The sequence below is a fragment of the Erigeron canadensis genome, chromosome 1 (genome assembly GCF_010389155.1).
Source record: "Erigeron canadensis isolate Cc75 chromosome 1, C_canadensis_v1, whole genome shotgun sequence".
NCBI classification, from domain to species: Eukaryota; Viridiplantae; Streptophyta; class Magnoliopsida; order Asterales; family Asteraceae; genus Erigeron; species Erigeron canadensis.
In genome coordinates, this window is record NC_057761.1 from 36,151,172 (window position 1) to 36,223,260 (window position 72,089).

Here is a 72,089-nt window from a genome sequence, read left to right on the forward strand (position 1 = left end):
TTCACTATCCCAAAAAATCAAATATCTTTGGATCAATTACCTAAACCACTTGGCGCGACGCCATCACCATCCGCCGACACCAACACATCGCAACTAATGTTATCACCGTCGCATTGCGCGGGTATCATACTCGTTAGTAATAATGTTATTTCTACCGTTCAAAAATAAAAAATATCAAATATTAATGGTAAATGGCAACAAGTCAACAACCAACTTGCCCAATGTAGCCATACAAAACCCTTAAACCCACTAACCTGTTAGTGCACCGATTAAAAATCCTAATACAAATTATCGTTTATTATAGTTATTAAGATAATGTATGCATTTTGACATTTATATTAGAATGACAAACTAATTACAAATAAAATGTTTACAAATTGAGTTGCTATGTGACATGATGGACCAACTAAATTACAATCTTTTTATAATCATTTTACAATGTGATCACTTAAAACTATATACAATTTCACACACATTTTTACACAGAATGCTACTAAAAAAGAAGTCAAAAAAAGCCAGCAAATTAAGTGTTACCTGAAATGGAGAGCAATAGCCATGAAGGCTTACTGATGAACCTACTTTTGCTCCGTCGTGAATGCTCCGCCAACGAAGCCGACGGTAGCCCATCAACGGCAGCAGCGGTATTACAGCCTGTATATGTTACAGGCAACATAACCATCAACTGGCCGGCCCTATCTCGCCTGCAAAACGATACATCCAAAATATTACTCGTACTACAAAATACAAATAATGACAATAGTAATAATTGTACTACCAAATATTATATATAATTGAGTTCAAACTTTTCAACTTATGATAATTAAGTCTATTAAAAGTGTGAAACTTTATACAAAGTGTTTATTAGTGTCAGTAAATGATGGACAAAAAAAATAGTGCTTTTGTTGGAGTAATTCTAGACAATATAGTACAACTATTAATAATGCATGCCAAAAGTTATACTAGTTATTTTTAAGGAAAATGATGATCCTTCCAAACATCAGCCTATAAATCTTTTAAAAACTATATAAATGTGATTCCACTAATTCTCTCCCTTGTTTTCCACAAGTCAACATCTTGGAGAATTTTTAAGCAAATGACTTAAGAGTCGTTACCTTTTTTTTAAGTATGTGTAACATTTTAAACTAAATTAATTAAATATATAGATATAAGTATAAAAAAAGGGAACAAAATTACAAAATGCATATGGATTTGAAAGCAACAAGTATGGGAGGAATTGAAGAATTTAGAATAAAAAGAACAGTGACAAATAAACGGTATTGTCACAAAAAAAATATATATATATTAATATAACAGATCTCAATGTTCTATCCAAGTCAAAGATATGAGAATATAAAATGTACATAAATTTTGATAAATACACAACAATATATTATGTGTATATATATATATACAAGAAAAATAATGTATGGACCTGAAGTGGTTGAGAGCGAGTTGAAGAAGGGCAGGTGAAGGAGTTGGGAGAATGGGGGTGATCGTCGACGTCGCCGGTGGTGAAGAATGGGATGGAGGCCGATGGGTGTGAATATGAGTGATTGAAAAGTCAAGAGTATTGGGAGGGTTTTTGTAGGAGTTTGAGTTTGAGTGCAAGTGATGCCAAAATCCCCGCAAATAGTTTCAAAATGATATATCGTATGGGGTAGAGTGACACGTCTTTATACGCTTTTTTATTTTATTTTTTTCCTACTTTCAACTTTCAAGTGTTTAAATTTGAATAAAAGGATAAAGTATATACACATAATGATATTAATGTTTTTTTCTTATATTTTGAAAACATACAACTTAGATGTATGTCTTTGTTTAAAAGATATATTGTGCACAAAATGTGTAACCGTTATAACTTTATTCATCTTAGAAATTCCAATCTCTTGATTTAAGAGTCGATAAACACTTAATTAGAACACATTCCTAGTAGTTAAATCTAGAATCAAAATTGGTAGCGTAGACTCCATGGTGGGCCTTTTTCTCATATCTTGGTTTTTCGTAATCAAAACGAGTGTTTTCGATTCTTTTTGTATTCCTAGCAGTTGGGTTTTGTCTTGTTTATACAAGTCGTTGCTTGCAGTTATATACTTCTTTAATGACTTCTAGTGTCTGTTGCTCCCTATATCTATATATATTTTTTGCCGTTTGAAAGAGACTAACAACACATAGATGACATATTATGTTGTGTATATAAATGTAGATAAACATCTTCATCAAATAGCTCATAATATATTGGTGAATAAGAAGTTTTATCACTTGATCATTATTTATTTATTTTTTTGAAAGGTGTGGATTATTTACTGCAAAAGGGATGTAACTTATGTTGTCTTAACCGGGTCCACGCTAGGGAGCCTCATCACCCTCAATACCTAGTAGGATGAGAAACTCTTAACTAAACCGTCTGAAGGCACGATATTTAATTGGAATAAAACTCTGCCCTCTCTACAAGACTCAAATTTGCTTCACCGGAGGACTTTATTGTGAAAATCTTTTAAATGTCTTTCCTATATCTCGAACTCGAGACCTCCAGTATATAAAGTTGGTACTCAAACAGTGACCTATAATGGGAAGTACTTTTAATCATTATTTTCAGATACTTCTTAGAGTGGTTATTGGATAAAACTCAACATTTTGATTCATCCGTCAAACCATTTAAAATTCTAAGTCACCAAAACATAACAAATGTTATCAGTTTGATACATCTGAAGGATAATTCAAATATTCGCGTCTCAATCGTAGTTGCTTTTTTCAAGTCTCTCCACTTGAGAGTCAATTGATCATTTGTCTATAAAATGCAAGTGTTCGGCATTTTATAAAATCTCGACACCTTTAATAATTGACGGTTTAAGGAATAATGTGACCAATTGAGAACGCTGCATAAAACACTAACATTAGTGGGAGCAAGGCTTACCCTAGAAAAGGTCACTTGTTTCTATTTTCTGTAGAAAAGATACCCCTTCCAATCTTTAGAGTAAGGCTTCCTTAGAAGAACCCTATTTAAAAACAAAAAACTGACAACTTTATTACTAAAAGAAGGGAAGTTTCTTTTTTTTTCCAGGACGCCATCAAAGGCGAGTGTCCTGCCTACCACGAGCGTTCTTCGGCATTCTCATGGCAAGCAAGGCCTTGATCAGTCTAACTGATATGAGCTTTTCGTATTGATAAATATGGAAACGGTAGTATCAATTGCATTATGTATGTCATCATTATTATACTTTTCTAATATACGAGTATCATTTATTAGGTCATGTAGTCATGTTGTACGATGAATAGTAAGATGAAAACAATTAAAAAAGCAGCAAAAGGTATGGAGTTACACAAACAATTGCCTAAAACGTAACTATGAACACAGACACATGGAGCTTGATGGACTACATGAATCGGTCCAAACTTATATGTTAGAAAACACGTGATATAGCTAACCAGCCCATTTGTAATGATAAATGTTTTGTATGAACACTAGGTCATAAAAATAAGTTTAAATCCATCCAGAATACCAAATACTAAACTAATAATCCTGTGTCGCTGCCTGTCTCATAAGCCGTCATAAGCAATTGTACATATTCCAGACTAAAAATTAGCACATCAGACAATCCTTCTACAGCAGCTTGACTTAAAATAAGAATAATGATCGTGTATTTTGGGCATTCTGCATTCATGTCGAATTCATCCCTTGTCAGCAACTAATAGCTAGGTGTGTTTGAATAATTTCATATTGTAAATCAATTATCAGATTACTTAATCACATTTTTATTTTTTTTTATTTTTTAACAAAAAACAGAGATAACTGACATTATGGTGAATTGGTAAGAATTGAACAATTGAATTCATCTTTTTACACGTTTACAGTTCAATATAAAAGAATTTTAAAAAAAAATATTCAAATTTAAGTCAACTAAGGGTTCTTTTGATGAGTCTAACATGTTTTCACCGACGTGGCAGTTCATGTAGGTAATGGGCACTTGGGCAGTACATATACGTAGCCACATCAGCATGTCTTTTCTGACAAAATGAGTAGTGATAGATATAATTAAAAGATATGTCTATTTCATTTAAATTTAACTCATACATTACACAATTTTTTCTTTTCTAATTTTTATCATATATTTTATCATGTGTCAATCATTTCTTATTAAACATGTCTTTAGGCATACATTCTAGATACATTAAACATTTTTTTTTATCTATATTGCCTACATGGATTGATCATAAAAAAATCAAGTTGTAGTTTGGTTGAAAAATTCTGTCAAATAAGGTGTGACGGAACTGTTTACATGAATTGTGATGTCGCTCAAAACATGTTCAATCATAAATTCACTGCTTATTTTAGTTAAGACCTTTCGTAACTCGTAAATTATAAAGCGGTCAAATTATTTTCATTATAGCATTAACCCTATTTAAAAAAGTGACTTCTCTCCCCTTTCTCTTAAAAAAAAAAAAGCAGACGTGTACTTAAATTATTATTTTTTTTAATTCACTAAACATTTTAACTAAGAGTATCCACAATGAGGAAATTATCAAAAGCTTATTTACATATAAAAAAAAAAAGTCTATAAAAAGTCTTTCACAATTGAGTTAGATGACTTTTTTAATTTAATAGGTTGAAGAACCTCAACTTATTGAAGAATATTAACACTTTCTTTCATCAATATTAAAATGCAATTTAATGATTTTTAAGGTTTTTAAAGATTTTTATCATTGAAGTTAAAGGATTTTCTAAAGCTTTTTATAAAAAACTTTTAACTAAAAGGTTAACCATTAGGGATGCCCTAATAAACCTAGAATACTTCTAATGAAATAGTATACAACATAGATTACTAAACTTTTAAAATAACGACATTATTTTAACATCAGTTACTTTTACATTCACTGTTACACCACCATTGCTCTTACCACCTCCATCACCCACCGTTATTAAATCGTGCGTGCATTTGTTTAATAATTAAATAAGAGGGCAACATTCTATTAAATAGTCAAAGCCCTAATATCAATTGATTTATATCAAAACTGCAAATCGTGCTAATTTATATATTACGCTGACCTTTGTAGATTTTGTTCACATTTTATTTGCGAAAAAGCAATGATTATATTCATCAACTTTTATAGATTTGTTGTCAGACCTTAATGGCTTCATATATAAAAATAAAAATTGGTTTTATTTTGACCAAATGAGTAGTGTCCGCGCATTGCGACGATAAGATGGTGGGGTGATAAGTCAAGTCATAAAGTATGATAGCCAAATGTCTTAACCGTACGAGCTCTGCCATCGGATTTAAAAATTCGTCAAAAGTGTATCGAATGACATCTCTAATGAAAGAGCATGAAATTTTAAAACACTCATACAATTTTTATAATTTATCAATATACGGTTTTTGAGATAAAAGATTTTGAATGAATTAGAGGAATAAAATGATTTATGGAGAAGAAAGAAAAAAATGAGTGGTTGAGATTTGAGGAGAGAAAAAAATGAATGATTGAGATTTAAGTGTATTATAGGTATTATGTAGAAATGTTTAAATTAATGAATAAAGAAGAATAATACTTTAGGTAGTTCAATTACTTAATTGAGATTTGAAAAAAAGGCACAATGCTTTATAAGATTCCCCCTTCTTTTCGTCCCTTTCTCGCCCCCTACACCAATCCTTCCCTCCATGTGCGCCCAAATACCCTTCCAGTCGGAATAAAATTTTCGCCCAAAAATTTCTTATGACCTTAACTTGTTTTCCGTGTGTGGCCATTCAAAAGGCTAGTTTTGCCCTTTTTTTCGCCTCCATTTCGCCCACTACACCACTTCCCTCTTTTTCTAACAAAATTTTGATGGCGTCACATGGCGAATATCCCCACTCTCTGAATATACCCCACTCCGTTTAGCCTAAATAGGTTTTGTTTGGATAGTTTTGGATTCTAGTTTTTAGTTAACTTATCGGATCAGGTTTTATTGAGTAGATAATAAATTTACCTTCTAACCATTTTGGAAGGTTAAATTTACATTAAAAATAAGAAATTATATTTGACAGGGTCCAACAAGTCATACGCGGTTAGTTAAGACGCCAAAATCTAGGGATGTAGTTTTTAAAAGTCTTTTGTTATAAAAAATAGTGATTGTAATTTGTTGATTGTTTGCTATAAAAGTTATATACATGTTACAAGCCAGGTATATTACTAATTTACTATTATTAGTATCATTATGATTATGATTATATATGTATTCTAATCCAATATTATAATAGAATACGCCGAACTAGGGGTGTTCATCAAACCGTCAAACCGTCAAAACCGGACCAAACCGGGGTACTTGGATTGGTTTGGTCGGATTGAGTTGTTAAAGCCTGGTCTGACGTTTTAATTTTTGATAAACCGGGTTCCTTGGTCCGGTTACGGTTTGAGCAAAACATAAGCCGTAAAAAACCGGACCGGACCAAAAGATATATATGTATATATATAATATATAATATATTTACTTCACATATATATCAATTTTTATTGAAGATATTCTACTTACATATTTTAGTATTATGCGCAATATATTATCAGGTATTTTAGTTCAGATATATTATAAAAAAAAATTTTGGTAGACAATTATAAGATATTCTAATAAACATTTATTTATATTATATAAATATACTTTTTCTTTCATTCTTTCCTATTTTTAGTTTATCCTTTTATTTTTTTCATCTTCATTACTCCACTATTTTCCACTCAAAGATCAAAATTATAAGACTCGAGTCCTTCATCACCTTTAATATTTCATATTTTGTGAGTATAAAACACAATATAATTGTAACTTTATTAGTGTTTTTATTAATAATATTAAGATCATAGTGTTCGTGATATTTATTTGAGTAATAAAAGAAAAAATATATATACGGAATATATATGCATAAAATTATTTGGGGATAAAAATGAAAAAAAAATAATCACGAAACCGTTGAACCGGTCAAACCGGACCGGCTTACATGGTTTGGTTTGGTCCGGTTTGGTTTGAAATTAGTTGAAACCGTGAATCCTGGTTTGGTTTAAGATTTAGTCAAAACCGGACCAAACTGGACCACGAACACCCCTACGCCAAACCATAAATAATTGTTATTACTTTATGTATACTAGTTTTGTATAGAATAAGGAAATGTAAAAATTGTGGGCTTAAAACTATAGGTTCACATATCATGATATCACAAATTAGAAGTAGTGTAAAATCAGTTGGGCCGTCAATGTGACACACTCAATCAAACTGGGTATGTAAGACTTTTTTCAAGGGTATGTAGTCTTTATATTTTAACTAGAAAATTCTTCAAAACATAATATATTAACACTACTAATAGGATTTCAAGGGGTATGCAATTTGCATACCCATAGTTGTACATGCATCCGCCACTGGTAATGGTGGGGAAGGTAGTGGTTTGGTTATTAATGTTAAATTTATTGGGAATAGTGTAGTGTTTTAAAAGTTAAAATGAATATATTGAAAATTAAATATAATAAAGTATTATAGGTATTTAAAGTAGATATTATATATATGAGAAAAGTGAATATGAGGCTGTTAAACATCCAACTGGGGTGAAAAACCCTTCACATACCAATATTTTAATATTTTGAATAAATGATTGCCCCCCCATGATTTTTATGGTTTAAAAAAGCTATGTGAGGATTTTTTCACCCAACTTAAGTGACTAACAGCCTCATATTCCCTTCTCCCTTATATATATTAAGTGAAGATTTTTCAAATAGTAAATAAAAAGGGTAAGACATTTTGAGGTTCTCAACAACGTAGTTGAAAAAAGATAGAGGAAAACTGAATGTTGTATAGATAAATCGAGTTTATTGTTCATCATTGTGTTCTTTCAAGCATAAATCGAGTTATGTAGAAAGGTTAAAAAAAATGTCTAATTAGATATGGGTTTGGCTAGGCTGCATATTGCGGACACTACTCCTCAAGGATTTTGAGAAAGAGATTTCCTAGAGGTCTAATTAGCTCAAAGGGTTCTTTAGGAGTGTGGGAGGGGAGTGTTAGGGGGAATTTATCAACCCTCTTAAATTCCACCAATAAAATCACTCCAATTCAATTTAACCTTTTAACTCTCCCAACCCTTTTTACTGGCGGCCGATAAATTCTCAACCCTCCCAAATTATTTTTTTCCTTTTCCTTTTTTTAACTTAAACAATTTAACATTAAAACATAACATTTTATTTAAGATTAAAAAAACATAACATTACATAAACTAGAAAAAGAAAAATGCGAAGCAACATTTTTTTAAAAATTAAATAAACTAAATAATACTAAACCAAATCCTCGATCGGTGGTGGTTGAGCTGTGTCTCATCGAGGTATGCAAAATCCAACATCGATACATGCTCCGTAAGACCATACCGAAGACGATGATGGACGTTTTCGTCATGTAACTCCCGTAGAACTCTAGGATTGTAAGTTGCAGACACCGGTGGATCCATTATATGAACCGGTGAGATAGCCCTCCCGTCGTCCTTTATGATCATATTTTGCAATATACAACATGTGTCGACGACTTTCCCTATCTTCTGCTTATCCATAAATCGGATTTGACATTCCAAAATCTTTCATTTTCCCTTAAGCACCCCAAAAGCCCGTTCTACATCTTTTCTCGTCACCTCCTGCACTCGCTTGAATTTCACTTTCCTTTGGATCAACTAGATGCGGATACGCTTTTACAAACGTAGACCACTTAGGATATATTCCAGCGGTAAGCAAATATCCACGTTTGTAATAGCGGCCGCGTAAAGTGAATGACGTGTCTGGAGTCGTTCCATTTCTAGTATCATACAAGGGCGACCGATTCAACACATTAATGTATGTGTTTGGTTGAGTTTTGTTTGAAAAAAAATGGATAGATTTATGGATATATATAGATATTAGATGAAAAGATTTTTTTTTATTTAATTGAGCCAACGGCTCTTTGACCAAACTGGGCCCCCACTCGCACGCTCCCCCAGCTCCCCCTCTTTCTCCATTCATGGCTAACGGGTAAATAACCCTCCATCTATGTCGTTCACCAACCCCGCTGGAGCTGGCGGTGGCGTAGCCAGCGGTTTCACGGCATAAACTTTCCATGTCGTTCACCACTCCGCTCCCCCTAACTCTGATGATAGCCATCTTGTCTGCGACATCCAATTTTTCACATTTTCCCTGGCTAGGAAAGACCCCTCCAACTGCAGTTTCTATGATCAGTCACACAATTACAAAATCAAAACACAATTGTTCAATTTTAAAAAGATGAATAAATAGGTTTATATATATATAAAAAGGGGGAAAATGTTAGATAAAACATGCAAAACCTATCTTAGGTAAAGCAGGGGGGATTATGTAAAATTCAGGAGGGTTATGTATTTTTATCAAATTCAAAGGTTTAATCTGTAACTTTTTTTAAATGTGTCAGTAACCAAGCTTAAGTAAAGTTTGCAGTACAGATATTTTTTTATAAAAAAAAATGCTATAACCTACAAAAGTTCTTCCCATACAAATGAGTAAACGGGGAAGATTTTATCTATTCTAAGATTTGAAATACTGATTTATTGGTAAGTATTTTTGTTCAAGTTGTATGCGCCGTAATCAGTGTACCCCATAACCGTCTTCAGCTAATTTTCAGAGTCACCCCAGTATGTTTATCTAGGGAGGTTCCGATGTTAAGACCTCTTATTGAGTAAACAGATCGACCTTTTGTTAGAATATGAACACATAAACATACATAATCACGAGTAAGCGCGGAAGAAATCGAAACAAATATGCAATCAAATTAATTTACAAAGAATAGAATTGAGTTGTGTACCTTATGCAAAGCTCCAATAAGATAATAATAATAATGATATTATTATTGCTTAGGGTTTAAAGCAAAACCCCTCTACAATCGCACACTAGACACCCCGAATAATGTATGCTAGTACCCCGATCACTAACCGAACAACCCTTTGTTCAAACCCTTAACTTGAAGTCGAAATCCCCTTAATGAAAAGAGATTTCGGCCACTTCAAAGAAAAAAGGGAGAAAAAGGAGAGAAAGCTTATGTGAAAAAGTGTGTGAAAAACCAAGAATTAAGCCTCTATATATAGGACTTAATTAGGGTTAACCTTGCTTGGAAAATAAGCTAGACAAAGGCTTACAAGGCCTTTGTTATGGCCGCCCCCCCTCCCAATAGAATTAGGGTCCAATTCCATTTTCCAATATTCACATTTTAATCCTTTTCTTTAATTAATTAAATACAATTAACCCTTTAATTATGTTTAATTAATCATTTCGTGATCAAACTAATTAATATATTACTTTAATATATCAATTAATATTATCGAGTTACCGTGTCATTTCGTATTACCCCGTAGGCTTAAATTATTCCCGGACATGCGATTTATAATAAAATGATCACACTCCAACACCTTTCAATTGTCTGATGGGCTACATATTTATGAGCTGAATATTTTTTCCGCAGAAGGCCATTCTCTTTATTTTCACACCACAAGACACAAGTGCACAACTGATGCCACGGACGCATTTGAACCCATGACCAACAGGTTATTTGGAAGGTACTTATACAGTTATACCAGTAGGCCAAAAGGCACACAGTTCATATTGTTTTTTAGTTTTTAACAGGGAGTATAAATGGGTTGGTTGCCTATCTCAGGGAGTCAGGGGCCAAATCATTGGACCATAGTTGAAAGAAATAAGAAATTATAAACATCTTGTGGGCTAAAAGTGGGTGTTAGTCAGTTAGTAGTTACGGAAATCTCCAAATATCAAAGTTCCACACTGGTCTAGTGGTCAATAAACTCTGACTTTTACATTTGTTACAAACTGTTAAATATCAAAATATGTCATGATGAACACTTTCAGCAACTAATGTCCCTTGTAAGCAATGAAAGTATAAGTTTAATTACTAACAGTATCAGATGTAAGAGTTAGAAAACTCGGTGTCTCTGGAATCTCTTCATGCTTCAATGGTGACGGACAACAAAATCTGGATTCAATAAATGTATAATGATGTTTTGTTAGTTTATGTGTAGTTGATTTAATGTGTGTTGAAAAAGGATGTCCAGATATGTTCTTTCACTGTTGTTACGGTTTATCATCACACATGAAATTGAAATGATCCTTCTCATAGATTGGCTAAAATCCCTGCCAGGTGTACATTTTCATATGATATATTTTGGTTGCTTGACCTTAAATGTCATGTTCTAAAATAGACCTGCAATCTCCTCAAAGATATTCTGCCGATTTTGTACTTATTAAGTTAGCAATATTTAATATAGATAGGAGCTTTTTAACTACTAACTACGATCCCTGTCAATACAGTGGCGTGTTTGTGTAAGCAGTGGGCATCAAAAAACTACAAAGCTCTGTAGAAACCAACTGCTGGACATATCAGAAGCCCAAAAGGTCAACTATACGTCAAAATATTACGATCCTTGATGCTAAACTCAAGTAAATATGTAACCGTGATAATTTGAGTACAGAATTAACCACTAAAACATCATAGCTTAAAGTCAGGTCAGCATAACCAAATAGTGCAGCCAATCTCATCAACAAAGTTCAAAATTCTAACTTGGTGTAGAACCAAAAAGCAACGTGCTTCTAGCTAACACAAATTGAGTTGGCAATCAACCAAAAGGCTTTCTAAAGAAAGGTAAAGACGCGTATTTCTGAAGCAAGTTATATGTCATGGAGTTATGGTGTATATGAACAAGTATTGTCTATATGCCAAGACAAAATGAATGTTTGACCTTAGTGGACCATGGCTTCTTAGCACGTTAGCGGTTTCCAAACCGAGTCTTATATTATGTAAAAGGACTCAACCGATCAACTTGCATCAATATAATTACTCAATGCATGCTTATATAAAGATCACTAGCATTAAATGAACTAAAACCTTTTTTAAAAAAAATAAAATATAATCAAGTTCAACATATGGTCTAAAAAAAATTGATGTGTTGTTAGCTTGTGTCTACTTGATTCAACGTGTGTTCTAAAATATTGCTCAGATTGGTTCTTCGTATATGCTACTTCTGCTATTTGCTAAGAATTCAAGTTCTTCTATTGCTGTTAAGTTTTATGTGAATGATCTGACATCACACATGAAATGATCTTTCTCAAATTGGTTAGCTTAAATCTCAGCTAGGGTCTCAAACAAAAGATCTTGGTTCCTTGACCATTTATTTTAATGGTCTAAAACATCCAAGGCAATCTCTTCATAGAATCATAGAACTTATGCAGATAAAATTTTGTAAGACTTACAACTCCTATCAATAAAGTGACACCTTTCCACAAGTCTCATGCATCTAAAATACTTAAAAGTTCAGTAAATTCCAGTGGTCGAACATGCCAAATGCCCATAAGGTCACTATACTCTACAATACTATCGACTGTGATACTAATTGTTAGTTAGCATATATTTTATGTAATGATGATCATGGGTACTACGTACTTAACTAACCACTAAAAGGCAACATATTAAACAAACTAGGATATTCATTCTCGCCGACACGGCGACACTCGACAAGAAGATCCACAAAAGCTCAAGAATCTAAGTCTTTGTTAAATTTGGTTAAGATGTCAGCAACTATTGCATACAAAGCGTAATTCTAAAGCAAGTTACATCCTGCAGTGCTAAATAGGAGGTGACCTGCACGGCTGCACCGTAACATGCTAGAGGTTTCCAAACAAGTTCTAAGTTGCGCTCTAAAAAAAGACTCAAGCCCATATACTGACATCAAAACTCCTAAATAATGGATTTCAAAGACAAAAACTTTTAAATCAACAATAAGATATACAGAAGTTCATGAATCTAACTTGCTATTAAACTTGGGTAATTGACAGAGAATTCTAGAATACAAAGCGAATATCTGAACCAAGTTTCATCCTATCAAGTGTACGAACAAGCATTCTTCATTTCACTTATTTCGCATTCTAAAAGGAATTTAATTTATGTAACCATCAAATATAATCAAAATTTAACAATATATAATATCTTAAAACCACTACCAACACTAAACTCTTACCCCGTAGTTGAAACAACCTTCAAGCTCTCACCGGCTTCTGAAGAACAGCAGACAAGTAAACCTCAGAGTTGCCTGAACCATTAATCTTCTCACCAACAACCCATTTCAATTTCTTGTACCCAAATCGTTCTATCAAACGAGTCAAATTCTTTCTCTTCTCATCATTCGAACAAAGAAAATTATCCAACCAAAACAACCCACCAGCCCGAATGACCCGATCAATATCAAACATTAAAAATTCAAGCTTTTCACCTCTCCCACCAATATCTAGCCCATTCCCAACATGAATTATATCGAAAACATTATCATAAAATGGAAACCTATGATCTAAACTTAAATACAAAGGAAACAAACCTCTAGCAGCTATAAACTCATTAAACGGGGCATCTACATTCAAACTAGCAGTAACTATAGTCACATTTTTTTCGGCCATTCTCGCACCAAAAGTACCCGATCCACCACCAATATCGAAACCAATCCTAATCCCACCACTTCCTAAACTCAAAACATCATCAAGCAAGAAATCATTTTTACCTTTTGACTTAACAAATCTTGCCATCTCATTACCATTTTTACTTAAATCAAAACAACCAGCACAATCTCTATTTAACTTTTTACTATTTAAACACTTCAAATTCTTACATCCAATACCACTCCAACTATAAATCTTTTCACTCACATTTTTCCAAAGTGAATTAGGGAAATCATAAAGACCAACTTTAGGCACTATTTTACTTAAACATCTTCTTCTAGGCAAAGGCTCACACCCATTCAAAACCAACTTTTGACCAACACTCCAATCATCAGGACAAACCCCATTTGGTTTATAATTCATATATGTATACAAAACATCTATAGACTTATGACAAGAATGCCCAACTGATGAAACCATTTCAGTGATCCCAGTTCTAGAATCTTTACCTAAAGGAAGCTGATTTTTTTCAAGAAACAATTTAAGCTCATTTGCTATATGGGGTGTGCCAAGATCCAAACTTTCATAACCAAGAAGCTGTTTTTCCATCTGGGCAAGTTTCTTTTGTGAAGAATCAATCTCTCTCAAGATTAAAGAAACTTGTTCAGATATTAAAGATATGTTTTTGTGTGTGTGATGGTGTGTGAGAAAGTGAATCTGATGATGATGATGTTTTGGGGAGTATGTAAATGCATATAAAGCAAATAGATTTGTTGTTATGACTGAAAATAACATAAGAATATGTACAGCTGATGAACAAAAAGTGGCTTTTTTGAACCTTGCAGTGCCATCACCAATTTTTAAAGAAACTGAGCCCATGGTTTTTCAAGATTTAGAAAATGAGGATGATGGAGTAAGAGTGAGCAGGTGAAGTATAGGGAAAACAAGACATTTTAGTTGAGTTAATTAAGTCAAGTAGAAAGGAGAGATCTTGTGATATGTCGGTTGAATTTTTAATACTTGTGTAAGATGTTTTTATTTGTATTTAATTTTTTTTTATTTACATTTGATCCATTCATATTAGGGAATAATTGACTTAAATTAGTGATTAGATATTTTTGATTATCTATTTATGGCTATATGTATGTGACAATGAGAGTGTAAGTTAATGTTTATCCTTTGAGAAATTCTAAGATTGATATATATACAAACAAACTTTACAAGTTTATTAGAAGGATGTTCGTGCAATGCGGTGGTGATGGTGATAATGACGAAGGTGTGGCAACGACGATAGTAGTGGCGGCGATGTTCGGCGGTGACGGTGGTGATGAATGTAAATTAATTAATGTGAGATGAGTTAATATGATTCTTTAAAAATTGGAGGATCTATGTTGTAATTTATTTCATTAAGGTTATTATAAGTAAAATAGGTGAAGATGTTTAAATTAGTGAATAAAGAAGAGGGGTAATATGGTCATCTCAAAATCTTAATTACTTAAAGAGGGAAGGGACAGTTTGTTTTATAGAGTTGAATAAATATAAATGTGAACCAATAAAAGAGAGAATAAAAAAAAATAAAAAGGAAAACAAATCTATTAGTCTTGATATTATTTTTTAGTGGTATATTATCAAACGTGTTTTCAAGTATTATATAATAATATGACATTATTTAGTGGTATATAGCTAAGAAAATAATATACAAATCGATCAATACTTTTAAATCATTAACTTAAAAATCATTTAATAACATTCAGGGAAATCAAAAGATAATTAGTGAAATCAACACATACGAGTAATATTTGAAGGGTTTTAGAATAATTTTTAAATTAATATTTAACAATATTAATGCATTTATGTTTGTCTATTTTGATAGGTTGTTTGAGCTTTTACTATGAAAAGGACTTCAAGTTTAGTTTGAGATGACCATATCATACTCAACAAATACAAAAATAGTTTTTTTTAAAATTATTTTTGATAATATTAAAAATATGTAATATTTTCATTTAGGATCCTTTAAAATATTTTCACATACACTACCTCTTTAACATTAATGATTAAATTACACTATCAATTCTTTGTCTTTTAAAATATGTCCATTAACTTTTAACATCAACTAGCACGGTACCCGCACGATGCGGCGGTATTCGTGGCGGCGACGGTGTGGTGGCTGGGCGACGGTTGGTGATGGAACGACGTTGAGTTGTGTATATAATTGATGTAAAGGGTTGATGGACATATTTTAAAACATAAAGGATTGATAGTGTAATTTAATCATTAATGTTAAGAAGGTAGTGTATGTGAAAGTATTTTAAGAGGTGTTAAATGAAAATATTACATATTTTCGACATTACCAAAAATAAAAAGGACTATTCTTTTTATAATATAGTATAGATTATATACACATCTCAACGCCGCTCCACCACCAACAGTCGCTCAAGCATCACACCGTTACTGCCAAGGCCATCACCGGATCACGCTGGTATCGTGCTAGTCATACTCAACATATAAAGGTGCGACATAGAAAAAGGTCTCACATATATGGATTCAAAGTATCTTTTATGAGTGGAGTAGGAGATGAGTATATTGAGCTTCATGTTGGAATAAACATGATTCGATTCGAGTGATAAAACATCCCCAATCGTCTTGTGGAACCTGTAAGAACATTAAAGCATAATTGCTATTGATTTCGGATTCCCATAACAAGGTGATTGAGTAATAATGGGATGAGTAATTCGGCTGGAACATGATGCACGAATTTGAGAGGAATACCCACACAAATTTTAGGGTTTATTATGTGTTTAGGGATTAACTTTAACTTAGGGTTAATTACCCTCTATTTATAATGAGAGTAATTACACATTCAATCCTTTAGTATTTACACATTCAACCCTTCTGGTGTTTAATGTGTGTACCATTAGTCCTCTTAGTTACAATCACCTAATGGGAAACCCTATACTACGTCTCTAAGAGTAAATACGCCCATCATATATTTACTTAGACATAGGGATTTCAGTTATCGTCAATTATCATATCAGGAATGATACATGATCAGTAACGGTCACACTAACGTGGTTCTGACACTTCAAAGTATAATGTGGCATGAAGTAAAGTATGGCGATGATGAATACTTTAGATGTTCTCATATATAATCGCATGACAATAAAAATAACAAGAGCAAATTCCAATGCTTTATTTATATAAATAAGTGTAATCTAATGGACAAATGATCTATACAACTACAACACGGTGTAACAGCTCTCACATCTCAATCATCACATGAACGAAAAAAAATATATAAAAAAATCACCTTGTTGTCACGACAACAATATGAATGAAGTCGTGTAGTTGCACTACTAAGGCTAAAAGGAGTGGAGTAACTTTTGGGGTGGGGAACTTCCATCATGTGGCGCCACGTAAGTAAGAAGGTTTTGTTAGAAAAATGGTGGAGTGAGACAACTCTTGAGGGTGGGGGACTTTGAACATGTGGCATCCATGATTCTCCCACCATTTTTTTTTAAAAAAAACTTTTTACGTCTTATTTTATCCTTTTTTACTCCAAAACTAATATATATATATATATATATAGAGAGAGAGAGAGTTTTCTTATTTTGAAAACCATTTTTTTAAAGAACCATGAGAACTCTTAAATTATATATTTGTTCATATGTGTTTTTTGTTCATTCACATGTGAAATGATATAAAAATGTATGTCGTAAAAGAAATTTTTTGAAAAAACCTTCAAAGTAGCATTTTATGAACTTGTGAATAAATTTGTTGACATTTTCTGTTCACATGTGACAAACGACTATATATAAGGTTTTGAAAAAAAAATTTATTCTGCAACATATATTTTTATAACGTTTCACATGTAAATGAACAAAAAAACATATGATCTAATATAAAATTTAGGAGTTCTCATGGTTCTTACAAAAAAAAATGGGTTCTCAAAGTAAGGGTCCCCTATATATATATATATATATATATATATATATGGGGAAAGTGAGGGTGGTGCTGTTCAGCACCTAGCTTAGGTGAAATACTACCTAAAACGACGTCGTTTCATATTAAAAAAATAAATAAAATTCAACCCGCGTGACCTTTGACCTCCAAAAACACACTTCTCAAAAATAAACTTCCCTCAAAATCAGACTCCCTCTCCAATCGTTACCCCCAAATCTTCATGTTTCTTCCTCTTTATCCTGTTGAGTAGCTTGTTTCCTCCATTTCTCCTTGAGTGATAAATCTATATTGAAGAGGTTAGTATATATCTCGTTCTATCTAATAATTTTAAATAATAAAATGTGACATCCGTCATCAAAACTAGTAATTTATTATAGTCTCTAATTTACATTCCAAATTTCTTGACTAGTCAATATGCCTATATAGTATAACAAGCATAGAAATGTGGTGATCATTTCCAATATGGGATTTCTATTACTTGAATTTCAATAGTTTAGGATTGAGATATTTGATCTTCCTAAACGTAGATGACTATAACTATCCCCGTAATTTCTAGACTTGTAGTTGTCAGTCATATTTATTTCTAGACATTGATAAATTAGTATACGCTATTTAGTGGTGAACAAAATCAATAATTATAAAAATAATATATAATCAGTCTAAGTAGTAAGATGGTAATAGTAATAGTAAAATATCATATGTTTAGTAAAAAAATTTCGGTCATATATATATATTACAACAATTTACGGTGAGCAAGGAATTTTAATTCTATTAGAATTCTTATGATGCATTAAGTCTAATCATAAACTAAATAAAACACTTATCTCTATATATATATAATAACTATACCCTAAATAAATAAATAAAAAAAAACCAAAACTCTTTTTGATTCTTTTTTCTCTTTTGTCAACCAACCAACAAAACATCACAACATCAAATATTTTTTTTTATTATTATTAATCATCTCATTGTCAAAGCAAACTTTGGTAAGTTTAATTATAATTCTATTGAATCTTGATTTAAATTACAATTAATAATAAATTCTTAAAGATTATATTCTATTCTTTTTTTCAAGGTATCTAAGAAGAAGATCATCAATCTTGGGGTAAAATCACTTGTCTTCTCTTTTCATATATATTAGTCTTTTTATTTATTAATCTTTATTTATAAGTAATCTATTTGATGAATATATATTATGGCAAATTTATAATAATGAATGAAAGGATTTTTTTTAAGGTTAAATCAAAAGCTTGAAGTATAAATCATATTAATGTTAAAAGTTTACGTATTTATTGTAGCATAATAATTAATGTAATTAAAGAAATACAATTATGAGGGCATGAAAATCATAATAACAGATGTAAATAGGTGTTGGAAGGATTTGAAAGTTTTTATATAAGTATTTAATTGTAGTAGTCTTTAAAACAGTAAGTTTGAGTTATTTCAGAATCTGGACAGATTCAGTTTGTTAACTTTAAGAGGTCGTATCTTGGTCATGGAAGATGGTTAAGTCACGTTTTTGGTGTCTAAAATTAATTTCAGGAAGTCTACTTTCTGGTGGAAGTGCTTTCGTGTCAAAATATGAAGTTTAAGGTTGTCAAACGAATTTTATAACAAAACTGCGCAAAGCTGAGTTTTCCGAACAGATTTTGGTCGACTTCAAATAGTCATATCTTGGTCGATTTTATGAACTGGAAAATTATTTTTCTCCAGAAACGTTTTTGAGATGTTAAGATTGTACAGTAAAAAAATTGGATTTTTTGAAGCTTCGAAGGCCCTTAACTTTTATAAAACTTTTCTGTGCGCAAACAGTGATTTTTCTGACTAGTCTGTAATCATTGAATTTTAAAAATAGTTAACGTGCCAAATAAATTATGTAAAAATTCATGTAAGTATATAACACTCTAAGGTAACAGTAGTTAAGATTTGGAATCTTGAATCGTTCGTTTCATCCTAATAAAAAATAGATAAAGTTACCAAAATTTCAGTTAATATGAACTTGTAGAATTTAATCTTAAATCATTAAAACAAATATTATATATTAAGTTATGTGACTTGTAACTTAATAATATATGACAAATCAGTTGTGAATATTTTGAAAGTAGCCATATGTGTATTTCATCAAATACGGGTTACAATGAATGGTTCTTGACCATGTCCATAATTGTAGCTTGTTTATATATATATGTTGTGTAGATTTTAGAGATCTTGTTGGACTTGCATAACTGCTTGCTTGTTGAGGTGAGTTTCGTGGCCCCTTTTTATATTATTTCTTTGGGAGAAATGATGCTCAAAACACTTTTCATTTCTTTACTAGCTGTGTCAAAACTTGTTTGTTTTCATGGACAAATACGTGTAATTATGAAATGTGTATGCTAGCTTGCTTGTATTGATTTCTTTGATGCAATAGATGTCTTTTGATATCTATTGAAGACTATTGGAAAACTATCGACCAACTTTATACTCCAGCTGGTAGTTGTTGGTATTTAAAGCATGATTGAGTTGTTAACAGAAGTGATGGGGCTTGTGTTGTTGGATAACTATGATGACATTGATCAGTATTTAGTACGCTACTACATGTTTATATTTACACTATTGTCCAAAACTTGATATATCATGCACATCAAACTCATTTGTATTCCTTTAAACCTACGAACTCACCAACGTTATGTTGACATTTCGAGCATTCATTTTCAGGTAATAACAATACTTAGGAGGATTGAGCTTATGGACTTTAGGAAGACCAATAAAGAGATCTTTCATGGACTCCTAGATTGCATGTGAAACATTGAACACTAATTGCAATTGTTACTTCTTTTGATATTTGAGGCGTGTTGCCTAGACTTTCCGCTTGTGGAATTTACATTTATTTGAATTTCATTTAGTCTGACTCTATTATAAAGTCCATGTGCTATTGTTATATCTTTTTGTCATATCCTACGATTCCGCCTAAGGTGGGGTGTGACATAAAACCCTAAAATTTTCAAGTATTTATTTTATATTTTCCAGTTTGATAAAGCTGTTGAAGCTCGAAGGAAGGCTGAGGAAGATGCAGACTTCAAGACAGTTAATACAAAGCCATCTCTTTACTCTGTTAATCCAATTAAAGCTAAAGCCGGTGAGCGTTATACTATAAAGATGTTTAAGGTTTTTCAAAAAGAATGGATAGAAGCTACGAATAATTTAAGTGGATCCAATATAAGGTTGGACAAGTGGATGTGGAGAGATCCAATATAAGGTTGGAGAAGTGGATGTGGAGAAAAGATATTGGAGAAATGTAAATTTTTGCCTCTCAGATAAGCTAGATGTTACGTGCTCATGTGCTAAATTTGAAACATACGGGATATTATGCAAGCATATTTTATATGTGATGAAGATGAAGAATGTTGAATCCCTTCCAGATCATTATATTCTACCTAGGTGGACACTTGACCCAAGGTACAAAGTGAATCAGGTGGAACTTCAAGATATACAAAGTGAAGATGTCGTTAGTTCCTTAACTTTGTGGTGTCTCCAGTCAAAATTTACCAAAGCAATTGAACAAGCAAAAGACTCTCCTACTGAGATTAAGAAGCTAGAGGATATCTTGGTGAAGTTTTTAGAAGAGCAGATGATTCGAGTTAAGCATACTGAGTCAAAAAAAAGGATCACGAGATTCCAATGTGGTAACTTCGCAAGCGGATATGATGCCCCAAATGTCTGTTCGGGATCCTCTGGTCATTACTACTAAAGGTAGTCTGAAAGCTGCTAACAGAATCAAGTCATCCCTAGAGGCACCCAAAAAGAAAAAACAGTGTTCTAATTGTAAGAAATTTGGTCACTACCGTACTGGGTGTCCACAAAAGAAGGTAATGTTATAACTAAAATTTTTTTCACCCATTTATTATTCATGTAGTTAATCCAATGCGCTTAGATTTTTTTACCAGGTGGATGATACTTCGCATATACTTTAGCAAACAAGAAATTAAGACGGTCAGTGAGGAATGGAACAACGTTCGAGTCATGATTTTCAAGTTAGAATGGTGCAGTTTGTTTACAAGTCCATTGGTCTACATAGACTTCAAGATGTTAGCTTTTGATATCTAAGTTAGCTTTTGTTATGTAACCAGTTGTGTAACTATATTTGCTAAAGCTACCATGTTATTTATGTACTAGTCTTTTGTTCAAATGAAACAACCAAGTTTCTTTTTTTTTTGTTAATGATTAAGTTGTTATGATGATTAATTGTAGTCCAAATTTTCGATGAGCTGATTTGCTTATATATCCAAGTTGTACAAAGTGTGTCTTGACAGAGTGTTTTATAGGCAAAAAGTAATGAATAATCTCTATTATTGAAAAAATTGAAGTACATAAGTGTTTATTACATTGCTAAGTTGGGCTAGTTAACTAATAATGTCTTGAAATTCAGCCGAACTAATGCCTCTTTCTATTGCTCATTCATGTCCATCTTCTTTGCCATCGTCATTAACTTCATTGATCTCATCCAACAATGGGGTCTGCCAAGTACATAGCAATTAATTATAAAAAAAAATTTCACTCAGACATTTAATCGAGCACTTGATGTGCATGTAAAAATAAATTAGAAAACACTCATGTAAAGATTTCTCCATCCCATAATATAGAAATCTCATCAAACAATCACAACTATATGTTCAATTAACATTTCAACGATGAATCAAGCTTTAATTAAAAATAATGTCAATGTCATTATATAAAAAAGTTACCTGGTATCTTTTCAATATAATCAACCTACAGATTGAAAAAGATGATTAAGAGAGGTCAATGATGGGAGAAGATTAGAAGAAGATGGAGAAAAATTATGGATTAAGAGAATGAGTTTGAAGAGTACATGTGGATTCAATGAGAACTGAGAAAATGGAAGAAGAGGCAAAACAATAAAGCGGGTGGAAATTTTATTATTATTTTTTTTTTAATATGAAACGACGTCTTTTTAGGTAGTATTTCACTTAAGCTAGGTGCTGAACAGCACCACCCTCACTTTCCCCTATATATATATATATATATATTACGTAAAACACATCCATAATTAAAATATCCTACGTAATTTATAAATAAAGTCCATACTTAAACAACTTAAACAAACCAAATTAAACATAATAAAGTCAAACACACAAATTAACTACATATCACCATACTTCTCCCTAAGTTCTTCTTTCGCCTTCTCCACGATTGATCTATCGGGTTCACCAAGATGATTGTAGTCGGTGCTCAACACTTTCAACTCCGCTAGCTTGATTTGGGTATTCTTTGATTGAAGCTTCTTTTGTCCAATCTCCATCTCTTGCTTGCCCATATTGATCCGCTACCTAATCGCCTCAAACAACCCATTCAACTTCATCGAGAGATTATCAAATGTATCCGTGAAAGAACTCAACTCGACTCGACCATTTTTTTATTTTTTATTTTTTTTTACAAGTCGACTTTATTTTACCAATCAATACTTAGAAAATTTTTAGACAAAATAAGGTGAAAAACTCAAAATGTTCAAATTCAAAATCTAACAAATTAGAACACCTTAATATGTTATAATAAACATATTCTATAAGTTTCAGACCTTGAAAACATCGGATGAAGCTCGGAAAAATTTTGCTCGAAGACAGAGAAACTGCGGCCGCAAGCACGGTCGACCGTGCTTTGCGTCCGTGCTCTCAGAAACTGAACACCAAGAGGAAATACTGCAGACCCTGAGCACGGTCAGTCGTGTCTGCGTCTGTACTCTTACTGCACACACAAAACATCAAATCTGACTATTAACTCAATTTGCAACCTTTTCCAAACTCAAACACAAGCTCCATCACACATCAAATTTGATTTCAAACCTTCACATGACATAATTTACAACATATTTACTACATTCGAAACTTTAACCATTGAAATTTACACTAAACAACCAAGTGGGTCACTTGCCCGCATTTACCCAAAGTGACGAAATGACCAAGTTGACTCCAAAATGATTTATACTTCAATCCACCATAATAGTCAAGACTTCAAGACTTAAAATACATCATATACAACATTCTCATTCGAAAGACACATGTATCAAGAGCCAAGAGTTTGAGAGGGAATTAACTAGGTTTCTAACCAAAATGTCATTCTTCTATGGATGACCAAATACCTTCAAGTCACTAACACTTCAAGTCAACAACTTCAAATCAACAATACCTAGTTCCTTCTTCCGGAACCACCTATAAAATGGTAAACAACTAAAACGTAAGCGAATGCTTAGTGAATAAACTTGCATACAATTATACATACGAAGGAGGGCAAAAACACAAAAGACTACCGCATGTAGCCAATGATACCGTCATATCATCACTTGCATACTCACTTTTGCGCTAACAAAACATACATGGATCCACATACGCTAAACAATCATCAACATGATTAACTATCGGGATTTTTAGGCCCTGGAGGATCTTAGGCCTCATAAACACTATGCCCCACATGGGCTAAACGCCAAATCAATTACCATGCTTGGAACATTCACATCTCATGGTAATTGACCCAACGTATACATAAAGGTATGCAAATATACTCACCTCCTCCGCGACTATCAACAATCAACAATGCAACAACAAGTGCAAAGCTTTCAACCTATCAATTCAATACAATATGCACATAAGACTTTATTCACAATCTTGGCTAACTCACTTAGCCAAACTAACGATTTACTAGCATTCCTATTCACCCAAACTCAATTTTCTTGAGTTGGCTTAAAATCAAGTCTCACTTAACAAAGCTCAATCTTTCTAACTCATCAATCTCAATTATCTATCATTTTACTAAAAATCTCATTTTACCACCAACATGTGGCCATTTCATCTAGTTGCTCAAAATTACCAAATTCTCATTCACTAGCCTTTTCCAAACTCAAAACCCAACCCATTTGTCATTGAGTTACTTTCACCTTTAACAACTATATTAGGTAGTTCATCTTACCTTTTTCAACCACATTACAATAGCTAGCAAAACTTTATCTTTTCTTACAAACTCAAATTATTACTTTGAACTTATCAATTTCATAATCAAACACATCATATAACTCAATGACAACTAGGTTAACTAAGGAATTGGGAGAAATTAACCATAATTCATCTTCTAGCAAAAACCCCCAAATTGGTTCACTCCATGAACCCTAATTTCAAAAGAAAGATGAAAACTAAATTAGGGGAATTCAATACCTCAATAAACAATAAGTTAATGCAAGACTTAAGATGGAAATTCTTCTTCCTTTCTTTTCTCTTTGAAATTCGGCCACCACCACAATACCCACAAACCCTAACTTTTCAATTCTTGAATGAAGATTATTTGATGGTGATGATTATTATTATGATTTTTATTCTTGGATTGAAAGAATTAGTCTTTGATTTTGGAAGAATTGAGATGAAGTTGCATGGAGGAACGATGATGAACAAGAGTGAAAATGTGAGAAGTGGAAAAAGGAAATGGCTGGCACTTCCTATGAGTGCCACGCCCTTAACTAACTTTTGTGGGTATTTTTACCCACTATCCGTTAATGTTCCAACTAAATTAACCCCATATCCAAAAATAAAATACTAGGAAACTAATTTAAAGTCAAAACTATAAAAAGGGGTTAATTTATTTATCTTAAAATTATAGGGGTGTTACAATCCGAGTACCTAGCCACCCCTTTTCCCTTGTCGGACAAACTCAACGACCCCCGCGAGCGGCTCTCTTAGCCGCGTCTCTCTCGGGCGGGCGCTCCGGGAACGCCGACTCATCCTCGGTAAAGTCATTTAGATCAAAGTTCACACGTGTATCCGAAACTTTTTATACGAAACATAAAACATGTTTGCAAATAATAATAAAAAAAGACCGAAATTTTTTTGTTGTTCGTTGGATGATGACGTTTCGACCTTTTTGTGTTTGTTTCTCCACGAGTTGCCCTAACATCTTTCTCGGTCACATAATGAAACTTCGACGACCATCTCATCTTATCCCAAATATCCAAATACTTGAAAGGAGTCTTGTAAGTCCCTTGATACTCGGCGAGAGCTCTCTTAATCACATCCGCATCATTTGCACCACTTTGATGATTGTTCGCGTTGGTGAGACAAGTGTAGATTGAATTGAAGTTTGAAATTAATGGACGCATCTTCCTCCATTTTTCACTAACACCTTTCGTGTCACTATAATCTTTCGGCTTATTTAAGAGTGTGATCAAACTATCCGTTATCCTCAACCAATACGTCTTTTCCTTTTGATAGTTAGCTAAAAAAACAAAAAAAATGCGTATTAGTTTTTATATATAACCGAATTTTATATATACATATACATATAGTTGGCTAAAAAACAAAAAATGCGTATTACTTTATATGTATATATATATATATAACCGAATTATATATAAAAATGTATACCTTCCTCCGGGTCTTCGGTAACCGATAGCCAAGTCGTGCATAAAGTCATTTCTTCCTCCTTTGACCATGGAACCGAGGGTGCTCTCAACCTTACTTCGCCGGGGACTTTCTTTTTGTGTGAACGCTTCTTTTTGGGCATTGAACCGCCGACTTCGTTTTTGGGTTGAGTTTCTTGTACAATTTCAACATCGGGGGAAACGGGCCTTGGTGATAGTGGTCTTGACGATGATTGGCTTGGCGATGGAGTGTTGACAACTTGTTGTCGATCTAAAAAAAGGAAAGACATAATTTTTTTAGAACGGCAAGAAATATATATATTAACAAGGTAAACTAACAAGATGCTAGTTACAGAAAAATACAAATACAATTACAATCTAGAAGAGAAACCAAGCAACAAACTATCTAGACACCTCTCGGTACATTAACTGCAAGAACTTCAAAATGAGTGGAAAAAACTCGTGCCAAAAAGACACGAGAAAAACTCCCAACCAACAAGGGCCGAGCCACCGGTTTTCACCTCGTGGTGTTTTTGATGAAGTCCCAACCATGTCCCGAGAAATAAACCATACATAAACATTACAAGAATAATAATTACCGAACCTAGTAGTATAATAGCAGTTGAGCCTAAAATCATAAATATCCAGAAGCAACAGCAATGCTAAGCAAAAGCAACCCATTAATCTCCAACAGAACCTTAAGCCCATGGTGACCTCCATCTGTACGTGTTCTAAAAAGAAGAAGCTAACCACCATTGTCCAAAGGATTAGCGATCCAGTCCGACCAAACATAATGATGTTTCCTATCGCGGCTTGATATCCAAATAAACGATAATGACACAACTGAATTGAATATGTCGTTGATGTTTTCATGAGTATCATTATGCCGAGCATTATTTCTTTCCTTCCAAATATGCCACCACCAAACAAAAATGATTGCCTCAAAAATTTTACGCCTCAGCCCGGTAATCCTAAGACTGTCAAGCCAATTGAGAATGTCTTTAGGTTCCTGGTCCGGGATATTATGGTTTAACCACAAACCCATTTTGCTTCTCAATTCACGCATCAGTAAACATGTATGAAAAATGTGTGAGACGTCGTCGATCCCACTGGAGCATAAAGGGCATCCGACAACCATCACATCTATGCCACGACCAAAAAGGTTAACGTTAGTAGGTATACCATTCCGTAGAAGTCTCCATGTAAATAAGTTGACCTTTCTAGGGATAAGTTTGTTCCACCTTGTAGCTTTGTCCCTGACATTTAGTCTATGGTGATCAATATACTTACGAATTTGAGCAACCGAAAATTCACGTTTCCCATCAAAGTTCCAGGACCAGTAGTCATCTTTGTTACTGAAGCCATTAGGAAGGTTTTGAAGCATATATTTGAGTTATTCTTGCTCGGTTCCGTATCTGATCGCTCTCCTCCACTGCCATTTCCATGTCGAGTTATCCCATCTTTCTTGTATACAATATTTACACATTTATACATGTGGAAAAGAAAAGTTCACACTTTTAAATGTGTAAAAATATATTAATTGTTCACACTTAAGAGTGTAAAAGTTAATTTGTAACACCTATTTTTTTCCACACATCTTAAGTGTGAAGAAATCATTTGTTACAAATTGATTTTAACACTTTTAAGTGTGAGTTTTTTTTTACAATTGTTCACACTTATAAGTGTTAAAATTTTGTTTACATATTTATAAGTGTGAAAAAATTATAATTTTTGATATATATTCACATTTTTGTACACATTTTTATATGTGATTAAATTCATACATTTTTTTACACTTTTTATAACCAAGTATGAACAAATGATTTTTTTTTTTGTAATGTATGTGATAAAAGTTTTTTTTTTTCTTTAACGGTCAACGAAACCATTTATACTAAATGCCATTATATAAAGATTATGCACTCTTGTTGAAAAAAACTTACAAAAAGAAAGAGATACGAAATAATAATTCCATACTTAATGAACGAATTTACATTATCAGACATTTGTCTTTTAAAATATATCGATTGCCCCTTTAGATCAATTGATTTTATATCAATTACCACCACCACCATCACCCCTCCCTGCCATCACCACCACATCATCGCTGCATTGCGTGAGTATCTTTTTTTTTTTTATAAATATTTCCACCACCACCACCATCTTTACATCACCATCACCACCCGTCCCTGAAACCATCGGACCGCCAGCGCAGCCATCGCCGCTGCGTTGCGCATGTACCGTCTTAATAATAATAAATTAATAATCAACCAAAACACTTTATGTTAATTAAGGGACTAGATGTAGAAAATGAGAATTAGTTAAGGGATGACATATGTGATTGAATTAGGAATCGAAATCTGTCTCTTTGGTTACCTGTATCTCACATCATATATAAAGACCCCCCCACACACACAATAAACCGTATATCTATATCTATATCTATATATTCTGTATCTCTCTTTCTGATGCCCTAGCCATCATCATCATCACCATCATAATCTGCCGCAAGTCGTCGTCATCAATCCGCCTCTAAAATCAAACTCATCTATCTTAATCAGATTCACTGCCCTGATTACGTCACCATCAACTTAATTTTTTAGGGTTTTACAAAAATATGAAATAAAAAAAAAATTTAGGGCTTTCAATTGATTCTAAAATTTCTTTCCGATCAAAAACGATATCCATTTTTTTTCAAAAAAATTTTCTTTTTTTATTTTTTTTAACTAATATTTATATAAAATAATGATGCGTGGATTACAGAAATCAAAAAGGGTTTCATGGGCTTCAGATTTAAATCTTTGTCAGGTATATAAAAAGGATTTAATTTAATTTAATTTATTCATGCAATATATTGATTCTAATCAGTTTATTTATATCTGGTTTTAATTAACAGTTAATAATTAATTAATTAATTATAATCAGAAATTAAGAAGAAATTATTGGACTGTAACAGAGTTAACTGCATTATGAAATTGGATTATAAAGAAACCACCTTTATATAAATAAATAATAAAGTTGGTTAATTGAATTTACAAATAAAAATGATATAATAATGTGAATGAATGTTGGTGGTGAATTTGAAATTTTAAAGTCAGTTTTGTAAATGCAGATACTTGCAAACTGTGATTTTTACTGCTCGAAAACGAGTATATTGTATTTCATTGTGCTGATAATTCTTTGTGAATTGTATCTTTGTATCGTAAAAATGTTTGAAGTTTGTCGTTTAAAAATGAATGTCATTGAGCTACTGCTAGTGTATAACGTTGTGTTTTTATCCGCTTTTTACAAATTGTTTGGCCCATACTTGAGTAGAATTTTGTGTGTGACTTATAACTGTTACGTATTCGACAGGCTTGTATTGTTTTGTGTTTTAGTCATCAACAATAATAGTATTATTGGTTGAAGTGTTGTAAAGATTCTAAAAAGGATTTCTTAGAAGTTAATTTTGTGGCTTGTTTATACCGAGTGGATGACTAGCTTACTCGTTTAGCCCTTTCCAGTGTAAAACTAGGTCTAATGGTTTTGCAATGAAGGAGTAACTGCAATTGTGAGGGGTGTAAAAGATATTAGGTTGGCTGTTTTTTTAGGAAGGATAAAGAACAGTATAAGATTTATCTGTAAAAGTTTGTAAAAAGCAATTTAGTTTTTTGGACGACCGGGCTCCATATCGGAGTGCAGAAAATCTATCGATAAAAAAGAAGAATCAGATGCAAACTTGCAGTTAGAGAATTCTTAGAGGATATCTGTCATGGGGTGGAATCATGTCTTATTCTCTAGGGATTGTTTTTCAATGATCCTTCTAGTTGTCAACTTTGCCCCCTTTTCAAGTCATAGTGCTTCAATATGCTTTAAAATACTGTATACGGCACTTTGATGAGAGAGTAAATGCTATGGCACTGACTACCCAATGTATGGCTTGAGACATAAAACAGCGCCGGAAAGAAAAAGAAAAAGAAAAGGAGCTAAACCGAAAACATTGAACCAACTTGGATTATATATTGGCAGTTACTAAAACACTTAGAAAGCGGTTCAGTAGAAACTTAATATAAATGATGGGTTGTTTGGTGATTTAGTTTCACAGCAGCAAAGGAGTTAGGAACATTCTTAATTGTCTGTCTTATGGGAAGGATTATGTATTTATGGGTTTTGGGTTGTGAGATGTGAAATCAGAATCAAATAAATACTTATATAAAAATGAGCTATAGAATATCGTGTTTAGAGTCCGGTAGTTAGATGTTTGTGTGTTTGGAAAAATCTGACTTTTTTTGTAGTCAAGCAAAGCTTTATTAAGAAATCAACGCAAATCTTGGGTAAAGGAGTTATTTTCTGGGAATTGGGTCTTGCATGAAATTTTAATCTAGCATACAAAGCCAGGCAACCAAGCCTGGCCATTTTGTGATACATTCTGCACACAAACACATACATGAAACTTGAATGTGGTGCATTTGGTGGCAGCATGGTCATCATTTTTAAATGGAAAATTGTTTATACATGTGTGAGCTTTTGTATAAAGAAAAATAATATTTTAGCAATAGTCTTGTAATTGCTCTAACTGTCTGAATGGGAGATGAATGCAAACCTATTCTTGGTAAAAGGGCTTACGCTTGCTATTTAATCTACTAACCCTACTGTTTATGATAGGTAAAGCTTTTTTTATCGGATGAATCTCCTTCCCAAGTAGGTCTGGTCGGACAAGATCATCTGCAGGCAAAGGAATCTTGGCCATGGCAATCAGGAGCAGGTTCTGATGACAATTTGCCTCCTGGATTTGAAGGACTTCAACCTGCAAACACATTGCAGAATAAATTGTCTCAAATACCCATTGTCCAGTGGAAATGTCCTTCCCGAGTAAGTTATCTTCTACAAGTTTTGGGTTCTTATCTCTCATTTAAATGGTTATATGGTTGACAACCAATGGAGTCAAGTTGCAAACTAAGAATAAAATAAATTTTACTTTATTAGATAATGCATTTATGGAAGTAAGTTTTGTGTTGATTGGCTTGCATTCCATCATTCCATGGTTTGAAGTGCCATATTAAACCCTAAATGGTATAGTCCAAAGTGTTCATATCTGAGAATTGAGATGACTGCAATTCTACAAACCTTTATGCTCTAGTGCAGTTTTTGAAGTATAGAACTATAGATATTTTAAATGAAATATGACAAAACTCATAACTGATTATAAATGCTGGATGAAGAAGAATAATGTAAATTGAAAATCATTAGTTGTTTTGTGTACTGAAACAGCAACATTTATTTATATTTGACATAACAGTTTGCATGCAGTTTTTACTTGAAACATTTATTACAAAATAAAAATAATTAGCAATCTGTTAGCCATATATATATATCGTCCCGAGAACTCCATTATATTATGCATGTTTTCATGGCTGGGGTTTACATAAAAATGGTTAGTTTCTAATGTTGACGGGGAAAAAAGGTTCGTCAAGCCCGGAAAGGAAAAATAATCTATCTAGATTATCATTCAAGTTAGTGATACAATAGCGGCTTAAATTAATTATGTATTGAAGTATAATGTGCTGGTAGGAAAAAAAACATAATGTGCTGTGATTCTGTGAAGTCCATAAATGTAAGGGGAAATGCTTAGGAAAGCTGCATCATGTATGTAGTATCAGGTGATTTCAGGGTTACAAGAGCACTCAAACTGCAAATTTAAATACATGAAACAAGGCATACCCCAAATGATACTCTGTTGATTTTTAGTGATTCTTTTATACTCGTATGGTTTGGGAAAACTATTCAAAGCTTTAATACGCATAGCCACTGGGAAGTCTGACAATCCTACGTTAAGTAATGTTCTATAGAAGATCGAAAGAATATCAAACTATGAAACTAACCGTTTAATGTATGAGCATATTGTCTATGATATTTCATGGATATATCTTTACATTTATGTGAAATATTTAACAAGGAAAACTTAAATCCATGGCAGATTGGCTGCTTAATGACTCTGAACATTTTGATATAAAGTCGAATTTCAACCAAAGCTCCCAATGTATTCAAAAGTTGAAAAATGATAGCATTTCCCTAGTAAAAGTATGCCAAAAGATGTGCCTAAAAATAGAAAGAAGACGAGTGTTAAAATAAATGGTGGAGATCAGTGAGAAAACTTACTTGCTGTATAGCCTGTATGCGAGCCATTGGATGTTGTTGGCATGTCATAGGACACATTTCTTAGGCCAGGCTAAGGCCCCGTTTACCTTTTACTTAATAAACTTAATAGTTAACTTAATAATTAAGTCAAATTAAATGTGTTTTTTTTTAACTTAATAAACAAAAATAACTGTCAATTACATATCTTTTACTTAATACATACAGACATTACTTATACATTCAGCCACTTAATACACTCAACCCTTAATGACCAAAAAAATAAACGGGCCCACTGTCTATCCTTATTTGCCATTGATCAAAGTAAAATTCCTTTTAGATAGGAGAATGAATGGTATAAATATTGAATGAGGAATTTGAACCAGTGAGGAAGCAAGAGCACACACACATCAGCACCTTAATCTTGCCGTGCCCATTCTAAAGGCTCTGCGTAAAAAGAATTTTTTGGTTAAAATGCATGCTTATTATACATGATATCAAGTAGATAACAGGCTAGTGGTATGTCTCTGCCGTCAATACACTTGCAAAAGTTGAAGGTGCTGCTTATGAGATGATATCAGTTGCCAACTTGCCTCCTGGTCTAGCAATACCCAAGTCTTGTTTGCAACATAGTTGCAGATTAGTGTGTATGTAAGTTTTTGCTGTTTAAAATACAGAAAGGGGAGGAGATCGATTGGTCTGCAGAGTTTGTAGAATCATACCTTTTGAACATATTAAGTGGTAGATATCTGCATCATGTTATAACTTCCAACTACGTGCGGATAGTTGAATAGTCACAAATCATAATTAAAAAAATTCAGGCTTTTACATGTAGTTAACTTATGTTTTATGCCTAGATCTGAGAGAGAAGCAAATAGAGAGGCAACATGAAACCATTAGTTAGGTCTCCTCAATCATTCGAACTGCTATGGGTGCACACTAATATCTGAAAACATTTTTCTTAAGCTTATGTGCTTGTGCTTTATATCATTATGTATATTTCTGCGTGTAGTATATTTTTTCTGGCAAGCGTCTTTTCTATGCTTGTATGTTAAATATGATGAAAGTAGTTGCAAGAGTTACTATGCATATGCTCAAGATTTTTTTGCACCAGTTTCGTCTCGACTTATAATAACTTCGATTTTTTTAAAAGTTATGTCCATCTAATATCTTGTATTAAATATAGTTCGTTCTGGATCCCACTTGGCAAGTGGCTGCCGGAGAAGAAAGCAAAGAAATTGAGTTTGAAAATCAACGTGAGATGCGAGTGTTCGAAGCAGTTTATCCACGACCATCTGCCATTCCTCCAAAGTTAGTTTATTCATAATTTTTTCCATTATGTAATTATAAATTTTAAAGTATTTCCTGGTAATAATTAAATTTATAACTTTTTTGTAGCCCCGCATCACCAATGAGTGAGCCATATTACAATGATCAACATACTCCCGCTATCCCAATTACTGCCATTGAAGATGAAGACACCCCACCTGATACATCATCTTCTATGCCACCCCCTACAACGACCATGCCTTCTAACTCAGCCAATGGGCTGCCGCCACCTAGCATTGTTCCTGGTATCGAACCAGATGTAATGAGTGCTGCATTATCTGCTCTAACTGCTGCCATGTCAAACACCACTCAAGTAAACCTAATCGACCCTAACCTGCTCTTTAAAATCCTCAGTGACCCGTCTTTAATTGAGAAACTAGGATCAAGTCATGGACCATCCACATCTAATCAACAAATCTCTCAACCACCACCCATACCCACATTGCCGCCAGCCATATCTTTATCCGAGCAGTCACCGCCACTGCCTGTCCATCCCCGACCATCCCATCTCCCATTTTCAGCACCATCTTCTTCCTTTGGCACTAGTTATCCACAGCTAAGCAGAGCGGGACCTGTTCATGTTCCTGCACCCATTCCTGTTTCCATTTCCAATCTCTCAGCACCTCCGCCACCGACACCAGAGGTAAACCTTCCAGCAAAGAAGGATCTTAATTATTACAAAAGTCTGATTCAACAGCATGGTGGAGAAAAACAGGAATTAGTGAATACTAATACGAATAATAATAATAACAGTAACAATCATAAAACACGTGATATGAAACCAAAAGTAATGAAGCCATGCATATATTATAACAGCACGAGAGGGTGTCGTAATGGTTCTAGTTGTGTTTTCCTACATGATTCATCATCACAACGAGTTAGTAGTAGTAGCATGCCAGAGGCACAAAGTGCAAAAAGATTGAAAATGGATAGAGAGATTACTGGTACATAATTTGGTCCATTTTTGAGTAGTGTATACGTTTCTCAAAGGATGCATTTTACTATCCCTCATCTTATCACCAGAAAGAAATGGGATCATTTCTTTTCATATTTATATCTTTTTTTCTGTTATTACTTTTAACTTTATAAAAATTTTGTTTTAAGTTTCAGGCTGTTTATGCATGATGGCCTTTTTGGGTCAGACAGTTCATGATTTTCATGTTTTAGTTGGTGTGTACCAACTTCCTTTTAATGGCAATGATATAATCATTGTTTCTTTTCATTTACCAAATTAATAATGGAGTTCGCATTAGCTTTGTTAACTTTGAACTGAACATCAAAATATTGACATTTTCAAAAGTGGCCACCTTGAATAAGATTGAAAAATTTGAACTGTATGAAATTGTAAAAGAAACTTATTAGTGGTTGGTTCTAAAAGTTCTATAAAGTAATACTTCCCATAGTGTCATAGCTTGACATTTTATGCATTTTTCATAATTTTGACTGTAAATATTTTCATTTGTGTTACATAACATTTGATATTATATAGATGAAATAATGGGTTTTAAATGTATTTTTATTCATATAACTTTCATCAAACTAATATATAACACTAAAAAATATATAACACCAAAAAAGATAAAAGAGAAATACTTAGATTAGTTAAAATTAGATAATTAAAATGGGACCGGACGGAGGAGTAGTAACAAAATGAAAAATTGAAACCTCCTTTTATTATCTATTCACACGTAATTGGACAGGTTGACATTTCGGACCAATTATAAAATGATTACATGGAAGAAAGTTTAAAGTTTGAATACTCATTTCAGACTGATACAAATTTAATACCAAGACATTGTTTGCTGCTACTGCATCAATCTGTTCACTTTTATCTAAATAAATTTTTCCTGCATTAACAAAAAGTGTTCAAATGATACAAATCTTGTAACCAAATGTTGATTAACAGTTATTGGCCTTTTCATACTCCTCACCAAATCACAATAACATGAAGCATCAGGCTCATATATGTTTCCCAATAGACTCCAAACATTTCGGCTGCGGGATTAGTTCCTCGCATCTAATTACTGGAGCCTTGGCCAATTTTACCCACATTGTGTCTTCATCTCTTTCAAAACACATTGTTACTTTCACAACATTGTTCTCATATAAAAGCTGAAATCCATATGAAGGGCATGAAATTCCAAAGCAATAACAAACAATAAGAAACTATACCTGTAATTATACGATTAACATTACCACTTCCCTGTACTCCTGAGGGCACAGGCCGAGCCACTGAATTGTCCAACTTTCTTATCTGAACGAGTCCCCTTCCTTTTCCAGTAATCATACATTGGCTTGGAGAGTTCCTCTTTGTTCTCACATGACCATAGCCGTTGCCTCGTTTGAGTTATAGCCGCATATAGTTGCTTCAGTTCAGAATCATCTCTTGCTTCATTGAAGCTCGGGAAAGAATTACATCGATCCAATCATGTACCTTCATGATATGCCAATGGAATATCAAGAAATAGTAGTATAGAACCTTTTATTTGAATAAAGAGTTTATTAAGACGCTGACCTGAAACTCAAGACCCGAGATAGTGAGAACAAGAGCTTGCCTCGCCGAATATTCACAAATCTCAGTTTTTGCATGATGATCACGGACTAAGATCACCTGTTCAGCACCAAAGCCGACAATTTCACCACGACTTCCAGTGCTGCCAAAGATTGTCTGAATTGTGTTTTCATCATTGCCAGACTCGAAGCTTCTCCAAAAATAAGACTAGCCTCGTGATTTAGTGATTTACAAACGAACTTTTGCAAAATAATATCATGTCCATCTGTTCATTAGTAACTTGCGCGGGAAGATCAACTTCAAATGACAACGAGTAAAACTTTATAAGCAACAACCTTTTACACATAATTAAGATATTGACGTAACTTCTGCTTTCACTAGGATTTGCACTCACTTCACTTTCACGAAATCCGACTATATTTAGAACACTCAAAAAAATATATCATATATTTAGAACGCTGACTTAAACATGTAGATATTATACTAATGTGCTTGTCAATTAATATAATCATCAAGAACTTTTTTAAGTTTTGGATTCTCCTCCAAAGGAAAGTAATTGAATTTCTTGATGATGTGAACACTGCAGATTATAAAGAGCTCTACAAACTTAAAATGTTTCCGAATTTGTGAAAAGTTTTTGCACAGTAAGTCAATACTTCTGCTCCTGGACCGCCAATAGAGATAATGTCAGAGTCAGCTATCCGAACAATCTTCTGAAATCATCGATGAAGAGAACCTGATGATATATGACATAAAGTAGGATATTACATGATGACATTATTTGTATAAGATGAATTATGTACTACTATGAGAATAAGCTAAGAGACAGTGTACCGTATTCTCGTTAACCAGATCATCGAGTTGTTCTTGTTCCATCTATATGTTAATGATAGTAGTAACTAATCATTTATCAGAGTAAGCTAATAGGTATTAAGAATAACTTGCTTAAGCACTAAATGTCGGATTAGGCAGAATTAGAAGCAAAATAGCAGGTTTATGAACTGTGAAGAGGGAATGTCAAATGTTTTTATTGAATAGTCACATAGGTACTGCAAAGAAAATTAAGTTTCCTTTTAGTTAAGTAATTTGGTTAAATAGAATCTTGAATGATTTCTCAAAACAAAGTCATATACTCAAAGAATAGAAAAAACAATACTCTAAAGGAAACCATGTTCATTGTTTATAGCCACATAAGCATGGAACTGGTTATATGGAACTGATTGGGCCAGAGTCAGTGAATCGTATTATTAACTCAGAAGAGGGGGGGGGGGGGGGGGGGGGGGGGGTTCATCGTGGCGTTAGTTGAGGATTTAGGGGCGGGTACATAATTCGTTCGTTTCCGAGCTTTAGTGTGTATCGATCATGGGTGCTTTGTTAATCTTAACTGCCAATACACACTTAATTACTGCCAGTAAGAAATGTCACAAAATCTTTTATTTTCCTTCAAATAATTTTGATGTGTTTGTTTCATTGAAAGTTTGACTATCATGCATGATAGCCTTTTGGGTCGAACACAGTTTTTTGTCTTCATGTTTTTGTTGGTATGGACCAAAATGTTCTTACTAGCAATGGAACAATTATTGTTTCTTTTTATTTAAGATATCATAATGGAGTTCGCTTTTATTGTGTTTAACTTTGTTGAATAAAGTGGTTTTCATATGGATTGAGGACCACATTGGTCTTGGTTCAAGGTACTCAGTTATATCAGTCTAGGCGACATCATTAGCAAAGTTATTTGTCTCGGGAAACAAAATTCACGACCATCGCATATCAACGTTACACAAAGAAGAATTCGAACGAAATGGAGTAACAAGTGTTTTTATCTGAAACCTCAATATATTATACATATCAGTTAAAACCAATTATGAAAGAAATTACAGAAAAAACCTCAAATAAATGGCACAAACGCTGTTTAAAACAAATACACAAGCAGACCATTGAAGTTAAGAAGTTCTATGTAAAAAATAATAACCAATAACCACATAAACACACACTCCATGGACTAGTAAATTGTAGATCTCTCGATTTTATGCCATCAAATCACATAATACGAGGACCAGAAAGCCGATTGCTAACTTTCAAACTCCAGTTTTGTTACATATTAGGCCATCTCTGAATTGGGTGTCTGATGAACTGGCTGGCATACAACTTTACCTCTGCCATTTCCTCTCTGTAACTGTGTAACCACCACACAAATATAACCAAGTTAACAAAATAGGAATCATTTCAAGTATAACCCTTCGTGTAAAATAAGTAAGAAAGAAGATGGTGACACGCAACAATATTTGGGCAGGTGTGCATGTGCGCATCAGTTTTATACACACAAACCTAAAATTTGATGAACCAATGATACATGTTCAAGTCTCTTCCTGTGGAATTTTAACACCTTAAGGTCAGAAATTACCTTGATTGCCACTTCCCTTTGCGGTCTGTAGTGCCTGAGACATGGACCTCTGGATACGAGGCGAATCATGTCTACCATTAACTGCACCAGGTAATGAGTGTCTCTTTTTTAGATCCTTATCTTGCAAATCTGGACTTGACCGTGGGGAGATATTGGCTATAGCTTTTAATTTTGCAGATTCGGTTGCCTGCATGTAACTTGGGAGAGAACTATTACTGCTATCTCTACCTTCCTGATCACTGTGATCAGGTTTTGGCGACCCAAAAGAATTTCTTCGTTTTCCAGATTTTGGGTCTTTAGGCAACTTCTCCAAGCTAGTTCTTAAACCAGAATCAACACTAGACTTCTTACTAGAGGACCACGACTTGCGTTTTTGACTGGATACTTTTTTATCAGATCTAGACTTCTTGGTGTTGGTTGAAACCTGGCTAGATGGCGTTCCTTGGGATTCGGGGAATGTTATATGGCTTCTTGGAGATCCTTCTACGGACATTTGTGAAACCATTTCCTGATTCTTAGGCTCGTCCTCATGCTGCTTAGGCTCGTGCTCGTGCTCCATGTGTGAGTTAGACTTGTAAACATGATGGCCAGATACGGGCTCCAGCTCAATGTCTGCATCAGAAGCACAGTCGTCGATCTTTTGTTCAACATTACTGCCAAGTTTTAGTTTTTCAGTCTTGAAATCCTCAACACTGTCGTGTTTTTCAGGCATAACAATGTCGATGTTCTGATTACCTTTACTGTTCATATAACCGACCGCTTCATCTAAGCCTTTAGCTTCTTCCTCAAATTTCTTGTTTTCAACTTGAGGTGACTGATCTGGTGAGTCAAGCGTAGATGTGATGGAAAGCTCGGTACCACACTCTGAGCCACCGTTCTGAAATGCCTTTGAACTATGGGGAACCAAGTATTCATCTGGTTCAGCATTTGCCACCAGGTTTACGTCATTATCCTGATTAGAAGAACTGACAGACTTCAAATGGTCAGAAGAACCAACATCTGTAGGCGAACCTGCCTCATCATTTTGACTAAAAGAAGCGGCTGGTTTCGATGGTTCAGAAGAACAGATATCTACAGATGAATCTGCTTCATTATCTTGATTAGAAGAATTGGGTGACTTCAACTGGCTGGTCTTAGAAGTCAACTCCTCAAACCTTGACTGAGCAGCAATAAATGCTGGATTACTTGCTTTCCTCAATCCAAACACAGATTTCCTTCCATCTGAATCTGCTTGCTCAGTGGCAAGTCTTTTCCCTGGGCGCTTGGGTTCAGTTTCTAATACCTGATTCTTGATAGTTGGTTTGGGTTCGATTTCTAATACCTGATCCTCGATAACTGGTTTGGGTTTGGTTTCTAATTCCTGATTCTCGATAATTGGTTTGGGTTCGGTCTCTGATACATGATGTTCAGGAACTGGTTTAACTTCAGTTTCTGATTCCGAATTGTCAAGAATTGGTTTGGGTTCAGTTACTGACACAGCATTCTCAGGAATTGCGCTTACCTCGATACGAGCTTCTGGAACCAAACCCATAGATTCATCTAGCCCAGGACCAGGTTTCTCCAATGATTCTGGTATCGGCTGCTCCTCTTCATGGTTCTTTAGATGGAAATTTTCTTCCATGTCAATGGACTTCTGTTTTTCTACAGATGGCAATGCTGCTTCCACAACACAAGAGGCGCTTGCTATTTCAACTTCATTTTCAGTTTTTATAACTTCTCTCTGATCATGTTCTTGTGTATGAGACTCGAGAGTTTCTGGCGATGAAACCGCCATCCACCTCTCCAACCAACTCCAAGCTGAACCAGATTTTGAAGGATCACATTTGATATTGATTGGTTTGGTCTTCGGAGTAGAATCCAGTAACTGCAACAAAAAAAATGTTACTTTACCACCCATTGACATGATTTGTGACCAAAGGGATAATGGCCTAGCGGTATGTGTGTTGGCTCATCAACCAAAAGGTTGTGGCCAGTGGAGTTCAAGTCCCATAGTAGACAAATATCTGAATTACGCGTGGTGTTTACATTTTCCTTTCTAAAAAAAGTAATGAAATTTACATAATTTGTAGTTACAGAAAAAAAAGAAAGGTAAACATGTTTACCTGGCGAGCAAGTCTGTTACTAAGTAACTTCTCGATGGAAATATATGTTGGACGTGAATTAATGCCCACCTTTTCTACTCCCTAAAACAAGACAAGAATACGGTGTTTCATAACATACGATTTAGAATAGAAAAGAAATACTTCATAAATATGTTCTCATAATGATGTTTTTTTACCTTTTCTTGACGAGCACGAACAAGAGCTTGCATTTTAACAATCGCTTGAACACAACGTAAAGTTCCAACGGCATGAATCCTAACCAAATGTCCTCTTACAGCAGCTTGCAACTTGACTGCATTCTTATGTTTTTCCAGTTGACTCTTAGCCTGAAAATTACGTTTACCCAAATCATGAGCAAAACTAATAAGCAAGTACGATTAAAAAAAAATAAACAAACAGATACATACCAAGAATTGTCTAACAGCAGCCTGGATCACAAGGATAGCCGATTCAGATTCACTTTCAGATTCATCGGGAACAGGTAGACATTTAATCTCATCTTTAATGGGCGAGTCGTTAACCATAGTTGACACCGTAGTGCTCTTCATAACCAAACTTGGTATCTCTTCTGTCCATATATTATCAGGGGTTTTTTCAGATATGGCAGAATTAAGTTGTGGTTCAGAACTGTAAGTAACTGGTTCCGATTTCTCTTTGTTCTGTATAGTAGTTGGTTCCGTAACAACGGTGTTGCTCAACACTCGATGCCTAGCCGATCTTTTCCTAAAACTCCATCCTCGTTTATCCGGACCTTTCCCCTGTAATCATTTCAAGTAAAATAAACTTTCCATGCTAGTCTTTTTTTTTTTCATGTAAATTACTAAACTTTACATGCTAGTCTTACAATATCCAAATTTGTATCTATAAGATCTAATCAATATACATACACATCCTTGTATGTATCAACTTGGTAATTAATTCAACAATTATAAATACAAAGCAACATTCCTATTCTGAATTCTCACAATAAAATGCACACACATAAATCACACATTGCCCAAATTTAAAAAAATCTTGTTCTTTTTTTTTTTTTTGGTACATTCTGAAATTCAAGATAACATTTTTTTATAAAGATACTTCATCTAAACTAATAAATACTTAATCAAAATCTCAACTTTTTAGGAACCCAAGTTTCCAAATACAATTAAAAAGATAAAAACCTATCAATTTCTAATCATATAGCCCAAAATCAAGATCTCGAACTAACAAATCTATACATACACATACACATATGTAAAAATACAAGAATTAAAAAATAAATACAAAAAAGAAGTCAAAACAAAGTATTTATACCTCAGAAGAAGGTGCATCAAGATCAACAGAATCATTACTGCCACCACAAGAAATGATCTTGAAACAAGAATTAGTGGATCTTCCCATATGTATATGTTTTTGATTGAATACACAGTGTGTTTGTGTGTGTGTGTGTTTGGGTTAGTAAGTTATTGAGTCACATAACAAGAAAGACATTTGAGAGAGTGTGGTTTTCTAGTCATAGGTGGTGTTGGTGTTGTTGTTGATGTTGGAAATTGCACCGGATAGAGTGAGAGGGGTATTTATGGAACTACACTTTGCTTTAGATGGCTCATGGCTCCTTTAATCTAGGGTACCCACGTTTCAGCAATAATTTTAAAGAAAATGATTAATACTCTGAAAATTGATATTCATATCATAAAATTATGAGTAAATTACACTTTTCGGTCTTGAATTTGACACGTTTTTACTTTTCTTTCCTTAAGTGAAAAACTTATAATTTTGACTTTAAAGTTGGCAGATTTTTTCAATCATCGTCCCTCGCCAAACGTCGTTAAGTTTCAGTCGTTAAGTCGGACACGTGCAAAACACGTGAGGGACTGAAACTGCAAAAAATAACAAGCTTAGGGACGAAAACTGAAATTTACTTTTCTGTTGTCATCATCTTCATCGGCTGACTTTCGTCGAAAAATTCGCCGGAAAACTTAAAATACTGATATCTCACTCGTTTCTTCGAATTAGACCACGAAACCACTACCAAACTTCTCAAAATTAATTTCCGCACGAATCCTAACCAAAAAAATCTTAAAATGCTGATATTTTATGAAATGTAAATGAAAAGCATCGTAAATGAAATTGTAACCAAGGCCTAGTTGACCAAAAAACTCAACAAACTAGCATGGAACTTGTACGAACTGGCAACTTTGAATGCGAATAACTTATAATTGAAACGAGTGAGATATAGGCATTTTAAGTTTTTCGGCGAATTTTTCGACAAAAGTCATCCGGAGAAGATGAAGATGATGACAACAGAAAATTAAATTTCAGTTTTCGTCCCTGAACTTGTCTTTTTTTGCAGTTTCAGTCCCTCACGTGTGTTGCACGTGTCCGACTTAACGGCTAAAACTTAACGACGTTTGGCGAGGGACGATGATTGAAAAAACTACCAACTTTAAGGTCAAAATTGTAATTTTTTCACTTAAGGGACGAAAAGTGAAAAATGTGCCAACTTTATGGACGAAAAGTGTAATTTACTCTAAAATTATACTATACAGTATAATTTACTCTAAAGTGTATGGAGGGCCTTTTCTACCATTTAGGTAGAAATTGGAATCAGCCTATCTACTTAGGTAGAGGTAAGGTATGCCTACATCTTAACCTCCCCCATACACCGTCGAGGTATTGGGACTCAAAACCCGCGGAAGGCGGCACTGAGCAGTTACTTACTTACTTACTTTTTTAGTATAATTATTGAACTATATTGTACAAATCTTTAAAGCATGTTTATGGAAATAAATCAAAAGTTATGATACAAAATCACTTTTATACTCGGATTTTCCTAAAAAATTTTCTAAAATCACTAAAATATAACATGTAGATTTTATTAAATTTTTTCTACTTTAATCTTCTGATTTTGTTAAATGACACGATTTTCTAGTTCAAAGGATTTTTAAAAATATTAGTAAAGAAGATGTACCATTTCCTACAATTTTAACTTATACTCTATGTATTAGTGCTTGCACCAAGGACTACTTTATTAATATTGTGTTTTTAAGTTTTATTAAAAAAAAAAATCGAAGTGATTTTAAAACAGTTATAATTTTTAGTTTTTTTTAAATGAAAAAGAAATATATTATCTGCTTTTTTTTTAAGAAATGTTATAGTTACATACAAATTATTACTAACGTGATTTACAACCCCATATTGGCCAATAAAAGGTGAGTGAGTAAAGAAAGAGAAGACACAAAATGTTTCATTGGTTATTATTAATGCTACATGTGTTTCATATATATTTTAGTGAAAAATTGTTTGCAACTTTAACATTTTATTTTTTTTGCTAAATATTTCTTTCACATTTTGAATGATTTTATCTTTCCAATCTCATCTACTAAAATCTAATTTTTCTTTTTTCCTTTCAAAGTGAAATTCAAAAACACAGTATAAGAGAAATAGATATAACATATTAAAAATTTAGGGTTATTACTTCAAAATGCAAACAACTTTACACGAATTTATCATAATCTGTATCAAACTTTAATTTTGTATATTGTATGTGATGAACTTTTAAATCATGTGCATTGTCGGTATTTAGGCCATCAAAGACATACAAGCGGCAACTTATAATGCACAAGATTGAAGTTCCGTACATACAATGATAATTTGTATAAAGTTGTTTACATTTTAAAATACTAAACTCTTAAACTTGTATAAACTTGCGGGAATCCTTTCCCTATATAATCTGAGCTCTTTATTTTTGAATATTTTAAAACTTATAATTAACCAACTTACCTTTGATAAATCCTTGATTTATACAAAAGATTAACAATCATGAAAAGCAGTTTGGTAAATGAATATAATTAGTGATTCCAATAAATTATTTTTCAAATAAGAAGATGTCATCTAAAAAGTAAAATAAAGTAACTCCCAGTGCGGTTTTGCACGGACTTTGAGTCCTAAAAACCATCTTCGACGGTATATGGGGCAGGTTGAGATGTAGATAGTCTTACCCTACCAAAGGTAGAGAGACTGCTTCCAGGTTCTACCAAATGTAGAAAAGGACCTTCAGCCTTGCTGGACATGAGGATCGAACCCATGACCTCTGTCTCTAGAGACAAAAGCTTCAACCACTGATCTAATCCATTTGGTTTTAAATAAGAAGATGCCACTTGTACATAAAAGTATATTATGTATTTTTATTTAATTTTAATAAAACCAATCCGTAGACTTAATATAATGTACTATATTACGTACAATTTTAAGTTATAATTGAGTCATGCAATGATTTGTGGACTTAGCGTAGTTGATTAGTACTAGTTTACTACAAATCACAAAGATTATAAGATAATTTGTTTTTAAATATTTAGTATAAACGTATTGTTGACTTTAATAATAATTGAACAGCCACCAATAGAAATACAATTTAACTAATTTACGAATAATATACACTTTAAGCCTTTTAGAACTAGTATGACTCATATTAGATGAGTCAATATGTAATTGTGGTTCTGGGAATAAGTTTTCCAGTATGCCTTTTTTATTATTATTATTAGTGTAACTCCGCTGTTGTTTTTTTCTTCTTCCGATTTATTATTTTTTTTTGTTTTTAGTTTTATTTTTCATTTTGGTGTTTTTCGACAGCTTGAGTTATTTTATGTTTTTTTTTTAATTTTTTTTATTTTTATAATGAACTACGTACCTTGTCTCTAAATTTGTGGTAACGTGGAAAATTTCTCTAGAAGCATAAATCTTATATAATCACATAGAATATAGAATATAAGTAAGAATTTAATGTCTACAATGTCAATGTATTTCCTGATTTATACAAAGTTTCATGATTCATTTTTTATTAATCTATTAACTTATCGAGCTTTTAAAAATGGTACAGATATAATTCTCGACCTGATTCTAGCCAATTTCAAATTACTTTTCATTTTCTTAGCGACAATTCTTTGTTTTTGGACTTTTCATACTAATTAAAATTAAAGATCCAAAATGCAGTACTATAGTCAATTTATGCGTATACAGTACTTTTTTTGAAAAAAATAAATAAATAAAAATATATTCGCCTATTCGGACAAAAGAGAAGGTGTCTAATATCCACATGGGTACGTCTTGACAAAACAAGCTGTCAATCCAAAGCTTACTTTTTCGTTACATCCACATGTTGCTGCGTATCCCCCATTACTGAACCTGGTGTCGCATCTGTAAATACTCGAATTCTCACCTTCAATTATGCCCATGTACTTATATGCCCCCTGTATTATACAGACTCTTACAAATAACCCCCAGACATAATATTGGATAACTTAGATGATGTTACATCATTTACGAGATGTTAACATCATCTACGATAGATGATGTTGTTCTCACACATCATAAAATTTACGAGGGCTTTTTGATATGTGTAGAAAATGATGTTAGTGGGTTTGTGAAAGCAACAATATTATATATCATCTAACATTTTCCCTATTATGATATGGATGACGAAATAGAAACGTTGATTAGACTCAGAGTTTTTACACTATTTTAGTCTTATTGTTAAACATAGGAAAGATTCCATGAGATCGTGAAACTTTGTAAGGTTATATATACTACGAAATAATACAATAATCACAATATTACATAGTGATTAATATCTTTTAAAAATGAGAAATAGTATTAGTAGCATATACACTATTTTAGTCTTATTGTTAAACATAGGAAAGATTCCATGAGATCGTAAAACTTTTGTATATATTACAAAATAATACAATAATCACAATATTACATAGTGATTAATATCTTTTAAAAATGAGAAATAGTATTAGTAGCATAATTACTGAATTTTTTACCACAATATCATTTTTGTAACACATTATATATAAGTCAATAAATCACACATACGTGATAAATATATTAACTATTGTGGTACCAATAGTATTCCTCTTAAAAATTTAAAGTTTTAATTTTCATCTTATATATTATATTAATATATTATGTTTTTAAGATATGCACTAAACTAAGGATGTTTTAAGATATGTTTGGCTTTCCTTTTAATGATTGCTTTCAACAACATAAATAAAGCATTGTAGTCATGTAGTGGTATGTTATTGTACTCTTTATATAAAGTTGTGTGCAATAACGAAAAATATATTGAAGAATTATTTTTATGAATAAAGCTAAATCAAAGTGTAACTTATAAAATGGCCCCATATATCGTATGAAAATTGTGTAGACAAACTCTTCTTAATCAATCAAAAGATTATTTTTTGATCACCATCATACCACATTTTTACATATCAAAAGTAAAAAATTCCAAACAACTAGTTAGATTATTGTTTATAGTATAAACTTAATCCTACATGGGCCATCATTAGGACTTTAATTTAGTAACGTTAATGAGACTCGTCTCTTTTTTAAGAGTCCATTTGTTGAGTTTTATATTCAACGAAGTTTTATTACTTAATTAGAATTATAGTTATATAGAATTATTATAGTTATATTAGAAAACTCTAACTATTATTCTAGTAAGCATGTCGTATCATATTCAGTGCCATCACTGCCATTTGAGCCAAAGATTGGGTTTAAACAATCCAACCTTTTAAAATAAGAAAAATGTTAAATGAAACTCTTACTTAACATGCATAAAATAAAAACTAAGTTGAAGGATATGAGTAATGGCATATTAAAAAATGGATTTTCCAATTCTAGTATTTAGCTTAGGTGGTACCCAAAAAGTCGTGTACGTATAACTTCTTTTACAAACTTTTTCACTGAGTTACTCTTGTTCAATATTAAAAATTATCGACAAAGTTTATGTCATGTGCTAATGTAGTTTGCATTGTGCAAGTTGACAAACCAAAACAAGAAAGTAAAATCTAAGGGTGCGTTTAGTTCGAGAAAATGTTTTCTAGTTTTCTATTTCCAATTTTCTAGAAAATGAATAGGGTTTTCCATTTATAAAAACCCTTGAAAATTTTGAAAACGCGTTCAAAATAAACTATGGAGTTTTCATTTTCCATTTTAGAAAACTAGAAAACATATTCAAATTCACTTGTTTTTGTTTTTTGTTTTTTATTTCTCCATCTTATTATTTATAAACATTTTATGGCAAACTCTCTCATTAAAATCATACTTTTTTTTACAAACGACATAGAAGAATAGTCCCAAATCATCTCTATTACGACAATAATAAACAAAAGACAATACATTACAAAAGAAAAGCATTATAATGAATACTCCAACACAAAACATTAAAACATATTATCAACGTTGCCTACGAGATTGACGACGACTCATGTACTTATCCCACAAGGCATTAGTGATTGAAGCTCTAACTTGAAGCATTTCGTTATTATCAGTCATGTCAAAAGAAAAACCTTATTGGATCACGTTTGAGCTTTCACGAGGAACTTCAAGATAATCTTGACCATATTCGGTGAATAATTTGTCGGCCCTATCCTCCATTCTTATGTAATTATGCAACGCACAACATGCATGTGGAATCAACATTTGGCGTCTCAAAGGGTAATTTGGTATAGCTTTTAATATACGAAATCTTGCTTTAAGAACACCAAATGCACGTTTTATGACATTGCGAACAGATGAGTGTATGAAGTTGAACATTTCTTCTTTTCCTCTTACACGCTCATCACCTTGCCAATCAGAACGATGATATCGCTCACCACGATATGGGACTAAAAATCCTTTCAAATTTGGATACCCACTATCAACAACATAAAAATAATCTACACAAAGAAGTTATAAAATTAATTAGTCAATAAACATATCAAAAGTTAGCTTAAATAAATGAAACTTGAGCATGTACTGTATCTTACAGCCACTCGGCATAGGAAATTTGTTTTCTGGTCTATTAATAGCATCATAAAAAACCCAAGAGTCATTAGCCGTTCCTTCCCAACCGGTATATACAAAAGTAAACATCATGTCATGTGAGCAAACTGCCATAACATTTTGAGTGACAAGTACCGCTTTTCTTCCTCGAAATGACTTTTGTTTTGATGCAGGTGCCCAAGCTGCTACATGAGTACCATCAATGGCGCCAATACAATTCTGGTTAAGATTGAATGAAACGTGAATGATATAAAAAAAATGACCAGCAACTTTGATATATCATTATCAAAGAGGTAAATCATATCTTCAGACTTAAATACAAATCAGATATATATATATATAAAATGCAAGTAGGATACATAGCTAATATAGGATCTTAAGTGGAAAACTTGGTTATGGACCAAATACAATTGGGCTGTTTCCTAACAACAAGCCTTCGAATTTATTGGTACCCAAGGTGTATCAACCACAACCAAAGTAAATCAAAACTTTTGACTTCAAAGATACAGAACCGTCAATCATTTCAAAGTATAATTATGAATATAAATCAAATAACTTAGCAGGTATTCATGTAGGTCCATTCTGACCTGTTAACCAAAACCAAAGTAAACCACCAGACCCACCAAGTGCACTAAACCACCAGACCCGCCAGACCAACATATGAGACCTGTAATGACCAAAATTAAGCTAACTAAAGTTGACCCCAAAAGCATAAAAGACAAATGAAAAAGCAAAAAAGACAAATGAGGAAAAACTAATCCAAATTTTGTTTGTTTGAATACCTTGAAGAATGGATCCCATCTTGAATCTGCTAGAATTTCCGGTTGAACTGCACCTCTATCAACGGGTTTAACCACAGTTAACGCAAAGGCCTTAGTGCTCTCAACACAGTTTTAAACCAGTAATGAACTGTTCCAGTAGAATGTTGAAACCGATCTGAAACTTCTCTTTGTGTATTACCATGGCATAAAATCCGCAAAGTCATTGCCATGCCTTCTTCTATACTTACATTCCTAGAATCTTGCATTAAACCCAATAAGTTTAGTTTATCACATAAATTTAAAAACACATGTGGCTTCATCCTAAATAACTCGTAGCATTGGATAGGATTCCCACAAACTATTTCCCGCAAATACTCTTTTCTGCTAAGGGTAGAGGTCCTGCAAGGCTTTCGGTCGAGTTTGGCGTGCTTCTTTAGATACATAAACATTACCAAATCAATATGGTCTCAGCATCTTTGTCTGAGCTTGAGCTGCTACTTGATGATACTGACATCCTGCATAAAACATAAAGTAATATAATAGAGTACCCGCAAACTACTTGTTATGATACAGTACTCAATCAAAGGATTTCCATAACACCACCACAAGGATTTTCATCACATCTTGCATAAAATAAGTACCATACATCAATAGATTCATAACTTCATACATAGTTTTAAAGATAAACCAAAGATGCATATTTTAACATAAAACTACACATAACTTGATTGTCACAAAACAAACAAATTTAGTTATCTAAATCATCAAGCCAATCCTTCTTCCTATCATTGGGCATTAACATAAACATCCTCCTCCAAGTAACATCACAGAAGCGATCGAGTGCTTTGTTATTAGAGGATCTGCTAACAGAAGGTATTGCATTAAGGGCATTCATGCAATCATCAACAGTGGACTCCTCTCTCACATAATTTGTAGCTTCATTAGGTTTAGCTCTATATTTCGCGGCTTTTGCTAAATTTTTCTCTTTCCTAGCCGCCACAGATTCATACCATAAATCCATGAAACTGTCCATTCTATCTTTCTCATAATTTCGTCCTGCTCTTCGCCTACCCGGTTGACCCCCAAAATCCATATCCAAGTCCATCTTATGTTTTTTACTACTACTGGAACCACCCTCAGAATCACCAACCTCGACATCAGCCAGATATTCTTCCTCAAGTCTATGTTCTTGTGGTGAAGTTAGAGGAGCAGTGGTCGAAGCATTATGAAAAGTACCCGAAGTAGTTGATTTGCTAAAGACCGTGCTCAATAACGGATATATCTTGCAACCTTTTTTCTTAATACTTGCCAAGGCTTTGTTTTGCTGAATAAAGACCTTCCATACATCGTCGGGAGCAAACACATGACCCGTTTGAGAGTCCCAAGTGACACCCGTCCTATTTATTAGTTCAATGAATTTAGTATGAATAGCTCTTAACCGATGGTATTTGGCTTTCAACTTTTCAGGACCATAACTCAATGCAAACTTAACTTAAATTTTGTCATCCAATTCCTTCCAATCGGTCATTTTCAAAGTCGGTGCTGAATTTGGGTCTTTCTTAACTTTCTCTGCTAAAAGGTCTAAGAAAAACTTCACACAATCTTCAGTCCACTCCATGGTATCCCCACTAATTCCATTGTGTCCACCCATATCTATATGTCACCCAAAGTCTAAACATTACAAGATATTCATACACATTTATACACATTATATATATATATATATATATAGACTTCCACAAAAATAGAACAGATCAATCAAACAATGCTTTGATCAGGCAGTCTAGCGAATTTATACATAACAACTATCACAAAGTAGTAATTAAGTCTTAAGTAGCCAACTAAAATACCACAACTAGTGAACCTCGATAACAATCAAGCCGGTACTAGCTAATGTATCATTCAAACTTAAATATAAATTTTCATTCAGACATTACATCAAGTAGGTTGTATGCATTTCATCACGACATTGAACAGATCTCAGCCAAACACTATGCTCAAACTAGCAATTCATACTCAATTCCATGTACATGCTAACACTTTTTTAGCTCTAATTCTCAAACAAATAGGTTTCCCACTTGATATACAACTAAAACTAAATCAACAAAAATCACAAATAAACAAACATTATATACACTTCCATAAATATATATATATATATATATAAATAGATTTATTATATTCAACTTGAGATAATTATTGTTACTAATAGATGAAAAAAGAATAATATACCTTAGATTAAGAAAGGATGATTACGAATTGACGATTGATGATGGGGTTGATGAAGACCGACGGGGGGTTGCTGGAGATTAGTGGTGGTGGTAATTAAAGGTGGAAATCGGTGGTGGTGGGGCGATTGATGATTGGGTTGATGAAGACCGACAGTGGTGGTAATTGGTGGTGGAAACTGGCGGGAGATGGCCGTCGGTGAAGACCGGGAAAGAGGTGAAGGAGGCGACCACTATGTTTGGGAAGGAATGATATGAGATATAGGTTTATAAATGTATGGAAAATAGAAAAGTAGAAAACGGAAAACCAAAAAAAATAGTTTTCAGATTTTAGTGAAAAAAATGGAAAACGGATTTTTCATTTTCCAGGAAAAGTTTTATAAAAAAATATAAATTGAACGCGTTTTTTGTTTTTTATGATTTCTTAGAAAATGAAAATGAAAAACTGGAGAGTTTTCTCGAATTAAACGCATCCTAAGTTTTGCATGATTGGACATATAGATATATTGTCAAATGCCAACCAACCAATCCAATCAGGGTCTTAAACCCATAAGTCGTATCCTATTTATCATTGACGAATAAAAATTCATTTTGGGTTTTGCAAGTATATGCTAACCTTAATATGCAAAACAAAGTTTCATCCAATTTGTTAAGAGTAATGACAAATTCAAAACACAATTTTATCATATAAAACAATTACAAATATTTTTTTGGAAAGTTATATAATATGCAGAGTTATACTTGTATTTTGTTGTAAATAAATAAATAATGACAAAAGTTTATTGTGAATTTAATACTACCATTTGATTAATGTTTTCCAGCCTACTCGTATTATATACGTTGAATCATTTACAAAATAAAAAGAATGAATACGTAACACCTAAAGTCATATTTCACTGAGTCTTAATACCGTCTTTGATAATGTATGAGGAGGTTTATATATAAACAACAGTATCTTTGTACAAGGTAAAAAGATTGCTTTCAAGTTTTACATAATGTAGAAAAAAAACCTATAGGCTGCCAGACATAAAGATCAAACTAGTAATTTCAGTTTCCAGATGCAAAAGCTCTAACTTAATTCAACCCGATTTGGCAGTTGGTTTGAATCAATTATATACATACAGTAATATATAGGCAGATTGGTTAAATGCAGAGCGCATCTAACATTTGAAGGGGCCAAACTGGTATTTATCGATAACATGGGGAAGTCGATAAAAATACAACTTAAAAGGAACTATCAACTGCTCCTTCTCGTGTTTCCTATTGCGGTGCCACTTTGTTTATGTCCATTTTTAATTAATAAACAGAGGTGCATATGCAGCATATCAATAACAACTATATATTCAATTCATTAGCTTAATAATAAATATAACACTTGAATGCATTAATCTTAACTCATTATTATATTTTACTCATTGTATTATTTAAGTATCTTTATTGTCTTTGTAAGCTAGATAAATTTATTTCCAACCATATATGTTAGTTGGTCGTTTCTTTACAACAATAAACTTACACACACCTTAATGTACAAATCTTTTACATAGATAATTGTACAAAATGACAAAATTAAGCATAAGCATGTAATCACTTATGTTGTATGTTATCTGTTTATATTATGGATCATGACAATCTTGTGATTCCCTGTGATCGATCATACAAATTTGATCAGTTGTTTAGAACTTATATAAAGATATATATATATATACTTCAATGAGATGTTTGATCTTACATGACACAGTATTTTGGGGCCACACCACTTCAATCTATAGTTTAGAAGCAGTTTTTTTTATCTACGAATATAAATATGATCGTCTATATCTCACAGTTAAAAATTTAGTTTATTACTATTTATAATAATAAAATATTAATTTATATATTAAAACTTTAATTTTTTTATATTAAAATAATATTGTTTGTTTAATGTGACATGATTATCGTTATTTGTATTCTTAGAATACCTCTTATAAACAATACCTTATCTTCAAATTAATATTATATGATTTTCAATTAAATACAAAATTAAATAAAATAACATTACACTGATAATAATTTTTGCCGTTTAAAAATATAATGATAATAATAATAATAATAAATACATTAGTATATATAGTTTGAAACGGCTCCATAGCCATTTGGGGTTACCAATTTTCAAAAGATTAAAATTTTTGGTTTTCAAATGTTTCAACGTTCCGCGGACCCACCGTCTCGGCATAGTCGTGCCAACGGCGTCCTCCACGACGCGTGCTTGATGACAAGCCGCTGTGGTCGTTGGGACCGCCATTTCATACGTGCACTAAGCTTTGAATAATTGTCATGAAATTAAATGATATTCGTTCCAAGCATTGTTGATGGATCTTTGGCACTCTTATTTCTTCTTATGAAAGGAAATATAATGCACTATACCATGTCGACTTTGAAAATTGTTATTAACAACTTTCTTTTTCTAATAATGCACTCGTATATTAAATAGAAATTAAGCCATGTTGTGTGTCGGCAACCAATAGCCTCCTGCTTTCTTTATTGTTATTATGTCTTCTTCCCTAAAACAGAAATATTTGAGAATGATTAAAATGTAGATAAAACGGGTCACTTGCATATATGGTTTGATGATATCATAAGAAATATATTGTAATTTGTAAGTCATATATGCTTTGGCCTTGGATACTTGTTAGATAGCGAGTCATTTTGTTCATTTGTTTCTCAAGCAAAATCTATAAGCCCCACAACATCTCTCCTCCTTCTAACTTGTTTTGCAATTAAGAGTACGTACTTAAATAAATTCTTTTTGAAAGCTAAAGATGGATATTAAAGTTGAAAAACACTTCAAAAAGAAAATGGCGTGCAACCTAATTTTGTTTACTAAAATCATCAATATAATTTCCGGTTTACGAAAGAGGAAATTTTGAAAAAAGATCAACGTTTTCACGACAATTTTATTTTAAGGAAGGATAGAATATTTTCAAAAAAATAAATAACCATAAGTCATAGTTTGACCAAAAAGATATGGTACACTAAATTTGGTTACTAAAACATGATGTATAATATAGGTAATTATACATTACTTATTGAGAAATTTTCTATTTATGAAATTACAATAATTTAGTAGGGTAAGTAAGAGAGTAATGTTGATGTATATATCACAATATTAATCATTTAACAAAACAGATTCATGTATAAGTCTCATTGTTTTAATACGACAGGACCGGTTTTGGTGAACACATTGTCATTTGGGCTAATGAAAAGTAAGCATGCTAAAATGTGATAATGAACTACAATACCAAAGTGTAAACCATGAAGTATCACTTGACTAGACAATGCCAAAACATTATAACAAATAATGTTATTGAATGTTGACCCATGACCCATCTATAGAATTCAGAGAGACATTAGCTTTTCATCATCATATATTAAGCGTCTACCTGATGACAAATTGACAACAGACACCAAAAGAATAATAGTACCAATCTCGCATATGAGTTTCGAGATATAAAATCTTTATATAAAAGTTTGTTGAAATTAATAGTTCACTCATGATATGTAGGGAAACAACATCCAACGACCTATAAGATATCTATAAACCCTTATAAAACATATTAACTTTTCCTATTATTTTAGGAAATTCAACACCTTTTTACCTCTCCTATTTTAGGAAATTCAACACCTTTTTATACCCAAAATACCTTTATTTTTTAATCCTAATTTACCTATATATCTAATCTATAATTTTATACTATGTAATAAATAAAACAACCATCTCTTTAAAAGTTATGAAGGAATGATCAAAAATATCATTAATGATTAAACTACAATATCAGTCATTTATCAAAAATATCTCCATTAACTTTTTACATCAATTACCTTCACATCAACTATCTACACCACTTACCGCCGCCTCCACTACCAACAGTCGCCACCACTACCACACCGTTGCTGACACAACTACAACTGCATTGCGCAGGTATCATGTTAGTAACATATAATGGTTGTCAGCGGATGCTAAGGAGTTGATTCTCTTCGTGATGTCCACGACTTGGTGTATTACGCATTCGGAATTCGTTCATTTTTGTAAAAAAATATAAAGAAATATAAGAATATGGCACTCAACAAACAGCAACACATACACAAACTCAGCCATAAGATTAATTAGATCAAAAAAGTTTTACATCAATAATGCCGACCACAATAAGCCCGTCGACACCCTATCGTTGGGGTCGTCGACGGTAACCTTATTGTTAGCATCCCGTCGATGGGTGTCGTCGTCCAATGTTTTCGCTGGGTCGAAGAGCATTGATGAGAAAGAGAGGGAGGAGGTGGGCATGTAGGTTTTTTTCTTTTTATTTATCTGTGTTTTTAATCTATATGTATAATTGTGTGTGTATATATATATGGGGGATGTGAATATAAGGCTGTTAGGTACTTAAAGTTAGGTGTGGAACACTCACATGTTGTTTTTTTAATCCATAAAATTCATGGGGCCCAAACATTTATTCATTAATCAAAAATATTAAAAAATTTGTATGTGAGGGTTCCACACCTAAGCTTAGGTGTCAGACAACCTTATATTCACTTATATATGTGTGTGTGTGTGTGTGTGTGTGTGCGCGCGCGCGCGCGTGCAGGTTTACAAGGAAGAAGCCATAAATTTCAGAACTTAACACTTTTAGTCCCTATTATTCTACATATTGTTTTTATATATTTAAAAAAATTTCACTTTAGTCCCTGAAGTATTAACTTATTTATAATATAGTTTTAAAGTTTTCAAATGTTTTAAATATAATTATATTATGTTAAAACTAATATAATAGTTTTAATTAGTACTAAAAAGAACTTATTTAGTTTTGGTTAATAAAATAAGAAGTTGTGGAAAAGGTGTTATTGTTATTGAGTGTGGAATAGGTGGATGAGGAGAAAGAAATATTGACGTTGCAGTCTGGAAGAGGTGTGGATGAACTCCCTATTGTAATAGGCCTAATAATCAAAAAATAAAAAGAAAAGGGTTTGATCTAATGGTCACACGGCTGCTTGTATAGGTACTCGGAACAGTGGTTGGGTTTGGATTATATAGCCAAACCTTATAGAAAGTACAATCTGGACAGAACATTAAGTAAAAGACTAAATAAACATCTTTAGTCCTTGATAAGTCGAAAACATGCTCTTCAAGTCCATTCTTGATCATCCATCTTCATTTTTCTTCAAGCAGCTTTCTTCCATGAATCATCTAGCTTCCTTCCTTAAGCAATCATACTAATCTACGAGAATCCTGCACTAACCTTACCAAGTAAGAACAATTGAATTGAGAATTTAACAGTTTTCCACTAGTCTTCAATTTTACGAGACAAGCATTTTGATAATTTTGTTTCTTATGCTTTAATTGGTATATTGATGAGCAACAATTATATAGACTTTTACCATACTAGTTTTGGCCATTGTATAGTCTTTTGAGTGAAATTATGATACTTAATGGCATGTCTATGTGATTTTAGGTTCATTGCTCGTGGAAAAAAGGAAAACGTCAAGAAATGGTGATAAAGGAATTAAAGGAAGATAAATGATGGTTCGATGAAGATTCGGGTCGAGATTCAAGACTTAAGATGAAGAAACTTATGTCAACGTGAAGCCAATGACCATGTGTTAGTATTTTGGGCATAACTTCTTCATACGGACTCTGACAAGTAAGCTATTCACGGAAAGGCGAGAGAAAGATTTACAACTTTCGTGTTGAACCTGAAGCCTCCAGCGCCGCTCATTTCTCTCTAGCACCGCTGGAAGTGATCCTGAAGCTTACTAGCGCCGCTGGGGACCTTACCAGCGCCGCTGAAAGTGCACCAGCGCCACTGGGAGCCAGCCAGCGCCGCTCCCAAGGTCGATTCAGCTAGGGTTTATCCAAAAACCTTTAAATACCCCTCTAAAACCCTAGGGCCGTACCACGCATATTCCAGACGACTTTTAAGCAATTCCTAAGGTAATTTCATCAGATCAAAAACCCTTGCAACATTCCCATAACGTACACACCATCCATAATCATTCCAACCATCATTCCATTCATGCATCAAAGATTTTCTTCATCAACCATTGAAAATCTGAAGATGGAGATGTCCGGCTAAACTTCTCGTTATCTCTCCCGGTGAATGATTCTTGTTTAACTATGTTTAGCAAACTCTTTATTTATTTGTATGATTAATTCTTCGTTGGTGATTTATGCAGGTACTTAAATTTTTGTTCATTTAAGTTGTTATCTGATTATCGTAACACAGTCTATTGCGAGTCAACAACTTGTGACGAGTCCAACTAGATTAGGGATTAAGACAAGTTGTGTGGTAAACATTGGTTGTGCCCAAAATAGTTCATTTCAACTTAACAAATTATGTCTATGTGATTTGGAACAAATAATTCACAGGGTTTGTTGAACTAGTTTATTCAATTATCCAAGAGGTGGGAGGAATGCGCCTTTTTATTACTGTCTACAACTTTATTTTTATTATTGCTTAGTTTAATTAGTATAAGTTTAGTTAATTAATTTTTATTGTCATTTTAGTTAATCAAAATTAATTTTCTTAATATCCTCAAACCAACCCAAATTGTGACAACTTGACTATAACCACAGACGTTCTTCGTGGAAACGATATCCACTTACCCTATCTAGTATAAGATATTTAGGTTTATTTTTGATCGGTACTTCGACGTCGATCATACGTGTACAAAAATCATAAAACAAAATATTAGATGGAATGATTAATTGTTCATTTTTTTTAAATTTTTTTTAAAAGATAGAAATAAATTCTCTTTTGGCTTTGTAATTTTATAGGTAGCTAAAATGTTTTACGTAGTTCGTCTTAAACTGTCATTCTATTTTGGAATATAAATTCGCAATTAAAAAAAAATCCAAAACAATGATACCTAATTACTTAGATATTTCAAGGTATGAGAATAATAAACATGGTTATGGATGGAGTTATTCTTGCTTATTCAATTTACTTTTATATGCGCAATAAGGCTTTTTTTAATCGGGATCTTTTTATTCACCTCTTGCTCACTATCGCATCAATTTTTCTCTCCTAAAACACCCCCTCCCAATAAAGAACCTCTTCCTCACATCTTCCTAACTTATTCCTCATATATCTATATATTTTAGCGACACACACCCATATATAATATATACATGAAGGTCCCACCTTGCTCTTCCTCCCTGTTCCTTCCAAGGATGAGTTTCGACGATGATTCTTGAAAGAGCTTGCTGCCAATAATTTCTTCCACGATGAGTTGAGGAAGAGCCCTTGATGAGCTCTATTGGGAAGGACCTAAGATTTATTTATAATAGACGATTGTTAGAGCGTTTGTACTTGTAAGGGTGTTGACGAAGGCGTGACCCTTTTACGTTGGTGTCATGGTGTTCACCATGACACTATCATACAGTTGGAGTCGTCATAGTGTTGTTGGTTCAACACAGATGTTAACAAGGTCATTTGGATGTTTCTTTTTTGCAACGTTATCAAGGTAAATGTAAGGAGAATTTGAGAACATCTATTTCAAAGTTTTATATTATTATTATTAGTTAATTAATCCGGGCTTGTTAATTAAAATTTAAAATTATAAAATATATTAAAAATATATATAATGTTTGTTATTAAAACATTATAACTTGATATAAATCTAGTAATAAAACTAATACATTAATTATATAGTTAATAAATCAACTAATAAAAAATTTTAAACTAGAAATGACTACCGCATTAAGTAAATAAAAAAAGATATTTTGTTTGTAATATTATATAAAAGAGATGTTTTTTCCTTTAAATAAATGATTAATGCATTTATTAAATATGTAAAGGGCTATTTCTATTTTATTTTTATATTATAATTAAATAAATAAAAATTTAAGGTGAAATATGAATTTGCCACATCAAAATTTTTAAAAAAATACTTATATGAAACAATCTTGTTTTATTATATATAGAGATTTAAATCTCTATATATACTACTAACAACATCTATTTTATTAAATTAAGAGTTAATTACAGAAATCGTCTCTGTCGTGAACGCCCACTAACAGCTTTCGTCCTTAAGTTTAATAAATTACAGTTTTAGTCCAAAAAACTTTGCTCCGTCAACACTTTTGGTCCTAACCATAAACGTCTGTTAAAAAGGAGGTCATGTGTCAGGCACGTGATGAGTAATTTCGTAAATTTGCTTAGAGTTCATTACAGATTTCGTCCCTATCTCGAACCACCACTTTCAGCTTTGGTCCTTAGGTTTTAATAATTATACTTTTAGTCCAAAAAATCTATAAACACAAAAACAAAAACGTAACTTATTTACCAGATTATCATCATCTTTATCTAAGTACAACACCAAGTTTATATAAATCTAGAAAAATATAAAAAAAAAAAATTTTCCCAACAGTTATTTGAAATAATTTGATTCATCAAAAATCCATCAAACTAAACAAAAATATCTTCGATCTATATCTACATCTACATTATCGAGCTATATATGTATATATCCAATTTAAATCTATATATCTTTCATTTTTCTTAACAACTCCACACATAAAAAAACTGATGGCCGATATATACATGCAAAATATATACCCCTATTAAATTTCTCTTTCCACCATACATAAAATCGTATCTATATCCATATACTCTTTCTACCACCAGTTTTTTTTATGTGTTGGAGTTGTTACCCCAAATGAAAGAGATATAGATTTAGATTGGATATATATATATATATATATATATATATATATATGGGAAAAGGGAATATAAGGTTGTCCGGCACCTAGACTTAGGTGTGGAACCCCTCACATACTAATATTTTATTATTTCTTGTTTAATGAATAAATGCATGAGCCCCCATGATTTTTATGGATTAAAAAAACAATATGTGAGTGTTCCACACCTAAGCTTAAATACCCGACAACCTTGTATTCTCATCCCCTATATATATATATATATATATATATAGCTTGATGACGTACATGTAGATATAGATCGAAGATATATTTGTTTTGTTCGATGGATTTTTGATGACTCAAATTATTTCAAATAATTGTTGAAAAAAATGGTTTTTTTTGTTTATATCTTTCTAAATATATATAAATTTGGTGTTGTAATTAGATGAAGATGATGATAATCTAGTAAATAAGTTATATTTTTTGTTTATGTACTTATAGATTCTTTGGACTAAAAGTGTAATTTTTAAAACCTAAGGACCAAAGCTGAAAGTGGTGTTTCATGATAGAGACGAAATCTGTAATTAACTCTTACCCAAATTACGAGATTACTCATCACGTGCCTGACACGTGACCTCATTTTTAACGGATGTTTACGGTCAGGACCAAAAGTGTTGACGGAGGAAAGTTTTTTGGACTGAAACTGTAATTTATTAAACTTAAGGACGAAAGCTGCAAGTGGGGGTTCACGACAGGGACGATTTCTGTAATTAACTCTTAAATTAATGATATATCATCCTAACAAATTTCCTAATAATCCTGCTTTTATTTTCACTTTAAATAGTTGTAACCCGTTAAATATTTGTGTCAATCTCATTCTTTGAGTGTAGCAATGTCATGATCATATTATTAGAAAGAGATATATTAAAAGAATTAATATTTTTTCACTTATTAAACCACTTCACAACCATTTCATACAATCCACTAATTAAATAAAGTATTTAAATACAATCTTCAACGTTTATAGATCAACTAGTATTGTCATTATGTTGTTGTTTTTTAATTTAAACAGCAGTATTGTCACTATGTGATTACATGAACACACGTTAAGTTTTATGTGATGCGCACTTTGAATATGCGATCAGCCGACCATTATATATTTTACAATTATGATATGGTGTGATAATGTTATGGATGTTATATGGTTGTTGGATAGATATAATGTCTCAAACCATCTTCGCGGGGTGGGGTGGGGTGGTGTGGTGTGACCGTTATAAATTCCATTAGTACTCGTATGAATTTTGTTTGTGTCGTATAAAGAGTTGTTATGACATGTGAAACACCTAAATGAGAGTACATGGTATTGTCATATGATATGGACAAGACATATGATATGCACATAAGTATGTCACTGGTTTTGACTCTTTGGAAAGTATTATTGGAGTAATAAAGTACAAGTTGTTTAAGTTTATATGTATATACACATGAAGTTTGTTCATCCTGGGAATAGCCAAAAACATATGGAAATTGCATTCGATAAGCTACAAAGTAAAACTTAAACGAGCTTGCTATCATAAATTCGTTACAAACTCTTGAAAAGGCATGAATTGTAAAACAAAAAATGGCCAAGAGTAAAGGTCTCACAATCTTGCTTGTCAAAAAATGAGTAAGCTTTGACTCTAAGACTATCCACATCAATTCAGGATCAACATGTTACATCAATTTTTCATCCATCCTTCCTGCAAATATCTTTTACTCGAATAATAATATATCTATCATTCTTATAAACAACCAAAATAACTTTTGTCTTCTACCTTTATGTCTCCTCATCCTTTCTCATCTTTTCTCATCTTTCTCCACAAACCAAAGGATGAACATCCTCCAATGTCATCACCCACATTAATACTCTTCCTACAAACACCCTCCATGTCACCACAAATCTCATATGAACATCCTTGTTGTGGATGGTCTAAAATGGCTCGGACTCAATGAGCCATAACGAGACAAATCCATGAAGCGTCGAGCGAGTCCAAATCCACCAATAAACCAAAATGCAAATTTTGCTCAAAATCTTGTTTACTCTATTATTCTAGCTTCTTGTTATCTTGTTTTTTAAATACTTTTTCGTTGTAGATTTCAATTTTATTGAGAAGCCGGAGTCCATAAAAATCAAGACAATACTTTGAATACTCGATTTTATATGCAACGAATCAGGCCTATATGATCCACCAGGACTCGAGCCCAGGAAAATTGAATCCAAGCCCAAACTGTTGTAGGCTTGTCAAGCCACAATTTGAAGTGTCAAACCCAAGCAACATTTATTCATCAGCCTAGACTCAGTCACTCAGCCACTTAGGTAAAATAAGGTCGAACTCTGCTCTAACTTAGATCATCCCTAAGCTAGAAAATTTGGTTGAAAAATGCACAATGATACTGTCTAAACAGAATTAGCAAATGCGACCATTTACTTATGACTGAACCAATGTGGGTTATGATCAAAATCCTTAACGGGTCAAATCAAACAACTTGCTTTAAAAAATCGAGACAAACGGGTCAAAAATCATCCAAAGTGTACTGTGGATGTATAATACGCCAGAAATTATTATTGTTTGATATAATAACTTTTTAATCATATAAAAAAGTAAGTGTTTTGGAAAAACTATGTTTCAGACAAGTAGTAACCCAAAGTCCCAACTCCCAAATCAGCCTTTTTGACTCGTAACTTTTTTTTAACTCATTCTGGCCGAACTCATTAGTCGCGTTACCAGTTTACCAGACTCACCCCGTTTACCACCTCTAATCTAGGTGAATGCCTTTGTCAACATAAAGTGCACAAATGAACCTTGGTTACAGGACTCATTATATGTGCTGTGCCATACGAGCGTTAGCCCCCTAGCAGTTATACTGATACCAGAAGTTAAGTTTTATTGGACACCTAACCAAAAACCTGCACACTACCACACTTTCAACGTTTAAATAGTGATTTTAACTTGTTACCCAACTAGCTCGACCTGCCAGTTTACTACTTCTAGTTCAGGTGAATAGCTTGCATAGATTAACCTTGTAGGATTCGTAGTTATACAAGCCCCATTGGCCATAGTACTTATGCTAATATAAGAATATGAATTTAAGATTTAGACTTTGGGTTAAGTATATGTGAGTGTATGTAACTTAAGTTTTTTTTTTCTTCCTATTGTAAAAAAAAAACTTTAATCAGGTCCATAGGTCCATTGTATGTAATCAACATGCTACATTGCTACTCCTGTTTTATTTTTATTTTTTTGTGAACTGCAAACATGCTAATCCTGTGAATTATAAATATCTGACCAATCAAATCCTTACATGGCAGCTTATACTGGTGCCACATATATCTGGATACATACAATGCACAGGATTAGCAGGTTGATGACATAGAATGAACCAGATTAAACTTTCTTCCACATGATAGAAAAAAAAAACACATAACTTATATAAACTCCCAGATACTTAACCCTTAGACTTTAGAAGGTACCAAAACCCAATAACATGTACATTTACCACATCTGATATTTAGATAGTATATACCCTAACTAGCCTTCGTCATCAATAATAATAATAACAGGATTCCGCTTCTTTTTGCCAATCTGAACCCAAATCTGGACAACATAGCATAATGTCACATCAACTTTCTCTGTAGGATCAAGTAATTTATTTATTAAAAAGGGCTTACATAAAACATACGTAGCAATTTGAAAATTATACGTAGCATTCTAAATATATAAAGGATATAAATCTTATGAAGTTATAAAATGGTAGAGAGCATAGAAAATAACACATATTTTCCAACTTGAGTGTTCTTCCTCAAGTGACTAATGCTTCGATCAGTATCATTTAGACCAGAATGAACCTTTCGGAAAAAATAAAAAAAGAAAAAAGAAATTTACACCAGAATGAAGAAAACTTGCACACTTTGATGTGTAAATTCATTCAAGTTATAACAAATTGCAATGTCGTGTAATGCAAAAACAAATCAACTGATTGAAAAGTAAATAAATCTTTTTTATTATCATGTTTATTAGATCATTCATTTATAATTTTGCAGTTTTGCATGTATGTTAGTTGTTTAGATTTAGTAACGTCAAGTACATTGATTCAAGATCCCTATCTTTTTCATTAAAGAATAACATTATTGTTTCTTCATAGAACTTCGAGTCGCTCATAGTGAGTGTTTATATGCAATTCTAGTCCTTACTAACAAGTGATGGTTTTGGTATCAAAAGGGTATTGTAACATGTTTAGGAAGGTACGGCTCGGCTAGGCATTTCACTAGATTTTAATAATCTGATGGCACTTTTTCTGATAAAACTTTTATAATTTGACTATAAGTGTAGTTGAGAGTAACCGTTCAATATGTCTAACATACCTTTATGCAGAAGGTTACAGTTTTACGAAAACAATTTCCTTGTCACTGTCATCATCACTAATCCATCCATAACAAGGTTTGTGCTTAAGATTGGGCACATTGACAGGTTTATCAGCCGCATCACATGAACATTTTGAATACGCAACATTTTTATCCAAAACGTCATCTACCACACATTTTGCATTAGACACTCCTGTAAAATTATTGGTTTTCAGAATATTAAGTACAAGGTAATAGAAACTACTTTTCTAGTCAATTATTCTAACTTTGAACACAAGTTTAATGTGGATCTTTTGAAGAGTTACATTTCAACATAATTAATATCTGGTTGCAGCCAGCCACATAGATTAATGTAAAAAAAATGGAAACCGACAATGTAGCTCTGAGATCTTTTTTAAAATACCTAAAGAATTTATACTCGTTTCAAGGTTGAAAAGTATTATGATCGATTCCAGAAGTCAAACTGTACCTTCTATGGGAAGGTGGAGTTTTTCATTTGACTTTTTATTGTTGGTCGATGATGCACCTTCAGCAGCTACTTCATTCGAATGATCTTCCGTGACCATTTCCTTTCCAGGGTTATCATGTAGTGATGATTCATCCTGCATAACAAAAATCATGGCAAAAAGATTAGAGATATATGTTGACTTATAAGGTCAGCTTTGTCAAAATCATACTCAAATTTGGCATTGACATTGGCATCAACATATTTATTGTATTGCTATTCTCAGTTGAATGTTGAACATAGTCCATTTGACCTTTGATGTTGGATATAGAAACTAAAAGAGAAAAGCTACAAAAGAAATGTCTAGCTGCGGCATATATTAGAGCTGGCAATATGGGCGACGGCCGGGTCAAACAAGTTGGGTAACCGCTCAAACAGGCGGGCGTTGAAACATATCGTTTTATAGTACATTTCCTTTTTACCTAATTTTTAAAGTTTTCCCATTTAACCAGTCTGAGATCAAACACATCCTAAGTTGACCCATTTTGTCACCTCCAGCATTCACAATTGTACCTTCGATTGATTGTTTGCTTCTGAAGTCTCTTGCTCTTCAAGAATGACATCAATGAGGATCCTGTACCCATTGTCTTCAATAAATATCCATTCTTCCCCATACAACTGAAATGTAATAATGAGTACATTGCATAAAAAAGCAATTTCAATCTTATGGTTCAATAATTGAACCAAATATAGATCCACATTTATGTTTTAGAAAATAGCATTCATAAAATTTCAATCTTATAGTATATATGTGAAGGATCAATGTGTTATTTATCGACTATAAAACGGCAGTTGAGTTGTATTAAGAATTGAGAGCCAAGTAAACGTAATGTTCTGACCACGTAAAGTGACCCTAGTGACCAAAAAAGTAGTAAATCATATAGTACAAAATGAAGATTTCAGAAAAGAAGTATATTATACTTTGCTAACTATAAACGTTATATTCAGAAGAACTTAGAAAAATTACCTAAGCGTCTCGGCTTAGAGATATGTGAGGTAACCATCAACCAAAAGGTCATGGGATTCTAGTCCTATTATGCACAACTTGTAAATATTTGTAGATTTGCACTGCATACTTGTTTTTCTTTTTTCATAAAAAAAAAAAAGAAAAAAAACTTAAGAAAAGTTCTTCTGACAATAAAGTTTTGATGTCAATATAAAACTCAACATCTATTGCATATCCAATATTTAGTTATTTACCCCCCTTTCACAATAACAAAGACACCCACTCCCGCTATAGGGTTAGGTAGAATGTAGACAACCATACCCATACCCGACTTCATCCCTTTTCACTATTCAACTAACACTTCTCTGTTTTCTCTCAACTTGTTCCACCTCAAACCTAAGTAAAATTATAAAACTAACAAAAAACAAACCAAACCCTCTTAAAGTTAACTAAAATCCAAATATACAGATTAATAATAAAATCAAATATCATACTATCTAGTTTAAATAAGAATCAAAACCTTGAGAAGTTTTGTGACAGTTTTCCTCACAAGTGGCCTTGAGAAACCATAGTTGTTGCTCATTTGATCAAGAGCAGCATCCATTCGGCCCGAACCCGGCTACAAGAGTCATCATAAATATTAAACCAAGTTAAAAGGAATGAAAGAAAAGATAAAAAGTTTTTACCTTTTTTCTCTTGGGTGCCATGGAAGCTTCAATGCAAAATAATGAGTATGCATGAGACTAGGCACCTATATTGTATGACGACTGTATTTGTACCCTTTTTTTCTTTATAACTTCCTTTTTTTTTTTTGTGATTTGTTTCAATTTTTTTTGAAAAGTATTTGTTTCAATTTTTAATATCAATATGATAATATCTATGGAAAGGACTAAAGCATGAACACCTAAACATAACCTAAAAATATGACTAGGATATATGTTAAAATCGGGTAAACACGAAAGAAAGATGAAAAAAACAACCTATGTGACAAATATTGAATCAATTCGCTACATTTAAAAAGTCTATGTCACCGAACATTTTTATCGTTATTTTAATAATAAAAATGAGTAAATTGTAAATTCAGAAATGTTTTTCTTCAAAAATATTAAAAATAAAATGTTTTGACGTTTTTTAAATAATAAATGGTCGTGAATTTAGCATTTGCTTTTACCAAACATATAACTTATATTTTTTTAAAAACAAAAAGCATTAGATGTAATGATTCGACACCCAGTAATAACATCTATGATAATCAATATACTAGAAATTAAAATTAACTCATGTATTATTAAGTATAATTTAAGTGTGTTCGTATGATAATGATTTTTGCAAATTTAGTCTAGTAACTAAATAAGTAAATATAGTATATTTCACTTTAAAACATAAAATGAGTTTCGAAAAATGTAATGATTTAGGCCTTTTACAATGAACTCACTTTTCCTACAATCTAACATAATGAAATTTATTTTTCTCATAACAATCATCATCATTTATACTAAAGTGAAAAAATTTTAAATATATAAACTCAACATTTTTTAAAACATTTTTTAAATATATAAACTCATAAAAAAGAAAAAAGAAAAAGCCTATGGGCTCATGTAACCAATATGGCAATATCCCATCAACACTCTGTTAGGGACATATTGGTGGGCATTTTCAACCTCCAATGAAAACATTTTAAACTTAGTCAACATATTGGATGACATTTTAACCATTGGAGTTCTATCTTACTTTCATGCATTATTTTTGCACCCACTTACACGATTTTAATTTTGTAGAAAATGGATTAAAGATTGAATGGTAAGCTGATAATTTAATCTGTGACAAATCTCTATATCTCTATATATAATAAAACAAGATTGTTTTTTTATAGGTATTATTAGAAAGTTGTTGATGTGGCAAAATCATATTTCACTTAAAAATTCTTTTTATTTAATTTTGATGACATATCTATATAAATAATATAGAAATAGCCTAAAAAAATCAATCATTTGTTTAAAGAATAAAAAATCTCTCTTATATAATATCAAAAATAAAATGTTTTTTTTATTTAGTTGATTTATTAACTATATAATTATTGTTTTAATTGAATTATTAGATTTATATCAAGTTATAATGTTTTAAAAACAAATATTACATAATTTCTTTTAACTTATTTTATAGTTTTACAATTTTAATTAACATGTCCGGGTTAAACCCGGGTTGATTAACTAGTTAAAATAAAATTATAGAAGCATATGTATTTAATATGGAACGAGATAGAAGTAACAAAATGAAATTTTTACATGTATACCGATATGATCAATTGGCTATACCAAAGGGAGTTGGTTTTAATTATACTTTAGGCCCCACTAACGAAATGTCGTTAGTTCTTGCCTTATAATGAACAAATCGTAAATCTAACTGGTGATACAAAATGGTAATTTGATAGCGAATGGTGGATGAGCTCATCTAGTCTATTCGTAATTGTAATAGGTGGGGTCACGGGTATCGGGGTAGGCGGGTTGTAAGCATCACGGATGATTAGTTGGCTTAACATGTTTTAGTTATTTCTATTCGTCAATTAACGTGATAAGTTGATCGAGGGTGTAGTGTTGGTTGCTTGTAACAAATGTTAATTTTCTTTTGGTTTTGAAAGTTAGCGTTTGAAAATTTGTAAGTTCATTCACGAAAAATATACCACCCATGACTCCAGGTCATGGGTAAGAGGATTTTTCATAATACATTTAACGTTTAAATAAATCAAAATTATATATTTTATGTTTGCTGATAAATATGCATATCGATCTTGATGAATTTTTTCTATATCTATATGGAAAATGATGTGAAATGGAACAACTTATGGACCACAACAAATTCAAAAGTATAAATGAAATATTTCCCCAAAAACATATACAGTTCTTTAATACCAAAAAGAGGCTATTGCTATAATAATGATGTTATCATGACTATTTCTTTTACTTTGGTTAAAGTTTTTGAATCATAACATGTCTTTGTCTTTCCTAATACAATGACAACTTACAAGTTTGTTGCAATATTCGGACTTTAGTTTTCATATCAGCAGGCTTATAATGGAGTGCCATCCATTAGAAAATTAACCTAATCATCTTATTAAAAATTCATAGACGTAATTTATAGAACTTTATTATTATTATTATTATTATTGTTATTGTTATTATTATTATTATTATAAAAGCATTTTCTAATGTGTTCATCGGTTTGGAATTAGATCAAAACCAAATAGATCAAAGTTCAAAGATAATTGTAACCGGAAGCCCACAATCTAATTAAAATTTACACTTTTTTTTTAGACGGCAAAAACTTAATTAAGTAATAAGGACTGGGCTAGCAAAATACTAGCAGTCAAAAGAGTAAATATTCTAGAAATACAACTAATTACACAATCTAGAATATACTTAAAACTTTAATTGCGAGGATATATTAAAATTAAAAAAACAATTAAAATTTACACTTAATCCAACACATTTAGTGGTAAATCAACCACAAATGTGATTTAAAAATTTACGAATAAATTACATCTTGTCTCATTTTGCTTATTATTTTCGTTTTGAAAACTATAACAAGCCAAGATTGTATAAAAGATGGTAACTCTTTTAAATATAATTAGGAACGAGCACCAAACTAGATGAAAGCAGTAATAGATCATCTTCTATATATTACAAAAGAGAACTAGATCATTGATACGTTCCAATATGATATGTTGATGCCCCAACTAATGTTTGGTTTGAATGAAGTTCTACACACTTTCAACTCTACACAAGCTTAACAAACCATACATCCAACGATCTCAACAAGACAACTGAAATATATATCACACAAAACATAATCTCATACGATATACAAACGAGGTTTTCTTGTTCAAGTTACCCGATAATGTCAAAATTTTTTAAGTCACGTATAGGTGTTATAATCAAAATATCTCCACTTTTACTGACTCTAATTACCTTCAAAATATTTATATAGAGGATTTCAAATCTGATACTTTAAGTCATTAAGTGAGTGAACTTGACTTGTGGCTACAAGACCACATTATGAAAAATATGAGTTTAACAAATGTAGACACGTTTTACATACACGTTTTTCGTGCAACTAACATGGTGGCCACACAAATACAACAGTGATGTCGGTAATGCAGTGGTGAGCGATGCAACAACAATGAGTAATGTAGGCTATTGTAGTAAATGCAATTGATATAATGGTTAGTGTAATTATTTTAAGAGTCGAGAGACTGATGGTGTAATTTATTTCATTAACGATATTTAAGTATATTAGTGAAGATAATTAAATTAATGAATTAAAAAGGATATTTAAAAAAAAAGGAAGTAATTCTGCCATATCATGTATAGTAACTTTTAACATTTACATAAATAATAAATAAAGGATGTTGTTGTTGTTGTTGTTTTTTAAATGTTTGAGTTAAAATTTGTTTTTGATAGCCAAACAAGCCTTTGGACCCAAAGTGGGCTTTTGAGTCTACCTTGCCAACACTTGAACCCTAAACCCCACAAAACATTTTTTCAGCCCAATCTCCATAACACTCTTTGGATACAAAATCACAACCACCACAAACGACCACCGGATTTCTTGACCTCCGCCGTAGCTAAATCACCACCACCAAATTTCCCGGCCATTTCAAATCTCAATTTCATCACCTGACTAACAAGCCCATGTAAGCTTTTTTCATTTTTAAGTTTCTTGATTAAAAAGTTGTTATTTTGGCAAAAAGCACGAAGCTTTGTCTATGTTTACTTTTTGGGATATTTCTAGCTAGTAATAACTAATCTTAATTTGTATTCTTTATAAATTATTTTTTTATGATTAGTTTTTTGTCAAGAAATGTGAATACCATATACTTATTGTTTTATCAATAGCCCAAAATTGAATTTTTCAATGTGAATACCATATGTTGTTTATCAATAGAAATGAAAGTTTAAATCTTTAACATATTTAGGAGTAAAAGTTCAGATTTTGACAAATTTGGGAGTGAAAGTTCCCTATTTTTGAAACAATTTTGAAGTTTTAGGTATTTTAAGCTGTCAAATTGGAGTTTTTTTTTTTTTTTTAAACTTTTGCCTGCATTTATTGGGAACCTTATATACTTGTGAAATGCTGATTCTGTATTGCTACATTGTGAAAATGTTTAAGTCGAATGTAGATTTCTTTTTATGGTAGTTATGATTATGATGGTGTATAATTGTACAATTATATATTTTTTTTTTTGTAAGTTGGGAATGTTTATTGTGCATAATATATATATATATATATATATATATCTTGTATATTATTTGTTAACAGTTCTAGTATCATGAGTGCTTGGAATTGGAATCAGACTATTGTAGAGGAGGATATGTAGAAGCAACTGAATTCAAGGATGAGAGCTCTTGTTACCGGCCGAGGTATAGTTTTATCTAACAAAAATTAGAACTTTTTAAATAAGCGACCCCAAAAGCCCTAATGCTCCTTATTGCTATACTTCCTCCTGAATAAGTCTTGACAATGAAGAAGACAAACAATTTTTGAAAGTCATAGTCTTTGCGTCGGAGAATAGTTACATGGTGATTTTACTATTTTATTTGCATATATATTCAGACAAGTTTCGTGAAAGAAAGTATTAAGGGTGGAATAGTAACACTAAAATATATTACTACTGGGAGCAGACAACTTATTGTGTGACAAATTATGAAAGAAAAGTAGAACTTTATTTTTGATGGAGGAGTATCTCTTTGGATTGATCTAAACACTATTGATGCCTTACTGCAGGTAAGTTATGCCACAATAGTTCAAAGTGCTTTGACATTGCCGATCTGTGTGTGAAGTTACTATGCTCATATAATGGGCCACTTGATCTCCATAGAAGATCTGTTTCTGTTTCTTCTATTGGTGGAAGTGATCAAGAACATATTATAAGATTAGAGGAAAGAAGGAAAGTAGTTGATTCTGTGTGCCAGATTTTAGAGGGTGGTCAATGGGGGACGCCGTTAGAGAATGCATTGTCTAACTGCAATGAAAGTGCACAGAGTGATCTTGTCATTTCTGTTTTAAGGAAGTTAAAGGATGTGAATCTTGCGGTAAACTATTTTAAATGGGCCGAGAGGAAAACCAATCAACCACATTGTCCTGAAGCATACAATTCCCTTCTCATGGTGATGGCAATAAGTAAGAAGTTTGACCAGATTCAGCAAGTTTTTGAAGAAATGAGTCTTGCGGGTTTTGGTCCGTCTAATACAGCATGTATTGAGTTAGTTGTAAGCTGTGTTAAAAGTCATAAACTAAAAGAAGCTTATGATATGATTCAACTAATGAGAAGGTTTAAGTTTCGGCCTGCATTCTCAGCTTACACAACTCTGATAGGAGCTCTTTCTACAGTTCATGAACCTGATCTCATTCTCACACTTTTTCACCAGATGCAGGATCTCGGTTATGAAGTACATGTGCATCTATTCACGACTTTAATCCGTGTATTTGCCAGAGAGGGTCGGGTAGATGCTGCTCTTTCTTTATTGGA

General features: G+C 32.6%; 6 protein-coding genes and 1 long non-coding RNA gene across 8 annotated transcripts in view; 2 read left to right on the forward strand and 5 right to left on the reverse strand.

Annotated features, from left to right (window-relative positions):
• Positions 1-1,628, reverse strand: part of LOC122611097 (kinase-interacting family protein-like) — a 5,483-nt gene extending 3,855 nt beyond the window's left edge. Inside the window, exons 1-2 of the mRNA XM_043784065.1 lie at positions 1,433-1,628; positions 535-701 (exon numbers count right to left, since the gene is read on the reverse strand). Coding sequence (XP_043640000.1) covers positions 535-679 — 145 coding nt within the window. The 5' untranslated portion in view covers positions 680-701; positions 1,433-1,628. The remainder of the gene's footprint in view (positions 1-534; positions 702-1,432) is intronic.
• Positions 1,629-12,748: 11,120 nt separating this feature from the next.
• LOC122579309 (probable methyltransferase At1g29790) lies at positions 12,749-14,377 on the reverse strand. The gene has a single exon (XM_043751463.1). It carries the CDS (start codon positions 14,305-14,307, stop codon positions 13,036-13,038), a length of 1,272 nt encoding a protein of 423 aa, XP_043607398.1. The 5' UTR covers positions 14,308-14,377; the 3' UTR covers positions 12,749-13,035.
• A 13,836-nt stretch (positions 14,378-28,213) lies between these two features.
• On the forward strand, positions 28,214-34,335 carry LOC122611060 (zinc finger CCCH domain-containing protein 6). The gene is made up of 4 exons (XM_043784019.1): positions 28,214-28,591; positions 30,428-30,634; positions 33,084-33,208; positions 33,296-34,335. The coding sequence occupies exons 1-4, from the start codon at positions 28,529-28,531 to the stop codon at positions 34,176-34,178; spliced, it is 1,278 nt and encodes a 425-aa protein (XP_043639954.1). The 5' UTR covers positions 28,214-28,528; the 3' UTR covers positions 34,179-34,335.
• Positions 34,336-34,899: 564 nt separating this feature from the next.
• Positions 34,900-36,777, reverse strand: LOC122585947. The gene is made up of 3 exons (XR_006321829.1): positions 36,573-36,777; positions 35,742-36,474; positions 34,900-35,660 (listed from the first exon to the last, which is right to left on the reverse strand). It is a non-coding gene; the product is annotated as an uncharacterized LOC122585947 (long non-coding RNA).
• A 752-nt stretch (positions 36,778-37,529) lies between these two features.
• Positions 37,530-41,780, reverse strand: LOC122599988 (protein IQ-DOMAIN 32-like). Its single transcript, XM_043772622.1, has 6 exons — positions 41,538-41,780; positions 40,652-41,002; positions 40,421-40,570; positions 40,245-40,325; positions 38,143-40,006; positions 37,530-37,914 (listed from the first exon to the last, which is right to left on the reverse strand). Exons 1-6 carry the CDS (start codon positions 41,622-41,624, stop codon positions 37,889-37,891), a joined length of 2,559 nt encoding a protein of 852 aa, XP_043628557.1. The 5' UTR covers positions 41,625-41,780; the 3' UTR covers positions 37,530-37,888.
• Positions 41,781-63,193: 21,413 nt separating this feature from the next.
• LOC122592760 (probable inactive histone-lysine N-methyltransferase SUVR1) lies at positions 63,194-66,401 on the reverse strand. The gene is made up of 6 exons (XM_043765421.1): positions 66,250-66,401; positions 66,084-66,182; positions 65,131-65,235; positions 64,582-64,714; positions 64,113-64,305; positions 63,194-63,380 (listed from the first exon to the last, which is right to left on the reverse strand). The coding sequence occupies exons 1-5, from the start codon at positions 66,268-66,270 to the stop codon at positions 64,127-64,129; spliced, it is 537 nt and encodes a 178-aa protein (XP_043621356.1). The 5' UTR covers positions 66,271-66,401; the 3' UTR covers positions 63,194-63,380; positions 64,113-64,126.
• Positions 66,402-70,097: 3,696 nt separating this feature from the next.
• LOC122597029 (pentatricopeptide repeat-containing protein At3g06920) overlaps positions 70,098-72,089 on the forward strand; it is a 4,024-nt gene continuing 2,032 nt past the window's right edge. Inside the window, exons 1-3 of one of the 2 annotated variants that reach the window (XM_043769685.1) lie at positions 70,098-70,253; positions 70,880-70,980; positions 71,345-72,089. The exon at positions 71,345-72,089 is cut by the window's right edge and continues 2,032 nt beyond it. In XM_043769685.1, the coding sequence (XP_043625620.1) occupies positions 70,956-70,980; positions 71,345-72,089 (770 nt within the window). In that variant the 5' untranslated portion in view covers positions 70,098-70,253; positions 70,880-70,955. The remainder of the gene's footprint in view (positions 70,254-70,879; positions 70,981-71,344) is intronic. The other variant, XM_043769728.1, reaches the window with a different exon arrangement.

Excerpts from the sequence above, each read along its gene's own strand:
- LOC122579309 (XM_043751463.1), bottom strand. The coding sequence starts at position 14,307 with ATGGGCTCAGTTTCTTTAAAAATTGGTGATGGCACTGCAAGGTTCAAA.
- LOC122611060 (XM_043784019.1), top strand. The coding sequence starts at position 28,529 with ATGATGCGTGGATTACAGAAATCAAAAAGGGTTTCATGGGCTTCAGAT. Across the intron at positions 28,592-30,427 it reads CAGATTTAAATCTTTGTCAG|GTAAAGCTTTTTTTATCGGA; the intron begins GTATATAAAAAG and ends TGTTTATGATAG. Across the intron at positions 30,635-33,083 it reads AGTGGAAATGTCCTTCCCGA|TTCGTTCTGGATCCCACTTG; the intron begins GTAAGTTATCTT and ends TATTAAATATAG.
- LOC122599988 (XM_043772622.1), bottom strand. The coding sequence starts at position 41,624 with ATGGGAAGATCCACTAATTCTTGTTTCAAGATCATTTCTTGTGGTGGC. Across the intron at positions 41,003-41,537 it reads TTGATGCACCTTCTTCTGAG|GGGAAAGGTCCGGATAAACG; the intron begins GTATAAATACTT and ends AAATGATTACAG. Across the intron at positions 37,915-38,142 it reads AAAGGGAAGTGGCAATCAAG|TTACAGAGAGGAAATGGCAG; the intron begins GTAATTTCTGAC and ends GTGGTTACACAG.
- LOC122592760 (XM_043765421.1), bottom strand. The coding sequence starts at position 66,270 with ATGGCACCCAAGAGAAAAAAG. Across the intron at positions 64,715-65,130 it reads AAGCAAACAATCAATCGAAG|GATGAATCATCACTACATGA; the intron begins GTACAATTGTGA and ends TTTGTTATGCAG. Across the intron at positions 64,306-64,581 it reads ACTCCACCTTCCCATAGAAG|GAGTGTCTAATGCAAAATGT; the intron begins GTACAGTTTGAC and ends ATAATTTTACAG.